Source organism: Ruditapes philippinarum, unplaced genomic scaffold (genome assembly GCF_026571515.1).
Source record: "Ruditapes philippinarum isolate M1 unplaced genomic scaffold, ASM2657151v2 ctg2915_1_1_1_1, whole genome shotgun sequence".
Lineage (NCBI taxonomy): Eukaryota > Metazoa > Mollusca > Bivalvia > Venerida > Veneridae > Ruditapes > Ruditapes philippinarum.
This window is the reverse complement of record NW_026853677.1, coordinates 72,687-144,775: the sequence shown is the minus strand read 5'-3', so window position 1 is coordinate 144,775 and position 72,089 is coordinate 72,687. Positions and strand designations below refer to the sequence as shown.

At 29.7% G+C, this 72,089-nt stretch overlaps 1 protein-coding gene across 2 annotated transcripts; it reads right to left on the bottom strand.

The window, feature by feature from the left end:
• Nucleotides 1-31,800: 31,800 nt before the first annotated feature.
• On the bottom strand, nucleotides 31,801-59,825 carry LOC132737524 (secretin receptor-like). Of its 2 annotated transcripts, none has more exons than XM_060724823.1 (13): nucleotides 59,609-59,825; nucleotides 43,138-43,233; nucleotides 42,614-42,724; nucleotides 37,562-37,698; nucleotides 37,204-37,298; nucleotides 36,450-36,618; nucleotides 36,016-36,172; nucleotides 35,686-35,746; nucleotides 35,236-35,305; nucleotides 34,870-34,961; nucleotides 34,077-34,218; nucleotides 33,157-33,198; nucleotides 31,801-32,679 (listed from the first exon to the last, which is right to left on the bottom strand). In XM_060724823.1, exons 2-13 carry the CDS (start codon nucleotides 43,205-43,207, stop codon nucleotides 32,344-32,346), a joined length of 1,482 nt encoding a protein of 493 aa, XP_060580806.1. In that variant the 5' UTR covers nucleotides 43,208-43,233; nucleotides 59,609-59,825; the 3' UTR covers nucleotides 31,801-32,343. The 2 variants fall into 2 exon arrangements, with proteins under 2 accessions (XP_060580806.1, XP_060580805.1); XM_060724822.1 differs by lacking the exon at nucleotides 59,609-59,825 and adding an exon at nucleotides 53,336-53,666.
• Between the last annotated feature and the right edge of the window lie 12,264 nt (nucleotides 59,826-72,089).

Below are 72,089 nucleotides of genomic sequence, written 5' to 3'. Positions count from 1 at the left end.
TAATTGTTGCAGCAGTAAACTCATTTGTATTCATTTAATATGATATTCAAGGCATTGAATAGGAATGAAAACGTATCATGCTCAAGGTTAAAAACATACGAGTTTTTACATGCTTTAGTTACTATATTTGCTTTTTACAAAATGTTTAACTTTTAACAAATGTTCATAACGTTTAGTAGTTGAAACACTAGAAAGGAATAGTTATAGAATAAAAATCATACTATGTAATTAATTCCTAATTAGCTCGATATCAGGTATCATAATATGATCAAGTAACGAATAACAAAAATGTTATTGACAGATACTCATGTTTTGAAAATTAATTGATAACACAAAAATTATTATGAACTTAGGATTGTACACTATTAAAATATTTTTTTTGAATAATAATCAATATGAAAATAGTTACAGTTTAAAGAAAATTTATTACTTAAATCATTCCCTATCAATGTTATTTATACGACATGGGGATCTGGCTCAAAAAGCAATTTCATTACATTTTCCATGTACCTTTTTTCATCTCTGTAAAAAGTTTTTACGGTATTCTTTTCGGATTTATTCATTAATATTTTCATATTTGAAATGTTGCTTTATATTTCATACAGTCATGTTGTTTATTTTACTCTTGTAATGGTATGGATTTCATGCTGAAAAATAAACAGAGATGTAACTGAACGAAAAGGACAAATAACTGTCGATTTATTTTTCTTTGTCAAAACACATCCAGGCAATAAATAAGCTTTATTATCATGGTTTATTATCTTGTTCACATCGTTTCGCATCTGGACAGATTTCATGACTAACGCGAATTAATTGTTTTCTTAAAAAAGGAAGGTATATACGAATTGATGTGCCTATGCTTCTACGAATTCAATTTCTTTTAAAAATCATTCTTTAAAAATGTTAAAGTGATCAACTTTTCGGTAATTAAAAAACCTACGCACATACAGAAATATGTAGTTGAGTAAAATGTAGAAATAAAGTGAATTTCCAAACGTAGTTTCTCTAATTAACACTGAAATAATTATATTTAACTAAACTTTGCTAATATCTTTAAGAGCAAACACACAGTACAGCTGAAATCAGAAGTTTTTGTCACATATTTCATTCACTTGGTGTTATGTTTACAATAAGGTAAGGAAAGATAAGGTGATATAATGTAAGATCTCTATAAGTGTTTTAAGCATGTATATATTGGCCATATTTTCCCATTTTTTATATTTTCTCCTAGAGTAAAATACGAACATTTGATGTATTCATATGATACGAGAGGGTATTTCTTATATTGTCATTTTGTAAAAGCATTGTAAGTATTTATGTAATAGGTTACAAAAACAATGGTGTTCTTGATCAAAATTAATAATGCTTTCATCATTCTTTTTTTATATTTAATAATTTAATAAAAAAAGGCTAACAGAAATCGTACGGTAAAAAATGTTTTGAAGTTTAAATTGGATTGCAAATGAAATTGTAGTTTTCCCTTGAGAAATACCTAATTTCCAATTGACACGGCATCCAGTCATTATGAATCTGATTTAAAAGAATAGTTTTAGTACAGTCATATATTATTATATATTGTTTTCGTTAAAAAGGGTCCTGAAAAGAACAGGTATTATTCTATGCAAATATTTCATTATTTAATCATAAACAGTAAATAATTTACTTGAATTAAATGACGAAATTCATTAAGCATCTATAGGCAATGCTTGAGATTTAACAAGTAGAAGTGAATTTTACATATTTTAATTTAACACCAGAGTTACTCATTTAACTTGCAGGTATCAACACATTCCAATTAAACAATTTTCAGCCGATCCTATACGTGTCAAGTAACATACCATTGATATTCCATTCTAAATTCGGTTATCCATTCGACATTTGTCAATAAAATGATGTTTATGTATACTAATATGTTTAATATGTTCCGAAAAGTATTTAAAACATAATTTTTACGGTAATTTTTAATTGTAAAAACCGTTTACTAAATCAAAGAAATTGTTGAATTTGAATATATATATGTTTAGCATATTAATATGAAATTAGGCAAAGCCTATGAACGGGGAAGTCGTTAAAAATTCCTTTCATTCTTTCCGTTTTAAAGGTGTCATTCGGCATAACATGCACCGCTTCCGTTTTCACTCGGAACACTCGACGATTATTATTGATCCGAAAAGTTGAGATTTGTTCCGTTATCGGAATACCCCGCCTATTATCATTGATTTACATTGTAAATGGCGGCGCCCGACTAGAACTGACACTGAAAATTTCATTGATAGGTATAGAATTTTATATATTTTTTAATTGTTTTTTATTTGATTTTCTTTTAAATATACACGTGTAGTCTATAGCCGGGCAAGCCAAAGTCTTTGACTTCCCCGTAATATAAATCAAATATGTGTTCAAAATCGATAATACATTTAAAGAAATAGTATATTACGTTAAAAAATCTTACTAGTTTCCACCATTCAAGTTTGCATGGTCATTTGTTTTACTACAATTCTATTATTGATATAGTTCGTCCATGCATTAATTCATTAATGTTCATGATACACGAAAAGATAAGATTTTGAAATATCTTTTTTGAGGTTTGCAAGTTTCAAAATTGTAGAATGTAGAACTGATAATTGTATGCTCTAGAATTAATTCGAAAAGAAGAGATAAGGAAACAGTAAGGTCGTTGTTAGATTTAAAATTTTAACAGGCAATAAAAGTGGGGTTTTCTCGTTTTGTTTATAATTGTTAGGAACGTTTATGTCTACTTATATTGTCTACAATGCCGTGCGTCGATTACAATAGTCAGCAGGCACTCAACAAGAAAATGGCATAATGTTAAATTTGATTAAAGAAATAATATAAAATTAGTTATAAAAGCAAACAAGATATAATAATAACAAACATTACAAACAAATAAGCGTTATGATGAAACAAATCTAAAGTATCATAAAATGTTAATTGGGAGGAAATGGCACACTTTGGGCAAAATGACTCTTTTCTCTATTTTAACGAGTGCAAACAATAAACGTCATTTTATCTTAATTGCATGAAAACAGATTCACAATATTTCATACTGCATATAAATCAAAATAAATAAAAAAGGCATCACTTAATGCAAACAATTTAATTGTTTCAGTAGATGAACGATGATTTGTTTTATCAAATTTTATATAAAACACATCGAAACCTCGAGTCAAATTAATTGTTTTGGACAATTTATAAGGACACTATACTCAAATCAATTATTATGTATTTCTTTCTTTTAACATATTTACTAGAATAATTATGTTCACAAAAATAACATTCAATAACGTTTGTAACAATATACCTAGATACACATAGGTTTGTCCTGTTGATACGGAAGGCTAATTTTTGAACTTCTGATAAAAATGACGTTTTTATATGCCTAGATAATAGTATTGCTGCTGTCAAGCAAATACGCGTGACTTCATTAATAAACCCTGTTTGAAAGCCCAAGTAATTCTATCATGCTACACAATCTAAAGATAAGTGAACTACTGACGTCGTGTTATAACAAATTAATCGAAAGTAATGCGGTAATTAATAAGGATATGATTCTCAACCAAGCTAAACTAATGATTGTTTTCAAAAGCAAAAGAAAAATGTGATTCGGTTAAATATTGAATTTCTGAATTGAATGATTAGAAATAATTAAATGTATTTTAAAAATGTATTTAAATGTTTTAAATGAAAGGTTAATACAATAGCGGTTGTTATCACCTTCCTTATTCATTCCATATTACAAAGTGTTATAACTTATTTGATGAATAAATATAAAATTATTTGGAAAATCAAGACTCATTAAATGTGAAACAGACATTAACAAAGATCCATTTCGATTATCGGCATTGGATATTCTTATTTTGAACATAAATAATTATATCAATTATGCTGCACTACATTAACATACTGTTGACTTTGGAATTATTCCATGTGATGGAGCTCACATGCAAGCTTACGGAAGGTCATTGGTTGTACTCAGCCCGCTCGTGCGGACGACAGGGTACCCAAGCTCCTCCTCCACAACCATAGCTGTATTGTAACCTTATGACTAAAATATTGTCCGTGTGAATTAACAAACAAGCAAAATATTGTAATGTCAACCATTTCCAACACCCTTCAAAAACCCTTCAATTAGTATAAGATAAAGTTTATGACAATTGATACTACGTTAAGTCAAACATGTGGGGCCATTTAAAAACCTCTTTAAGCAGATGCTACTTTTAACAATTAATTCTTATGTGTATATTTCCTTTATTAAGAAAAGGATAATTTTAGAATGTCAAATGTTAAGTTAAATTATTTGTGTTCAATATGGATATTCGAGTGAATTTTCTCCAATGTTGGCACGAAATTTATTTTGTTTCAGATATAAAGTCATTCAAGTGTTTTACTTTAAGAAGTTTCTTTGGCAAGCTGCCAAAAGTTATCCAAATTTATTTAATAATTGCTTAATTGAGAAATATCTAAATATCGATGTCGACTGTAAACTGGAAGTTATTGTTTCAAACTGTTTTTACATTTTCCTTTCCGAAATTGGTTAGACTGAATTAAAACAACATAGATTTGTTTCACAAAAATAGTTTAGTATTACATGTACTTTAAAATGCTCTTTAGTTCAGAAACTAAAACGAATATTTCTTTGACCTGTTAAGAAAGGACAAAAACGAGTTTTATAACATAAAGCTATTGGGTTCACCCAAAGAAAGTACTTATTCGCCGAAAATGTAGCAAAATATAAACAAATTAATATTTTGACTTACATCTAAATTACTTAATCACTACAATTGTATGCATTGCAAAAGGGCAAAGGAACAAAAGATTGTTCAAGTAATAAGCCAATGATAAGCCAGGCTTATAACGTTAAAAATGAAATAAGAAAAATAAAAATTTTCAATTTGAAACCTGTAAGTAATAACCAGAAAAAAAAGACCAAATAATTGTGTAAAAGATAAAATACTTAAAGATAAACAAGTATTCAAGAATTTCGAATCTTCTTTAAGTATTGACTGCATAATTGAAATGTTTGCTTTCATTCCCGTCTATATTTCGTTGTTCATCAATTAAATACGCCGACGTGTTATCTATATTGTTCGTTATTTTGGTAAACTGAAAGGTTTATTTTCTTTACTATCTAATAAACAGATCGAGTATGTCTGATTACAGGATATACGGATTTGAGATATTTTATTGTTTTATAGTCTATAAGTCTATCTTTGAAATTAATTTGGAATCTGCATTCTTAGTCACTTTGTTTGAATCACAAATTATGTACTGGTATTCATCACACTTAGATATTGCTTTGAATTGTTCTAATCTTCAAGCAAATGTTGTGGTAAAATTTTCCAATTAGCATACCATCAGCATAATGTTGTCACAATACGTATACTTTGTCTAATTTTGAAATAAACATTCAGTCTAAAATTTTAAAGCGCACTTGATATGTAATGCAAATAATTACAGGTAATATTCAGTCATTTCGTATTGAAAAGACTTTTTTGCTAATTTGATGTTAATGTCTTTAACATTGACCTTTAACAGAGTTTTCATTGTGAGGTATAATAAACGCATAAATGAAATGCCAGATATTTGTTATGTTTCTATTTCATTGGGCCACTAGAATCGTATGGTGTACATCATACAGAAACTCTTGCAAATATTCTAAATGTGTTTAAAAGATAAACGGACACATACGTATGTCTATTTCAGAGTTATCACCTTTGCCTGTCAGATATTAGATGTGATACATATTATTATAAAAGTAATAAGTAGTCTACTTATTCTTCTAAAATTTATAAACAAATATCTTTGTTCATTTGTCTCTTTTATAAGGAAAGTACATTTAGTTTTGAAAATATGATACTTTTTCTTTTCAATGATGATGCTGCTGATGATAATGATAATAATTATCAATAGTTTTTATTATTTTGTATTGTTTTAAATATCATCATTAATTTATTATACTTAAATATTTCAAAGTCGTGAATGTTTTCAAAATTCATCTAAATGTTAAAGTACTTAAATATTCAAGTGACCAGTTAGCCTAGTTAGAATGTGCGACTATCGTACTAGATATGATGGGTTCGACCCTTACGGGATCACAGGCAAGTTTCCTAATACAAATCAAGTACTGGTAAGTTCCTCGAACCTGACTCGAAATTGATTCAAATGAGCTACGACCATTTCACAAGTATTTGCTTCTGAAGTTAAACTTGATTAATTTGACGGAACTTTATTTTCTTTCAAGCCCTACTTTTACTCAGAAATGCTCTTAATTTTATTTCTTAAATGTTTTTCATTATTGGTGCACTATTAAGTATCAAAAAGATTACTCATTGACCAATTACCTGAACAACCTTTTTCTCTGTTGCTTTTTTGGCAGAAAGGAATATTATAGTATATGATCATACTGTATGAAATTCGAAATACTTCTTATTTATATATTTCACGCCCGTTTAACTCACAACGAGTGAAAATATCCATCGGTAAAAATGTTGTGAGCAACTTCCGTTCCTCGTTGTGAGCACCCATCTTTGACGTATGACACGATAAACAAGGTGAGTTTTTCATAATTTTTAAAGATTACAGACATTCATGTAAAAGTATCGAAATGCAGTTAGCTAGCGATGTGTTTTCCGAGTATGCACATGTAAAGATATTGCCTAGTGGTGGACAATTTGATGGAAATACCGTGCGACGCAGTCACTCGGGGTAGCAGGAAAACTGGAGACAACTTCTCTTTGGACCTAATTTAACATTGAAAACGTCGATTCTGGTGACGTTTTGTGCATTCTAACCTTAAACAGATGCCCACAAGTCTTCAGCGTAAATTATTATCTGAAAGTCTTCATAGAAACGAGGATATACCCTTTTTTGCTTTAATCCTCGTTGTGAGCACCATAACCTCGTTGTGAGCGAGACAAGCGCAGTGCGTGTATGGTTTTAATATGTAATTCAGATGGTGAAAATATAATTTTCAATCTACCACAGCAATTAAAACGTTTTTGCACAGCAGCATTTCTTTGCAAGACGTTGTGCATACAACAAAGGAAGGCATATTAGTTTTGAACTGTCCGTCTGTCAGTCCGTCAATTTGTCCGAAAACTAAACATTGGCCATAACTTCCGTATTAGTAAACGAATTTGATTCATATTTGAACACAACATCCCGAAGAACAGGACCTTCCTACGGACCTGTATTTTTTCACCTTGGCCCCTGAATGGCCTTTACCTTGAAGGTCAAATTGTCCAAAAACAATTAAGATTTGGCATATTGTTTAGGCACAACACATCTTTGGACAAGGCCTTTCAGCTATCCTATATTCTTTTGACCTTGACCCCTGAATGACCTTCACCTTGAAGGTCAAATTGTCCAAAACTTAAAAATTGGTCAAAACTTCCTTATTAGCATACGGATTCTACTCATATTTTGAAACAACAAACAGACAAGACCTTCAAACTGATCTGTATTTTTTTACTTTGTACCCTGAATGACCTAGAACATCCAAAAACCTTAACATTGGTCATAACTTCTTTATAAGTAAGTGGAATTAATTCATATTTGGACACAATGACCCTTTGGACAAGACCTTCCAACTGACCTATATTTATTTCACCTTGACCTTGAATGACCTTCACATTGAAGATCTTATTGTCCAAAATCAAATAATCTATCTGGTCCATAAATCAAAGGACAAAACGCCACTTCGGGGGCATTGTCAACTTACCGTGATAGTTCTTGTTTTTCATAACTTGGTCAGTCTTCAGCTCAGGATAAACATATGTATGTGTGTATCCCACAGATTGTGAAATTGTTGAAATATTCATAAACTCCCCGTGATGTTCACTCGTGCCACACTAGAGTATACGAAATAAAATAGCTAATTTACCTCCACTGATTAGTTCTTCTGTTAATCTGATGACTTGTGAATATGAAAAATATTATTTTCAAAAAAGAAGAAGAAGAACTATTGCAAAGAAAAACTATTGTACAAAAACGTTTTGATTGCTTTTGGTAGATTGAAAATTGTATTCTTGCCATTTGAATTACATATTAAAACCAGACAAGGACTGCGCTTGTCTTGCTCACAACGAGGTTATGGTGCTCACAACGAGGATTGAAGCAAAAAAGGGTATATCTTCGTTTCTATGAAGACTTTCAGATTATAATTTACGCTGAAGACTTGTGGGCATCTGTTTTAGGTTAGAATGCACAAAACGTCACCAGAATCGACGTTTTCAATGTTAAATTAGGTCCAAAGAGAAGTTGCCTCCAGTTTTCCTGCTACCCCGAGTGACTGCGTCGCACGGTATTTCCATCAAATTGTCCACCAACAGGTAATATCTTTACATGTGCATACTCGGAAAACACATCGCTAGCTAACTGCATTTCGATATTTTTACATAAATGTCTGTAATCTTCAAAAATTATGAAAAACTCACCTTGTTTATCGTGTCACACGTCAAAGATGGGTGCTCACAACGAGGAACGGAAGTTTCTCACAACATTTTAACCGATGGACATTTTTCACTCGTTGTGAGTTAAACGGGCGTGATATTTGCTATGTATTTGTTTCTCTATATGAAACGGAAACTTATTATTATAACTACTGATAATAATGACGCTTTCATATGTTTCCGATAATTATACAGCTTTTGAAAAAAAACTATTCAACTCACGCCACCTACCTCAAAAAAGAAAGAAGAAACCCAAACAAACAAACAAGCAAGCAAACAAACCAAAACGTGATATATTCGGTTATTATTGTCTGAAGGTCTTTGTTATGGTATAGATTAATATCGCCTGCACAATCCTACAACATAAGCAATCTACCGATGTCTTGATATAATTAAGTAACAGAAACGAAAATAATGATAAAATATAAATTGTGTTTTTAAAAAGTGCTGTTTAATGAAAGTCCAATCGCATATAATGAAAATTATACGGTGGTTCATTCGGAGGACAGTTGCAGAATATGCTAAATGCACAATTATAATGTAAAAACAGCCATCCCAAACCCTCCAAAACTGTCCAATTACGTTATGCTTCTTTTAAATAATAAAACGTAATAACATTGGTACATTTAAGTTAGGTATGGCCTTTTGAACAAAAATAAAATGGAGACGATTAATATTTTGATTTCAATGATGCTCAGATAGATCTCCCGTTTTTACAATTTACTATCATATATTTGAATATTGCTATTGAATGCAAATTATGAAGTTCTTGTTCTTTTTATTTTGTGTTTCCTTCACATAATGATGAAACTGAATAACGCAGAGTCAGTTTTATTCATGAAATAGTTATTACCCAGAAATGCTTTTTACTAAATGTTAGTTAAAACTTAAGTTCAGAATAGTACATAAAATTAAATTTTATATTTATTTAATGTATATACATCATGTTTTAATAGCTTTGCATAACCGATTCATTTTTAGGGCATTCATTTCAATACAATAGAAAATAAAATTAATTACATATACAAGTATTGAAGATTTATGATACCTGTACTCGATTAAAAAACGATAATACTTAATTCAGTTTCGTCCAAATTTCTTTGTTCATCAGGAAAGTACGACCACAGGATACCAATATATATTTCCTGACATATTTCGTGATGTAATTATTTCTATGTTTTTCTTTTCAGCTTATTAAAAGATCGTGTGTTCTTGATATAAGTGAGTTCAGGTTTTCTATTGTTTTACAAAGAAATACTACGGCCAAGAGGATGGCAATATAAGTAGATTATAAAATCCTTCTTTGAAATATATTTGGCATCTGTATCTCTAGACTGTTTATTGATCACGGAATTGGAACAAACATTGATTAACAATTGTTTATAGTCAGTATTGAAATATTGTTTCAAGCAAAATCGTTTTTTATGCGTTTCAATGGAATCTGCATAGTCTTGCCCAGAACTTTAACTGTGTCAAATATTCACTAAAATATAACGGCAATAACACACATGATGTCTTTAGCAAATACTGTAAACGGAGGTTGCATTGTGAAATATATGAGCCGCGTCACGACAAAATCAACATAATGGGTTTGCGACCAGCATGGATCCAGACCAGCCTGCGCATCCGCGCAGTCTGATTAGGATCCATGCTGTTCGCTTACCACTGATAGCGAACAGCATGGATCCTGATCAGATGCGCAGGCTGGTCTGGATCGATGCTGGTCGCAAACGCACTATGTTGGTTTTGTCGTGACACGGCTCATATAATATACGTTCTACTCCTTGCAAGATTCAGTATGTTTGAGCAATAAAGTAATATAAATATAAACCAACAAATAAACATGTTTTTAAAACTTGCAATGTTATATATTACTAGAGTTTTGGAGTTATTTTTCCTGTACATTATATATTGAAGGTTACATATGTCTGCTTCTTTAAAACAAAAAAAATGGTAAAACCTGTTATAAATAATTTTTATTTCCCGTCATGACCACACTAAAATTACTGCATGTTTTATGTACATTTTGTATTTTGATCTTCCTATCAGATTTGTTTTTTTATTAGTGATAACGGTACACAATTAATTCTGTTTAATGCTTTCCAATCTCCGAAACAAAATATAGTCTATGGCATCCTTCAATGGCATTATCAAATAAATTAATGTTTTGATTCACATTTAGCTAATGGTTTTTACCAACATCGCTGTCTTCACTTCGATGTTCTTATTGTTTCAGCAAAAACCTAATTTATATTCATTTATAATATAAAATGGATAAAGCATTGGATAGGGATTGCAAAATATATCATGCTCAAGGTACAAAAACGTAGGAACTACAATAAAATGCTTCTTATAGAAATATCGTTCACAATGAACAGTATCGTGTTTTTTAAGTACTTGGTATATTTATTTAATGTAGGAATTCTTACATTGTTATTACCAACGTATATCATATAACGAGTCAATAATATTGAAAGAAGTATTTAAAATTATATATAATTGAAAAAAAATATTTGAAACGGTATTGTTAAGTACCCGAAATGTCAACAAATAGTCGAAGAGTTACTTAATTGAGAGATACCGTTAATAAAGATAGCCGTGTGTGTGAGCAAACTTCTTGAATATAGTGTTAACCGTTTTATTTTCAGAGAACTGTCGACTTTAATTATCGTGTTACTGTTACCATCGTGATGGTATATTGTATTATACATTGTACATTTGTTATATAGGAATATATTGTATTGAGCTAATTATAATAAGAGGAATATATATTTGTTGATGCAAATAACGCAACAAATCTCGAACTTGTGTTTTATGAGAATTCATATTCGAACAATAAAATTTATTTGTTATTTCATTACTTAAGAATAAATGTCTACTTTGATTGCAGCTTGACGAAATTTTTATGTTGCAGGAAATATGTTTTCTAAAACAATTTTATTAATAATGTACTTAATTGTCTAATTTATTCAAGATGGACATAAATAATGACGGTATATATTGAGAAAAGAACAAAATTTGTTTAGAATTCAACAGCGAATAATGTGTTATAAATATTGCCTGCTTCATATTTTATATTTCAACTGATCAAAAGTAATATTTTGTTATAAATAGTCATGTTAAAAGTTTTGCTAGTTTACAAAAACTTATATTTATGGTTTCCATAAAACTAAAGCTTATTTTGATTTAAGACGGTGCAGTGTCGTGATAATAGACAGATTGGATAGTAATTGAGAATGAATCTTGGTTGGGACGTTATAATTAACGTTACATAATTGGAAAACAAAATGAATGGAAAATCAATACTTTTCGTGACATGTTTCATTACCTTTTCTTTCCATTTACACGTAAGAAGTGATCTTTCATTTGTAGAAAAACCATGGATAAATCTGATCATCTGCGTATATATAAACATGTCTTGTTTATCTATCTACATATGTATGCTTCAAAAGGAAGTTTTTATAAAAAGTTTGTTTTAACTATTCTGATATTGCAAAATGTGATTTAACAAGAATTTTAACAAACAATATGATTAATGAACAATCATTGTGACACTGGTTTTAAAATATCCTGAACTGTTATTAGTGTCTGCATAATTGTAGTACCACTAAGTTATCTCTCGAAACCATCTGATCTAAATGAGAAGTTTTCTTTAATACCAATAAATTTGTCTTTAAACACGTTAACACTTCACAACCCGATCAAACCAGATCTTTATTATAAAAAGAATAAATCAAGAACAAATATACAATCAGAATAAAAGTAATTATCCCGTCATAGTTTATAAACAGGGAAGAAAGTAAAAATAAACAACATGTCAGACCAATCAGTTTGCTGACATGATAAAAGGGGATGCTTTGAGCAGGCCACTTAAATAGTGTTCTAAATCTTAACATGTCTTATATTTGAAATACTCTAGGACAAATATACAAAGACAAAAGCATTGTTCTTTATAGATAATAAACAAACTCAGAAAGCGTTAACAAATAAGTAATGAACAACTTAGTCAGTTTTTTAATCTTTTATCATGAAAAGCGACATTTTTCACAAATAAAAAAACGTAGTTAATATTATATAAGATAACATGAGTAAGAATAAGACAGAGTTAATGTGGTAACTTGTACTTTCTAGTACCGTCCATGAACAGGCTCAATCAAACCTAGCCTGCAACATTTTCAATGTTGTTGTGTTGGACTTTCTTTAACCCTTTCACTGCCATAGGGACGGCATATGCTGTCCCTATTATTTTCGGCATATTTGCCATATGGACGGCTTTTGCCATTTCTATAATAATAATAATAATTATAATAATACTCATAAATATATAAAAAAAAATATACCATCAACAATAATTATCATTATACTAGCAGATTTGGAAACACATATATAATTATTATAATACTAGTAACAAATAATAATAATTATATTAATTAATAATAAAGTAATTTCTTAGAAAACCTTGTGGCAAATAGGTGATCAATAAATAAATAACCCTCTGGCAGCGAAAGGATTAATGATTAATTTTTTCTCTATTTTGGGATATAGTTGCTAAAAATCTTATTATCATAAAATCATAATGTATTAGTAACGCACACACGAAATATATACATCGGAATAAAAATACAACAAAAAAGATCCTTGAACGTGTACTTTTGTTTTTATAATATTTGTGTACATAAAACGTATTGAATAAGTTAAATAACAACAAGAGAGCTTTGACAGTAATGTCCATGAACTGGCTCAATTTAACACAGCCTGCAACATCTAAATTTTGCCGTTTCGGACTTTCTGTCTGATTTGTTTTCTCTATTTTATTAAATGCTTGGCAAAAATACTAGTAATGCTATTTTTTAAATACGTAAAATCTGCCCGTTTGCAGCAAATGATTGAATTCAATAAGAGGCGTATCCTTACGTTGAAAAATTAAGACCATTGTAACTTTTACAATCGATTCAATTAACACGGAACTTTATAAGAGAATGTTAGATGATTGTTACTGGAAGAATGTAGCGATAAATGTGAATTATTTGTCACAAGAGAAGCAAACTGCAAACGAAGTAGTATTTTGACTTACATACAAAATACTAATTTAATATAATTGTACTATTGCCAAAAAGCAAAGACGAAAAGAAATGATTAAGATACTTGACCAATAAGAAACATTTAGGAGATAGTTAAATACAAATTTTAAAAAGCTTTTCAGAAATCAAAATTTAGGCAATTCTGAGGCAAAATGGGCCTTTAACATCAGCCTAATAATATATGACAAATTTTATCTCTGTCACCAGTATTTGATATATAATTAAGAGTTATCTTGAAGTTTGATATTCTTGTTAAAACAAAATACTGTTTAAAATTTCATTTATGTAAAGGATATATTTTAAATTTAAAGTACGTTTTTACACATCCACATCATATATAGAATAAGTGATAATCCAAGTTATTTCCCAAATACTTTAGCCGTTTTTATAGAATCTGTCATTTCACATCAAGAGTTATTTGTGCCGTACATAAAATCAAAGATGCTTATATATTTTCGATTCTTGGAGATCGTTCAACACGACATTGTTGTTGTGTGTACATGTTTGGGCTATTTTTAGTTTCTTCTATTGACCCTTTATAAACTTAGGAGGTTTTAAATACTATACGATCACCCTTAGGATATGATGTCTGCATTTTAAATATTTTCTTTTGACGTCTTGTTTGTGATGTGCTGGCTTCATATAATAGTAATATTTTGATCTAAAAAACACCAATTATACACGAAAGGCTACAATCAAACACTTTAAAATTAATGGGATGCAAAAAATTGATTTGAAAATATCAAGAAACGGGAGATCCTTGAGGACTATGAAAAGAAAAAGTTGAACAATAGAGGACATCGTTTTTAAAAGGTCAGTTGACGATATATAATAGAAAGTGCAGCACACCTCAGGCCCCTTTGCAACATATGCAGCTACACAAAAGGTGCCAAAAATCAAGCAGCATGTTTAGTGATTCCAATGTTATAAAAAGAGTCAATAGTCGTAGAGTATAAATTAAACAGAACCATTTTTATGCCAAAGGAAATACCATGACAAAAATATATCAGTATCGCTGGCAAAAATATCTTGGTTTTGCTAATCTCATTTTGAAATAAATGGTTAAGATAATGTCGAGTTCTGAAAATAAAGATAAGTACGGCTTTTTAATTTTTTTATAAGATTCAAACAAACAAGAAGCAGAATATGTATGATATTTCAATCTATCGTACTAAATACCATCGTTGATTAACATGTGATCAAGCCTTGGTTAAAATCAATCGATTTTCGTCCATATACAGCCAAAAGTGCGTAAAATACCGGTAAATGTAATCGCGTTTAACAAAATTTATATACTTCAACGGCGAAGGTCAAAACCATCAGAATCAGTAAATTCTCTTTGATTTTAAGCTTGAAACAACATTTTTGATATTGAACTTTTCACAGCTTAATTTAAGTTATTGTCGCAATTTTTTTCTATCATACCGAACGTCGTATAGAACGAGTTTTCTGACTTGTTTTAATCGCCTCATGACAAACAATGTAAAAGCTGTCTTTAATGCACCTCTAATCAACTGGATATCGCAAAAAAGTCCACGGCTGATAAATGGTTCGGCCGTGGGCATTCGACGATGACTGACTAGGCGGTCAGTGATTCGCTTTTTAAACTCTGCTGTAACAATGCCCAGTACATGATACCTTGCAATTCCATGTTATCTTTGTTGTAGGACTAGTATCTTTACTTTGAATAAAAATACACTACGGTTCGGTGCAGGAGTGATTAATGATGTCGAACACATAACATGTGAATTTTAAAAATATTTGTTTTTAAATGACGGTCTTAGCTGCTTAACTTTTCAATATCAGCACTTACTGTCTTCAAGACGTATTGTATTATTGCACACATAAACGTTTGTATATTAAATACGGAGGTCGAACATTGTTTTCTCTAAAGATACTTGTTTTCTGTGTTGAGCCTTATTTCAGGATTCTGTTTTTCTTTATTTAAGTAATTATATATACACCTAAAGAAGTTGAATCTTTGAAGGAATTAATGCGTTCCGTTCGTGTTAAAGATTTGCATTGTTTCATCGTTTGCTATTGGATCCATGTCGACATATTAAATTATAAATATTCATTTACCAAAATTCCCTTGGTATAATAAAAGATCAGACAAAAGAGAACAATGGTGATCAACACGCGTTATAAACGTAAACCCTGTTATAAATCATGGTCCCTGGTAGGATTTGGACCACTAAAGGTAAGGGAAAACTTATGCAGACCAGTGTTCAAGTAAACATCTTTGTAAAAAAGAAACAAACAAAATTATGTCCTTTAAAATCTTTTATTGTAATAAACAATGTTTATCCATTGTGTTCCTTAATTACAGTATGTCTAACAAAATAATGTTTAATTGAAATATTCACATCTATTTAAGATATAAAGTATGCCATATAAAAGAGTCATTTATAATAAATATACATGCATAATATGGAAAATACCTTACACACATGTATATAATGTACAATTAAAACATTTTCCTTCAGGCAATTTTACAAATCAAGAACATGTTTTATCTGTAAAAGAGTTATCATATTTTTGTAGGCTAGTAAAAAGTAAACAAATTATTATATAATTGTCCAAACCCGATTTTCTCAATACATCTTCAAATGAACTTCTTTACGCGTCTTCTAATCGCATGTCCTTTATAGTTCTATTTAAGTTTATGGATATAACCTCGTCGCCAGATCTCTTTGCGTTTCAGTAAAAGCAACATGTGTTTATCTTTGTTAACATATGTCATTTCAACTTTTGTGCTTTCTTTAAGGATTCTGTTTTTCTCTTTCACAATAAACAATAACCCGACTTCTCGTCACCTCTTCCGATTCTGCACTGCACTGCAATCTTTTGAATTCGATTTGGAAGATATAACCTCGTCGCCAGTCCTCATTGCTTTTCTCCAAACATGTGTCGCTTGTAGTTGTATGCACAAATCTTTTTTCCCAAATGCTTGGTTTCATTTTTTTAAGTTAGCCACTGAGTTCAGTTCTTGCATTTATTTCTCAAAAGTTCATCCATCCTTGTCACCTTCCACTTTGTGAGAGCATCAACAGAACTCTTCTTCGTCACATGATTATACTTTTGTTCATATTGTTTTCGCCTTTCAGTCCGTTTTTTCGTCCTTTCCGTTTTCGTATCAAAAATAGATACACATCTTTTAAACAGCCTCACTGTCTTACGTTTCGTCATTTCCATGCAATCGCTTAACGTTTCCTTTATTTCTTCCATTGGTCTGACGTTTGCTAGCTCAAATGTGAGAAAGTTTTCTGTGGTCACTTTACGAATGACTATAGTCAAGTTTCAAACTAGAATATATAGTAAAACAGTGCGCATTTAATTATCACCTTTGAAAGAAGGCGTGTTTTTCTCCCGTCAATAAGATTCTTTGAGCCAATAAGAGCTAAGAAAATTGAAGTATTTCGTTCCAAACTCGACCATACAACTTTGATTTAGTTTTACCTTCAACTATCGATAGAACAGTGAGAAAATGAGAGATACAGATGACATTATGATTCTTTGAAATATATGGGAAACATCATGAGTCAAAGCGTTATGTCGTTATATTCCCCTCTACTTCATGTCTCAAAAGTAAGAATTAGTCGTACTTCATTGGCAGAAAAAATTTGATAAGCAGTTAAGACATGCTCATTGTTATTATGTTTTTTTTTCTATAGCAAACTGTGTAAAATATGTTGGACCAGTACCGTACATTTAGATTTTTAATGAAAAAATAAAAGAATTCGTAATTGACGGTAACTTGTATTTTCGAGTACCGTCTGCAAGCAGGCCAGGCTCAGTCTAACCGTACCTGTGGTATTCTCAAAATTGTTGTTTCGATGTTTTTCATGGATTTTGTTCTCTTTGTTATATTTTTCTGGTCCTTTGGAGTCATTGATCCCAGCACTATGATTTTAAAGATGGGTTACCGGTGTTACAACCCGTTTTGTAATAAAGTTATATACCGGTGCCGGTGCTAGGAGCATGATATATCTTGCACATGTTTACACTTTCTTGCATGAACTGACTAAATCAAAAAGAATTTTGTTGTTTTTAGTGCTTCAGAGGGGTCTCTTATTTTTTTACATTAACAGTAAGATTTTTCTTTGTCGCATTTGTTGAAATTTTCTGATAAAAGTTCATTGAAACGCACCTGCGACTATATCCATGTTTGTTAAATTATCACCTTTTCCTTAAATGGTACATGACATGTGTTCATAATTAGCAAACGATATTATCTAAGTATTTTCTGGTAGTCAATCTTGTGTGCTGGAATCAATAATAATTAATTTTGATGTTTTATAATACTTTCATAACATTAATCATTTTTATATAAAGTTCTGGAAACAAAGTGATCCCTCGGAAGCATTAATCACAACAAAATAACATAAGAATTGCAGACTCGGTTTGATTGAGTCTGTACATGAGGGGTAATGAAAATGTGCAACATCCCTCACGCCCCCTAGCACCGGCTTGAGCGGTACTCAATTCTCAACACTCTATAGTGTTGGCATCAATGATCCCGAAGGACCAGAAAATATAACAACACTGAAGTGAAGTACGGGGCAACTTTTTACGGCTGCCACACGGTATTGTATAATACGATATACATGTAAATTTATACACGTGTGAAGGATGATACAAAATAACGTAGACGTTTGCTGATGCTTAGATACAGATGGTTTAAAATTGAAAAACCATACATTGAAATTTATTGAATAAGATTAGATAGAAAAATAATATATTTAGTGAAAATTGAAAGCGCACCATGTGATTCTATAAATACAGTAACTGGTATACGGCGCACGTTGTTTTTGTACCGAACGATTTCCGGTAAGAAAGCAAAATTTTCAACTGTTTTCCATATACATTTTGGTCTCTTTGCCATCACATTTTGGTCTCTGTTTTGCAAAACCATTTTGCAGTAGATTATTTTCCGAACTAATAAAATAAATCTAAATACACAGTTACTGTACACATATGCTTGATTTCTAGTCAACGTTATCCTGTCACAGAATTAAATGTTTTGTTTATATTACCACTTTAGCAGAAACATTGTTGGAGAGCATTTTGACATTTAGATAATAAAGTAATTCATTTATTCATTATTGTAACCAATTGTTAAGCAAATTATGATCGATCGGTTTGTTTACACTTTGTTGTGCCTTAAGCATTTTTATTCAGGGAATTTATTAATACTGATAAATTGTACTCAAATATCAATTTTAGTTTTGTAAGATTGTATGATTTTCTGTTTTATAATAACATCATATTCGTTTTTTGCTTGTGTGCTCTGTCCTGTTTGGGGTCTTGCTGGGCAACATGCCGATGGTCCTGTGTTTAGCAATGCATTCACTGAATGTTCCCCTTCCTTTGATAATGTTTTTCATATTTTGAACTTTTTATAAAAAATTTGGAGTCACTTTCTAGTTTTATTGATTTCCATGATGTTTCAAAACTATATAAGCCGGTAACAATTTGGTAATATATTGGTATTATTTGTTAATATAAATGTCAGGCCTGCTAATGCCCACATAGGTCAGATCTAAACGAATATATTATACGTACTAACAAAAGAACAAGTTTGGCTGAAAAGGAACATATTTATTCTCAAATAAATATATTGATTTATAACAACAACCAGAAACAAGGGTTAGGACATTACAAAAACAGGTGTCAAGTCTTAATGGTCTTAATGGGCAAATACCAGTATAATGTGCTTATATATTGCATGGCTTTGCACTTTCAACTACCGCCAAGGAGATCTGCAGAATCTACAACATTTTGAATTTGCTTTCTTTAGAGACTTTTGTCTTTTTCCTGGCTTTAATTTTGATTGGAATCATTGATAATTCTGATACATGTACCTAAGCAATTTAGACCCGATATCTACAATAGAGAAACGCAGAATCCAACACATATCTTTACAGTCATAATAGCTTAACATCAGTAGTCAAATAAATCACACGTATTGTTATGATATATAAATTCCTCAAAACAACTTTACAATTTTTTTTTATTGTATCACTGCCGACTGTTTTTTGACAGTTTGTTTGTGATATACAGGTTTCTGGTCCCCATTTCTGGTCCCCATTCAAAATTTAATTTAAAAGTTTTACTAATTGATTTTCTTGTTAAGGTCTCATCCATTGTCTTTTAACAGAGGATGGTAAACCGATTTTCACACGAAATTTCAAAAGTTTAACATGTCATATTGAACGTTTATTGATTAGCGCCGTATGTGTAAATGGATGTTAAGTGTGGAATTTTGCTTTATCAGGTGCTAGTGGGCATGGGCGGAATATTACACTTTTCAGTACTCTTCATAAACAGGCGGAATCAAACCAAGCATGCAACATTCTCAATTTTGCCGGTTTGATTGTTCTACACTAAAGTTTTTTAATCCCATTATTTTACAATTACGTCTCTGACGACAAAAGTTTATGATCGAACATAAGAAAACAATAGCTTAAACCTATACATTCCAAAGTAATCTGTTACAAGTTATCAAGTATCAAGCAATATCAATATGCAAATCTTTTCTAAGGGAACAAAATACAAATGCCACACACGCACGCACATACCCACATGTATACGAGATACAATACAATAACATGATTTAATTTACTTATTTTAAGAAACAACTTCTGATCATTCCATAATTCTCACAATACTATAATATTTCGATAAAAAGCGAGGAGACATGATTTATTCAATAAGGAATATCAATATAATGTAGATATAATCACTATTTTGATATAAAAAAACTGCATATGTTTAAAAGATTTTAATCATAGAGATAAATAAATGCAGATAAATTAGTTTTATTTTTATGACTTGTGCCCTTTCAAATGAAATATCACCTCGGACATGATAAAGTATTGAGGTCTGTATTTTTTTTATCAGGATCTACGTATGTGATAAAAAGATGCCAGATGTGAGATAAGTAGTATTGCTGGTTTGTAAATTAAAGATTCATATCTATTATATTTTTTTTTCATGTCACAGGCAAACAATATAGGTACATGTATGATAAGGTTTTGCACGTTAAAAAAATGGGCTTAAATCTGACAGAGTGTTAAAATTGATTTAATTAATTTTGGTGTACATTTATTGTACCCAATAAGTTAGTCATTGGCGAATTGCATGAATATTTATCATCCGTAGCTTTTTGGTAATAAGTACAGTAAAAGTGGATAAGTATTTTGTATGGCAGTCAAAATACTGCTTTGTTTACATTTTGCTAATTTTATGACAAATTATTTTACTTTAATCGCTACTTTTCAAGGTATCAAGCATCTAACATTTTTGAACCATTATTTCAGTATAATGATAAAATTCATGAGTAGCCTTTCAGAAGAAGTAAAAAAAAGTTTTAGTTAAACTATTATTCTGTCTATATACTGCCCAAAGTTATCACATCTTGTAAATAATTCACTTATCAGTTTTAAACGATTAAAAGGGACACTGCTGCGGGCTTTATAAGAACTGCATTTATGTTTTTTGATGCAAGACAATAGTCATTTTAAATGATATGAACAATATATAACGGGAAGTAATTATAACAGCAACCGCGTGTTTTGGTTATTTATCGGTGCGATCTGTAAAATGTGCATTTTTCAATGCTTTTGTATTTTTCTGTTTCTGTTAAAGTCAATAATGACAAATTTTAGCGAATGCAAGATGTGATGACTGGGTGAGATGATAAAATTGGTGTGCACATTGAAACATCAACACTTTTAACATGTGTTACAATTGTGGCTTTTTAAATGATATATCAACGAAAAAAGGTTGAGTTGAACGTCTCTGAAAATTAAGATAATACCGGTATATTCAACAAGCTTTTTCAAGTAAGTCAATTCTACACTAATGCCTTATTTTGCTCCAGCAATTTGATATAAAATAAGGGCAATTGAGACTTTCTTGCAGATGGTAAAACTGGAGCGAGGCCGAATGACCCGAAAAGTGGTCGCATGACTTTTATCTCAATGACACAAAACAAGGCAAAAAATAAGTAGGTAAAAAGAGAATGCAAGCCCATTATAACACTAGCAGTCAAATGTAATAATAACAACTATATTCATAAAGTGCTAAATCGAATGTAAAATGCACGATTAGTTCAAAGAAGTTATTATCTATAAGATTACTTATATTTAATCAGCTATGATAACAGGTGTACAATATACATGAAATTTGAGGAATTAAACACGTTGTTGGAAAATAAGTGGAATAGTTTGTTTTTTTCAGTAATCCATCAAAACACGTATTAACAGCCATTAAACCATCTGCAAATTCAATGCAACGGTTTCACATATAGTTTAAATAGCTTTTTTCTTTGCATTTCAATAAAAGTAGAATTTTAATAGCGTTTCATAAACTCAAAAAAATGATCGTCTACTGATAGGGCGTCTGAATTAAAACAGGTATGTTTATACAAACTTAATTTTACACGTAAAGATAATAGAACAGTTAGACGCTTGTGTAATACTATCTTTATAGCGGATTTTATTGCGATGTCTTCACATTCTGTTTATTGTTAACATGTTAATTATCATGTCTATAATTCATGTTTGTGAATGTAATATTTAAAGATTAAGAGGTAAACGTTTTGTTTGAAATGTTTTATGGCTTTAATTATTCTTATAAACTTTGATTTTTAACGACAACTTATGTAATTAATACCAGAAAAATGTGCAATCTTATGATCAATGTTGATAAAATCTAATCACTGACTGACTGATTGTCTAAATCCTTTTTAACTTATAAAATGCACAACCGGCTGTGCTTGTACATTACTATAAATATATCTGAAAATAATAGATCAAGCCATTATAAAAGTTGGTGTATATGCGAAGTAAAAGAAATTTATGTTTTTTGTTTTTTGTTTGTTTTGGGTTTTACGTCACATCGACACAGTATAGGTCATATAGCGACGTTCCAGCTTTACTGGTGGAGGAAGACTTCAGGTGCCCTTCCGTGCATTATTTCAGGCACGAACGGGCACCTGAGTAGAACCACCGACGTTCCGTAAGCTAGCTGGATAGCTTCCTCACATGAAATAATCCAAAGTCCCTGACGGGATTCGAACCCTCAGCGGTGAAGGGCAAGTGGTTTGAAGTCAACGACCTTAACCACTCGGCCACGGACGCCCCCCTAAGAAATTTATGTAAAACAACAACAACAACACAACAACAACAACAACAGATCCATTCTACTAGTGCTTGTAGGACAGAGTAAGACTACGATAACTGTCAGTCTAAATCCAGATTTCTAACGCTGTCAGTACAAAACCAGACTTTAACCACTGTCTGTATAAAAACCAGACTATGAACTCCGAGTCAGAAACGGAATAATCAACATAAATTGTTAAAACATATACTTTTGAAATTACATATACAAGAAACGTTTACAAATAAATACAAATCATTCCATGTTGAAAAAAAAAATTTTGAACGGAAGACACATTGATAATTTGACAAGAACATTTGTAGTCTCATTTTAGTTTAAATATATTATATTGAGTTTTGACATTTCTATTGATTATTTTAAAAAAGTCGAGATAAAATGTAACACAGCAAATAATAAGACCTGAAAGCATTACTAACAGGAAGAGTAGTAGTATAAAAGCAAATAAATAAATGAAAAACTGGGAGAATCTTGATATTCTTAGGAGTAAGAAGAGAAACTAAGATGTAAAGAATTTGTTATGCTTTTCAAATAAGATTACATTACTGAGCTCAAGTAAACAAATGTTATTAACTGTAAAAATACATCAAACAGTTACACGTATTGATATGTAGCACCGATATGATATGATATAATGATATGACATTATTTAATGATATTTAAAATTTAATGACATGATATGATGATTTGACATGATACGATAATATGATATGAATTAATGTGAAGATATGATATACTTTATTATTATATGATCTAAATATAGCTGCAATCTCATTGGTCCAAACAGTAGTCAACATAACTTTTTATAAAATCATATTCACTGGGTGTAGTATCATATTCACTGGCTGAATTGGATTTTCCCAGTCTAAAAATAGATTGAGACTCATATTCAATGACCATACACCGTAGACTGTTAATTACGCGTGTTAATTAAAAAATAATTGTTGCGTTTTGTTCTTTATGGCATATTTCTCGATTAAAATATCATTACTTTACTATTATACTTAAAGGCTACACCGCAATGATGAGTATAAACTTGAATTACTTTTGTATGCGCAGCGTTCGAGTAGTCGTTGCACGCCTAACACGTGCGTCTTTTTTCCCGCGCTTCAACGAGGCAAAATTTGTACATGTATATAAGGTTGTACTTTTTGTGTTTTTTTTTAATTCTTAGCCTATTCATATAATAAAACAATTATTGACTAGTGAGCCATTGAATATGATGTGATATTCACCGGCAGAAAGTCATATTGACCTCGGCTATCGCCTCGGTCAATATGTCATCTGCCGGTGAATATCACATCATATTCAATGGCTCACTAGTCAATAATTGTATAATATGATGTTTCTGATATACCCGTAAGATAATGACACTAAATGAACAATACAAGAAGATGTATATTTCATTCTCGCGATTTTTAAAGTATTATTTTACTACCATTATCATGATACATAACTATGAATAAGTGACAATAAGTTTATGACATTGCAATGAAAATGTTGATCTAAAACATGTATATATTGTAATAAAATACACTAATGATGGGAAAGTTATCTTTTGATTCCCAAACAAAAGGACCTTGATCACAATTATAGTATTGTTTTGTTAATATATAACAATTTGAGGTATTTTATTGCAAATAAACGATACAATCTCAACTTAATGATGATTTGTCAATTATTTGTTGACATGTGACCATGTCAACAGGTATGTTATTTTTTTATGTGAAGGATTGGAATAGAGAAACACAGAATCCCTAAAGAAAGCCAAACACGGCAAAATTGTAAAATGTGACAAGGCTCGGTTTGATTGAGCCTGTTCATGGACGGTACTGGAAAGTGCAAGTTACCGTCCACGCCCCCTAGCACCGGCTTAAGCAGAATCACAAAATGGTGAAATTTTGAATTTAGAAACATCCGCAGATGTGTTCATGTGTGGAAACCTAACGACAAATAAGAAATCGCCGAGTAAGTAAACTGTGTTTCAAAATAATCCATTCGTATCATAATTTATGGTTGGCATCATGTGAAATCAAGTACGATTGAATGTGTATAATATATTTATTTTTCCTTGCCATATGATAGTTAAGCATACGGATTAAATCAAATTGTAGATATTTATAATTGATATAAGTATAAAGTCATGGTCACGTTAGCGTGCGCAGGTATAAAATCAAATATAAATTTCACCTATTAAAGGGACTCCACTGAGGTTTAAAAGCCTAAAACATAACATTGAATTTCTTACATTAATGAGCTGGGGCACTTTAAACAGAAAGGATAGTTAAGAAATATACATTGAAATTAATTGAAAATCGTATGTTTATGCTTTTCCTAGCCCGATTTGAGTGAAAAGCGTTTAAACGCTTTTCATTTTGGGTAACTTTTTTACAAACTAAAAAATTATTCTGGAAAAACGAAGTGTGCGAATGATCTGAAATCTTGCAAAAGGATTAGTAGTCTAAACCTACATTAAATGGAACATTTATCTGGAAAAATATTTTCAGTCCCATCATTTCAAAAAAAAAAACTCAGTGGAGTCCCTTTAATCTAACAGATTTATTCTTCCAGATAACATTATTTTTCATAAAAGCGTTTACAAAAGAAATAAGAATTTTCGTTTTAAAAGGTACTTTAAGTGACACTTAAAAGCACTACACTTTATGAGCGATTGTTATGATTCAAACTAACATTTTATACAAATAATTTTTTCTAATTATTTAATTGTTTGCAATGCAATTGTCTGCTCTAGAAGGATGTCCCCTATTCCTGATTTTTATATCACAAGGACTCTTCATAATTATACTGTACATCTGACCTCAAATGATAATAAATTGTGATGCTTAGATTAAAAAAGAAAACACAAAAATCTAGAAATGTGCATGTAGGTGCCGCCACTTTCCAATGTCAACTGGCATTCAGAAGTACAGTTTGTAACAGGGACAAAGGAAATTCTATATTACACTTCTTATCCATTAGTGGTTGGAGGCATAAAAACAACATCTCATTTTTCCAATGTTGATATCTTGATTTTTCCCAACCGCAGCTGCATACTAACACATGCTGACCAACAGTCCTACTACTCTAGGTCGAATAATTGTTTATGCTATGCAAGACACAAGTTGAAAATTGCAAATCTTTAACTTAATCAAGGACAATAACTGTGACAAAAGTAAATTAATCTGCAAGTCAAAGGCAATAACTCAACAAATGCTAATTTATTATATGAATAAACCACTTAGGTGCAAAACTTCACATGCTGACCAAGATGTCTTTAAAGTTTCATGACTCTAGGTCTTTTCGTAGGCTACACATGAATGATGTAAATCTAAAAAGCGAAACTCCAGGTAGACACTTTCAAATGCTGATCAACATTTCTATAAAGATTCAAGATTATAGGTAAAATAACTTTTGACCAACGTACAATACCAACTAAACATTGCCAATTTTTACTGAGGCGGGGGCCATTACTCTGAGAAAACTGGCTTAATCCACAAGCGAAACCCCAGGCGAACAACTTCTCATGCTGTTAAACATTCCTGTAAACTTTGTTGTCCCTAGCTCAAACAATTTAAGAGCTACACAGCATGAGAGTGCAGTACGAAAACGGACGGAGGGACGGACAACAGCACATCTAAATGACCCCCTGAAGTGGGGGCACAACACATTCTTAAAGATTACTTTTTAAGTGTAATTGTTACAAACTCAAAGTTATGTTTCTATATCATATACTTATTTCTTTTGAAAAACATTGGTTCGATAGCATTGTGAAATCTATAATATAACATCATTATAATTGATGATATAATTATATCTTTTCATGATTGTGATCAAATATTTAATCGATTGTTAAGCAAATTATATTTGTTCAACATGTTCAAACATGGACTGCATTTTAGAGGTTATATTTATAATTTCTAATACATTGTATTCACATATCACTTAGAATTTTGGACAAATCAAAGTTGTAAATAATTCAACCTCATATCATCAATTCTTCAAAGGTATTGTCGATTACGTTTTTAGATTTAATTAAGTGGTGTCTGGACTGTCCATATATCTGTGAAATTTAAGAATCATTAGCGTGATTCCCATCTTACAACAGCTTATTTATAAAAAATCTTCTGACTTAGGATATTAAGAAATGGATAAGATTTAAGCTGTAAACTATAAAAGTATATAAGTAAGAACGACTGATAAGACCTGCTCATCATATCTTGTTCTTTGTGAAGATCTAAATGTTCAATGCATAGACAGAAACGCTCGTGACAATAAGAACATATTTGGATATTTATTCCTCTTACGCTTTCGCTTCTGGTTTTTAAACTCTTATATGTTATGATTGCAATAGTTTGATAATTTCAAAGCGTACTCTTGTTTCTAATTACTTGGTTTTATACTTAAATTGATACATAATCCATACAACTATGATGCAAAATGGGTGAAAATGTTTCTTAAAAACCGGAATCCATAGAGGACGTTAAGATTATTTTTGCTGACAATTCTGACAATGCCAGGCTGTTCAGAGAAAAGAAAAGCTAAGATTTATAAATAACTTAAATGTCAAAAGTAATTAAAAGAAGAAAACTTACTTCTATTCATTCAAATTAGTTGAAATTACCTATTACCAAATACCGTCTCTTATGTTTTGTTTGTTTCAGTTTTACAGTCTGAAAAATACATTCCTTCCACATGCAAAACTTTTCTTGATGACATTTGGGGATATGTAAGTATCCTACGAGCAATAACTGCCGTATGTTTTATGAAAACTGGAAAAGCAATGACAGCCATCAGCCCGAAGAATAAGTAAACAATCCAGCGTTCGTTAGGCAGACTTTCAACAATTCCAATTTCCTGGCCGCTTTGTGTACACTTCTGTCAACACTTATTTATTGTCTGTTACAATCCTCAAATAAGTTTTCTTTCTTTTAAAAATGTGTATGACTAACAAATCCAAATGATATCCCTCTGAAACAAACACAATTATTTTCAACCCGTGAAATACACAACTTTTAAAAATGCGGCCGCTTCATTTAACAAAGCCACGTCTAATATAAATTCGCAGTAAGTAACAGAAATATGGATGGCTGGTTGGACTTTTTCTCCTACAAGAATTGTTTGTTATTATCATTAAAACAAGCGATCATTCATATTTTTTTAATAAAATGAATAATATCACCGTCATTTAACGTTGAGTTTCGAACTTATTTTTCATCCCAAGACTTCTTGTTTTTAATGAGCAATTTGACTAAATGAGGCTCTCAGTGGGGAAAACAGATCTTAATATTAACGTTAATATTTAGGGAATTTTGTTTTCAAGCATAAAATATAAAGAAAATTTGTTTGTTTGTTGTGTAAGATGTAATGCTATTTCATCTCGTGAGAATACTGTTTTTAAAGCCCACTAGATGAAATAAAATTTTACCTTACACACAAACAAACAAATTACTTTTTATACTTTATGCAAGCTTTAATAGCTTTTAATAGTTTTGTTAAATGATGGCAATTTCTTTTTTTATATAAATCTGTTTTTCGTAAATTTTGTCGGTGTATTTGGGCAAATTATGGCACAAAATGTTGTGTCCTATTGAAGTTTTCGAAACAGTACTAACTAGCCATTCTTGTTTTACTTTGAATCATGGTTTACTTTTATATCATAGAAAGAAGGGATAATGTATGTGATGGACATTACATCCATTATGAAGCCATACCGAGAATCAAAGTATGATTTGATTCTTTTATAAGACCAATGAAGTTTGTTTATAATATCTTATATAGTAAAAAGAAACAAGTTATTATATACTATTTGAAATGTGATATAAATGTAATTTTAAAAAACGTAACTATGTATAACAAAAAAAATTAAAATAAGAGGTTCGCCAACATATTTATTTCCAAATACATTAACCCTAAGTCCGTACAGACATTGCTGTATGGTCACGTTTACATGTTTTTTTTTTATTTAAAAAAATATGTCTATTTTCATTGTTTATCCATAAATTTGTCAAAAGATGCTTGACAGTATGATATATGCTTTAATGCACTTCCTATACAGGAATATTAACAACCTAACAAATACGTTCGTATTTGGACGTGCGAGAAGTAAACAGAAACTATGACAGGTAAATGATAACAAACTTCAATATGTTAATATGTGGATCATGAGAGGTCAAAGTAATAATTATTTATTTATTAAAGTGGCATTATGCCCATCCAAAAGTAAAAAGTAAGTAAATGGTAATTATTCAGATAAAATTGAAATAACTCAACCACGTTTTATTTTTGTTTTCAATTTTGCTTTTAAAGTCACGGAAGTAACTTATACCTCCGTGACCCACATAAATATCTTATTTCTTTCGGAAATCATCGGTTATCCTCAATTTAAAAGAGTTGGAACAGTGTAGCAATTTTTATATTTTATCTTTAATGTTAGTTATTTTTCATTTATTTTTCAATCGCCATTAAAGGAAAATCAATGAAATATACAACTACTTCATCTCAGTTTGAAAGAGAAAATTGAACATACTGTCACTTTAATAAATCAACATGGCTATTTTTTAACAATGATTTCCTCAGACATACAAAACATTTGTTCCGGTCTTTCAGTACAAATGCACTGTATAAAATATAAAAATAATTAATTCGAGTGATGAATCATTATCAATAATAAAACAGTATACGTACTTAATGTATATAATGGAATAAATGAACGTCGGTGGCCTTTCGCAGATGCCCGAAGAAGTAACCCCCCCCCCCCCCAAATAAAAAGAATGAAAGAGCATGTCATACCTCATTTTCAAAAATTGTGTATATGTTATACCTGGGGCATAGAATATATAATGTTGGTAACATTGATTCTCCAAAAAAAGATATTTGCATGTTTTTATAGTATTTTGTTCAGCTTTGTTTGTTTGTTTTGGGAAACTTGTGTTTTTTTTTTCTCTTTATTTTTTATCTTGTTTTTTGAAAGAAATAGAAATATGTTGATTTTTCAAAACTATTACTTTGCTACTATAACGAATAAATATTCAGCTCATGCAGAAAAAAACTTATCCGGGAGACAGAGGAACTCGTGACAATTTGATATATTTAATTTTAAAAATGCCTTCCATTTTAGCAATTTAGTGAAATGATAAGTGGATCGTTGTTATATTTAAATATTTAATTGCTCAATTAAAATATATCCCTTAAATGCATTTTTGCACTTTGCTGATCTCATATGTATGTGGTAAATATGTCTCATCAATACATAATGAGCTAAAAGGTCAATTAAAATGGTATGTTACATATAACTATTTCTAGAGAAGCATTACGAAACGATCACGCATGGGCACGTGTTGCCACGTTATATAAATAACAGAATGCGTGCTAATCGAATGTTAATTAACGAATGACAAACAACAAAATTAAGATTATTTATTTAATAGGGGGGCACAATAAAGCAGCATAATCGTTACTTACACTCCAGTGCGTTGCCGAAATATAAAGGTATATACAAGGTAGTAGGGTGTAGATAAAATAAAAGATGAGAAAAGGTCTTCTACCACTTCTTTACCCTCAGCAAAAAAAAGAAATGTAGCAGTATGAATTAAAAATGAATTGAAGTTAAACTTTTAAATAGATAAACATGTATGTTATATCATCAATCTACATATCTAACAATGTTTCCGCTTTGAAATATTCGCCGATGTGCTATTATATTCAATATAGTGCCTTGCATGTCCCTTAAAAATAATAATTATATAAAAGAGCAACACGAGATGTTATTTAAGCATAGTAATTAACCTTCATTCGTTTTCATTGCTTCAAAGGGATATTTATTTTGCAAAACTTTTGCTAAAAACTTTCAAGACGTGATTTTCCGGGATAAATTATTGTACAGTTATGAAAGTCAGACATATTTATAGATTTGCTTAAAGAAGCAAGTCAAGTAGTCACGTAATACGTTTAATTTAAGAACAGTTAGTCATCCATCGAGCTGTTATGTTTCTGTAGAGATGTGATATGCCAAACTTTAAAGGATTGATGGATATCCACTATATGCACGTACAAAGATGTGTCTGAATAAAGTGATTTCTAACGTGGCCAATCCTTCATTTTGTCATTGTTCAAAATATTACGCTATCAATTTATTAGGCATATCATTAGTCTATTATAAAGCGTGTTTTAAGCGCATAAATAGTGATGCCTTACATCGACAAAGCATGAACGAAAACACAGTATAAAGACTATATTTATTATTTCTTTCAATTAAGTAATTTGACGTCTTATATATTTATGTGTCATTTCTGTAATGATGTTATTATATGTTAAATATATACCTTTGAACAACGCTTTAGGCGTGAATTTAAAATTAAACTCTTTAGGCGTGACTCAACCGTCGTGCTTCCATACCTTATAATCAATTATTGAGATGCAGTACTTTTATATGGTATCATCTGATTTTATATTGCCCAGCACATTGAAAATTATGATCAGTAAAAAAATCTAAATGTAATTGAAGGCAATTATTGAACCTTACTTTTGAGCTTCCAAAGCGCCACAGTAAAATGATACAAAGTTTTTTTTACTTAAATAAGGTCAGTCTAAATGAACAAACTCTATATAAAAAGAGTATGTTTTGATTTGATTTTATAAGGAATATTGTCATAGTTTGAAGTGTCGTAAAAACTCTTTACATTTAAGCAGTTTTGTCAAATCTTTGTTTTTCATAGCACAATGCGTGCTATATATTCTTACATATGATATATTATGGTTGTTTTAAAAGAATCTATTTCTATAAGAATATTAAGAAATATACCAAAAGTTATATAAATAATGCAGCAACTGAAAGCTTGTTTAATGTCATAGTGCACTATATTTAAATGAAAAACAAGGGGTTGAAATTTGTTCCAATTGTATATCCCCTATCTGTCAAGCAATGATTTTTCTGTTCAAATCCTACTTTTAAGGTCAAGGGAGCCGAATGAAACTGTTTCAAATTTTCGTTATAATCAATCTAAAATAATAATTATAACTAAATAACATAAAGGAGATAGAAAATAAAACATAACTCGAAATAGATGTCATTGTATTTATAATCAACTTTTTTTTTGTCATGTTATGAAAGATATTATAATAGAGACGTTCAATATTACAATTTTGTGGAACTGTTTAAATGCATAATGAAATGGCTAAGGCAGCAATTGAATTTAGAAAGAATCAACAACTATATTCTTTTCCAACGAATGTAGTTGAAAGAATAGCAGTTTCATTTGCGGTAGTGATGTAAAATCCCATTTTGAAAAGATATATCCTAACTTATAAGTTTGCCTACATCAGATAAGTAAAGATGCTAGCTGCAAACTACATGTACTTATAACAGTTGACAGTATCAAATTACTTAAAATAAGTATACAGTCTTAAATAATGATTATCAACTTATTGGACAATAATAGCATTTAATGATACTTTACTTTCCAAAATATTAAAAACATAGATACACATATCATTTACATGTTTTTTGTCTCACAAATGATAAATTAAATGTAAATCTATGTAAATCTATGTATCCATGAAGCAGCAACAATTTGTTCATGTACAGGTAAATTTTCTTTAAACACAACTTTTTAAACCTCACCCTCCCCAAAAGTTAAACTGTCAGGTTCACCCTTTACACAGTCATTATGTTCACTCTGCCATGATAATGTTTTGAATTTCTCTTTTGTCATTGCACGACTTTTGCGTGGCCATGTAGCATGTTCATGACACATATTATTCAATTTGCACGTATCAGTACATGTGCCATTTGGGTGAATATTGCAGTCGCTGCTGATACGGGTATCACGTGTCGTATCACGTGACATTCTCCGTGACGATTTACGCCAAGAAGAGAGTAAAATGGAACGTGTGTTGTTTGAATTTAATCTTCGTTTGAAACACCATTTTCGTATTTCATTCTGTACCTGCACAATAAAATTTTACTAATATTATAAGTTAATTTGTCATTCCAACAAAAAAACATTTACATATCATTTAACAGTTTAGCTTTTACTAGCCTTAAGCAAGAATCTAGAGAATCAAGAAGCTAGAACCTAGTTCTTTTAAAGAGTCTTTAAAAAGATATTTCATAGCAATAATGACATGAATTGTATGAATGAGTTTATGTTATACGTCTTATATTTACGTTTCCAACCAAAATTGTTTCAATGATAAAATTAAGCCTAGATTCAAATCATTTTTATTCAAACAGAAAGACAGAAAAACGAGAAAAGAAATCCGCAACATGAGCATGCTTGAAAATGAGAAACTTATGTCAAGATGTCAGAAGAAATAAAGGAACCTGCTTGCAGAAATATAAGACATGATGTGCTCTCTGATAAGTCATAAGCTTTTCTGGATTGAATTGTAAACTGTGAAAATGCCAGAAAAGATATAATTACCTCTTCGTTAAGGAAGCAAAACAACAAAGCTAAAACAAATCCCTGAAAAAAGAGAAAAATCATTTTCATTGTTAAATACGGACTCGGATAAGTATTGATATTATTTGTCTCATATTTTACCATTTTTCCCTTAGAATTCTATTTAAGTATTTCAACCCTTTGCTGACATAGAAAATATACAATAATTATTGATACTTTTTTCATTTACATGCCTTATCTATTGATATAGACGTACTCTGATTTTTATTTGAATAACGCACACGTTGATATGTGTTATATCTTTCAAAGAAATGTTGTGGTGAAATTCTCATTATATCCATTAATCTGATAATTATAATTAGACAGGTCAGGGATATATGTATTGCCTCACTTTACAAATTTGATTCAATGTGTTGTTAGTGTCATTTAATAAGAGAAAGTAGAAAATTGTAGTATCATACTTTGTATAAACATACTATTCTTAATTTGATATATAAGGATCCCTTCAAAGACCGCTTTTAATTAGTTTTAATTAAAGCCCAGGAAATTGGCGGAAACGTGATTTCATATCAAAATTATAATATTGAACTCAAAAACGTTTTATACTTGTTTATATAAAAAATTAATAAATAGTTCAAATAACAAATATAATGCCTCTTTTTCTTATAATAATGTTTACGTCTATTTATTTCATTTTCTTTTTTTTTATTTGTTTTTCTTTTTTCTTTTGTTGTAGAAATATCTCGCTCAAATCAATATGAGGAGTTTTTAATTTTGGCTCCAAAACAAACTTTACGTAATACTATTTTTTTCTTATTTTCAACAGTAATATTCTTAGCTAAACTTTGCATAACAAAAAACATAAAATATTATTTAATCAAAGTTTATTATCAAAAAAAAAGAAATATCAAATAAATACCAGTAATTTGAGAAAAACTTACTTGGAATGAATTATAAAACATTTCACAATACAGGTAAATGAAATCTGCTTCCATACTAAACACACCAACCGGGTAAGCGTTAAACGCAATATATACCACCCCAAATAGTGGTAAAAGCACCAAAACAAACTTTGCAGTCTTCCTTTAATATATAATAATTACATTGGTAAATAGAAGTATCGTGTTCTGGATTTTTTGAACTTAGATATATCATACATTTGTTTCATATTTCTGACAATCTAGTTAGATTTATATGTTTCATATCAGTTTTTGGTTGACTACGAATGATAAATAATTCGATAAAATGTGTGTCTTATTGTTGTAATTATGTAAAAAAAAACATTGTGATGGAAGATCAAAGTGAAAAGAAAATGTCATTGCTCTTACTTTAAAATCACTTATAGCTGCTTAAATAATCATTTAATATTTTCTAAAGGTAATCTGCAGCTATTGCGTTTGTTATTAACATGTCAAGATTTTGAATAGCCCAATTTCGTCAAGAAGCTATATCAGCTATATTATTCATTCCTATTATTTATGTATTGAGTAAAGAAATGTTACAGTAAACAATCATGATCTAATCTGCAATAAATGCATATACAAATAGTGATATATATTTTAAGGAATAACTATTCGAAAATAATAATGATAAATATAGTCTGAAAATTTTTGTAAAATTAACGACCATTTGTAATTTAAAACACTAAAAGAATGGGTAGATTTTTATAAGAAGGCGCCGGTAACCATAGGTTATAAGGTAGAATTCCATGGATTTATTTCTGTGAAGTCTTACCTCCAGTACTTTGCATCACTTTTTACATGTCGACTTAACTTTGACTTTACGCATAGCACTCTCACAATATTGATGAAAAATAGAAAATTTATCTGTAAAGAACAACAAAGTCAATTTAATAATCATACTCATTGTTCTATAAAATATATCATTGAAGTAATACCATCATTAATTGCTTTATTTATGCAAAAGTTCATTTTTCCTTTCTTCAAAATATTTTATCAAATTTTGTGACTGGCAATGAAATCGAAGTTGTTAAAATACTAAATGTTCTGGCTGAGGTATGAGGTACAACATGTCAAAAGTAAAACAAATATTGTATAAATGACTTACAACGTTCATGCAGTAAAATGTTTACAAACTTACAAGAATAGAAAGATGCATTGGTGCTTTAATAATCCAAAAATATCCACCCGTATTTTGCCGATTCCAACACCTAGATATTTTAAAAGAAAGAAAAACAAAAAAATCCAAATAAAAACCTTATTGCAACAATTATTTTGTAAAAGAGGATAAACGTCTGCAGACAACAATTTTGAATAAGAAGTCTTACTTTTTGTAGAAACAATAAAGTTAAGGTCTACAAACTGTCGAATGCATTGCCAATGAAAAACAACAAATTTTACATCATATAAAACTGTGTTATAAGAACTAAACGAAACTTCAGTGCTAAAATAATTAAATCGTGATAATTTGTTTTCATTTTGCATATAAACAAATATGTAATCACATCTTTTTTAAAGTAGGTAAGCAATAGTATTAAAATATACATTCATGACTTGAGGTGACAAACTTAAATGATTCGGATCAACTTACAAATCGTTGTCCTTGAAAATTCGTACTACAATCCATGGTGTCACAAAGGTGAATGAAGAAACTGAAATATACATTAAGGCTGGCGTTTACACATTGACACCTGAACTAAGGTAACGTTTATTTTAGTGGCTGTTTCATAAGCAAATAATAATAATGCATTTCGGACATAATGTATAGTTTGAAGACAATTAGAATGAAAAAGTAAATTAATAAATTACATGGAAACGTTTTGAATAGTAGAATAATGAAAGCTTCAAAATTTGAGCGATTAGAAATAACAGATAACAGTTCTTTACTTTGAAATTACTATCATATTTATTCATTACTTACACCAACCGAATAACACATATAAGCGTGTACCATGTCTCTCTGTAAAAAGTGTTTTGTATACAAGCATATGTAGATATAGTCCCTCCATCAAGATCCACATCATACTAGTCGCAACGGAATACATAAATATACTCACTATCAACTTACATTCCCAATGCTAAAGGAATCAGAAAAAGAATATATAATTTAATTTGATGGAGGAAACTATTGTGATTTGACAACAAAATTGTGCATGAATTAAAAATGGAATTATTGATGTCAGAATTGAAGATTATATAAAACAAGTACAAAAAAAACATTATTTTATTTAATTGCTTTTGATAAAAACATGAAGTTATTTCCTTATGATAAAAAGTAATTATGTTATATTTCAAAATATTTACAGACACGTTCTTGCCATTTTAACAAATATTGTTATAATGCTATATAATTACCAGTCCATTTTCTTTAAATTCTATGGTCCCTCCTGGATTACGAATAATGTCTTTCTCTAAACCAATATCGTCAACAAAGAATGACGATTTTAGAAAAGAAACCGAAGCTCGTAGAATAAATGCACAGAATAGGTTTATATGTAGCACGTTACTTTTGCAGTGAAGCCGTCTGAAAAAATACACCCATTGGTTAATATAAGGTACACCTTTGAACGGTCTTAAAAGACAATCATATGAATATGAAATATTTACAACAATTTATGCTGCATATCAAACATTTGATATGAACAATTGATTATTATTGTATCATAGTTTCTATGAAAACATGTCCGAGTTAAATCGCACATAGACAGTGCGTTAACTGGAGTTCAAGTATATGGAAGTTTGTTATGCCCCCTAGTAAAATCAGGTGTTTCGTGTTTCGATGGTCCTTCTATTACTTTTTGTATATAGAAATGTATTATAAAAACAAAATATTTAATAACTTAATACATGTACTTACTTTCTATTTTATTAAAATAATGATATATCATAAGCTTGTGTGTATGCCTGCGTAACGGTTCTAATTAATTTTTGTTTTTCTCTGTGCCATGTAATTCTAATGTATTGTATGTGATATAATCAAATAGCGAGATTCAGGGCTGAACAAAAGTCATTGACATTCATTATTAATATAACTGAGAAAATATCATCTGGCAGTTGTATCAAAACTAAAGACTTTCAAAACGATTTAAGAGAAATGTGTTCCTGTTACCTAGACGCTATCATAATTGTTACAGCTACGATAAGTGATGCCAATGATATTCCGTAGCCTATCTCTGACATCAGTTGTATACGTGTTAGATGATCCTACAATGTAAATCATATATAGTTAAGTACATTCATTTGAAAACAAAATGAACTGTTTCTCATATAAAAAGTCACAAGAAAGGCTTAATGGGAGAGGACATTTATAAGCTTTATAGCTTTCTGTCCAATCCCAAAATGTACTTTGTAAATATTGTTCACTTGTTAAATGTTTTGTTGAATAAATATGTTTAAACCAAGTATCTTTTCTCAAATTAAAGAATCAAAATATATTATTTCCGTTATTAGAGTAAACACGGACTTACATTTTTGTCTATCGGAACCTGGGGTTTTGGGTTATTACGAAGGCAATTTGTATAATTGGTCCAACCAACAGTATTGTTTGTTTCTACAAAGTTTGGTTTCCATGTACCATCTGGCAAACATTCTCGTGTCGCAAATTCTAAAATAGCAAATTTGAAATAGTTATGTGTATTATATTCCGTCGTCGGACATTTGTTTTCCTAATGTGAGGTGAAATAACGGTATCAGTATAAATATATGTTACTCTTATGCAAAATGTTTTAATTTTCATGACAAAGAAAGATGTGAATATTAATTCATTTGATGAAATGTGTCAAGGAAGAAACATTGTATTGTATGATTTTCGCATATGAAACATTTATTTCGATTCTGATGGTGACCTTTCTTTTGAAGTACTTGCAATAAATGGTTTTGTATTTTTATCATGTCTTATGGAAACTCCGGAATATGTTTTCTGTTACGAAACGTTTAGAACAATGCCTGCAGTACACAGAAAGTTCCATTGTACTTTTGTAGTGTTTGTTTTTATCTATAGTAAGATATCATACAGCTTTACAAAATAATAACACATATAGGCATAAATTACATCTGCAAAAATTTGATAAACACATTATTTTGGTTTTCAAACAAATAATGAGTTTGTATTTCCAGGGAAATGAAGCCAGTGTTCTATGAATTACAATGTCCAAGAAGCCGTTTCTCTTCTATTTTCGTGTGTATTCTGTGTTAGTTATAGAAACACTATAACTGTGTAAATAATAGAAAGATTATTATATTTGCCAATTATTTTTGGAAATGAAACACATCAATTCTTGTCAGCCATCTATCTTCATTATGATCATAAAGTAAACAAGGAGTGAGACTTGGCACAATATTCTTTAGATCTGCATGATCATTCCATATATATTCTGATTGATATCTTATAAATTCAAGCGAGATTATTCTTATCTTGACACCGTTGCAGATAAATTGTTCTTGTTGCCAATGAAAAAAATATATTCTGAAAGATTTGAAGACATAATAGATGATAAACCTTAAGTTGGAGCTGTTGTCGGTCAGGTAATCATAAAAAAACACAGATGTTTTTTTCTGAGAAGAGTGGGAGGTTAAATTCAAACAGATGTTTTAATAATGATAGTAAAATTAAGAATTTTGAAAGTTATAAAAGAAAGCACCATACGGGATATTATTCATTGTTAGAGAGCAGGTATTTATTCTTTAAAATATGTGTTGATGTAGCTATTATCTAAGTTATTTGCCAAATAAAATACACATCAACCTTTTCAAAGAGTGATAATATACCGGTATTTATCTCTTATGAGCAAATAGTAAATCATTATTTTTATATCAGTAACGCAATGAATTGTCAAAACATATCAGAAACTCGTCATTCACCAAAAAACAAACATATTTGTCCAATTGGACCTTAATACTTGTCATCATTTTTTGAGTCAGTTCTCATCTATCATAAACTTCAAAATAACAGTATAAAGTGAAATGAGAAATATATGTGTTGCAATTTATTTATTCTAGTTCTTCAACCGAACACAATAATGAAATGAATTTGGCAGCTTTTACGACAGATTTAAAGAACTTATCTAGTCGCAAAAGGTTTCTCATTTCTTTATTGTGTGTATATAAATTTGGTGGCATATATATATTTGACGATATGGTGAAGAAACATTCGTAATTAATTCAAACTTTATGCTCGTCAGTATTGAAATAAATTTATTATCCAATATAGGACAAATTCATTTCATCCAATAATTATATCGAAAATGAAATATTGTTATATCTATCAGCTTTCATATAATGAAATATTACACTTGATTGCAAACAATTAAATTTGATATAATTTTCAATTTAATAATAACAACAAAGTGATGTTTAATTTGCTGGAATTGCCATTTGGGAAATGTAAATTTTGTATCATTCGAAAAATATATTGTAGATGAAAATAAATTATATAATTGTGAATGACATATTGTGATTTTAAACATTAGCGGAAAGAATTTAAAGAAAGTTATTGTACAGTTGTGACATGGCATTTACAGAATGTTTCAACAAATGTTATTGCACATTTGTGACCAGAAGTGTTTTTTTTTATATATATATAATTAACATGCATATAGGCCATGTCTGCACAGTAATACACATGCACAAGATAATTTTGTAATATATGTCTGTAGCTAGACTAAGTATACCGGTAAATTTTAGTCGTTAACTGATTGATATTATTATCTTAACAGAAAAATATATAAAACTTCGGATACCAAAAAATACACAAAGGCTTACATATGTAAGTTTATAAATGAGAAAGAGGAGGGAACTTATTCAAAATATATTAACATGAATTTTCTTAGTAATCTTTTAATATTTGAATATGTTGATTTGCTATTGCAAACATTCTTTAGAAGGAATTGAGGAATAAGTATGAATTATGCCAGTCACCTTTTAAGTATATGGCATCTAAAGAAACGAACTGATTAAGGCAGTTTTTCTATAATCCTGGGACAGGATTACAAAACAACGAGTTTGAAACAATATTTGCGCACAGTTTTATGATTTTCCGTCTTAATTAAATATAAATGTAACACTTTTATAAGTAATTTCCAACTTACGACCATAAACAACGGTAATTTCTACTTTTGCAAATTAAGCATATTCCCTTAACTGTTTCATCATAATTACAAGAATTTTGGGTTAAAGAATATATTGAACCATAATATTGCCATATTCCACAAGGAAAAAATAAATCTTATTCTGATCACAAAACACTTCCTTTATATATCATATGTAATAGCCATAAGGATTCCATTGTTGATGTTTATTTCTGCTAAATCAACGGAAAAAAAACTATTTAGAGTTTTAAAAGAATTATTTAGATATATACCCCAAAATAAACAACAACATGCAATATTGATAGTATTCGCTATGGGAAATCAATGCTTTTAAACAAATGAGTGCAGGGTAACTTTATATAAGCAAACGCTTGAGATCAAACCTTTTGAATACTTCTTGCAACAGTTGTTTAAAGTTAACGTTTCCAAAGAACATAATTTAAGTATGGCACACGTGTAATCGATGTTTCGTTTTTGTTAATCAAAGTTAACCAAATGTTTGCTATGTTGAAATTGATTAAAAAACCGAGTAAAGGTAAAATATCTTGAAATCCTTGCAAAATAAAACATATAACTAAACATGAACAAACCTACGTTTAAATAAAAAGTAAAATTAAAGTTTATTCACACACCTATCTATTTAAAAAAAAAACTTGGAAATACGCTGCACGTTAAATTTTCTAGGTATACATAGCTTTAGCTTTTATGTATTGTATAATTTGCCTTATCATTTCAAGCCGGTCAATTTGATCGACTTTCGCGATATTGATTGACAACCGATCTGCTTTGGCTCAGATATTCGGAATATATCACTGACAGTTTCAAATATATCAAACTTATCTCAGACAATTAATCAATAAATAAATTAGAATAAAGGAAAATCATCTATATCATTAAAAGACGACAGAGCATGTCAGTCAGAACAATAGTTCCTCTTTGCACTAATGTTGCTGGATTTGTGTAAATGGTTGGTGCACATGAAAATAACTTTAAATTACATTTTTCACAAACTTTCGTTTAATTTTATTTTTAACTTAAACATACTCAATAATTCACGTGATTCACTGACATTTTTATAAAATCATTCGAAATTGGTAACGTTCGTTTTTTGAATAGACCTTTTATGGTTCACTTAAAGGTGTTTTTATATTTTATATCTGATTCATAGATATTTTTCAATATCAATTACAACTGGTAACTTGAAATAAATTACTTATTCAACTCATTTTGACTGCGAAAAAATGAACACAATGTCACTGTTAACAATATGTTTGTAATATGAAATGTATTCATTAACATATGATATTAGAAATGATAGATCTAGTGAAATGGTAAGTTTTGCGTAAGAGTATTTTCTCCAAAATGTAATGGCAAAATATTATATTGGTGTGTGGATAAAAAACAAACTGCATTCTACAACCAGAAAATCGATATTCATATTAAAACTGCTGTTTTTTATCTAACTAAACCAATACTGATAAGCTTTTGTTGTATAAAATCTTTGTCACTGCAAAATGAAGTATTTCGGCCTTTAATATATAGAATATGTGTTCAGCAGGGCTAATTCATTGCAAAAAAAACAAAAACATTTTTACTTGCCGGCTTATCATGTTAATCCATTTTTATAGGTAACTCAATAATTTTGAATTGTATTATCGTCTTAAATAGAGGTGTTTGTAAAGTTTTTACTTCTTTATATTTGAAAAAGTGGAACGCACTTAATTTATTGACAACTGAAGCATTGATGTGCAGTGTAATGAACAAATTTCTTTAGTAAGAAACCAAAACCTGTACAACTTTGAACTGCTTACTATTTTTATTCTAGAAAGGAATTTCTGATTTGAATAGTAACCGTTTTTATTAAAAGCAAACCATTTTTTTGTATAATACAAAAGTAGCAATTCCTACTCATGTCGAATTAAAGATAACATCAATGCTTAATTTAAAATACAGATTTTCAAGTTACGCAATACAGTATTTAATTCAATATAGAAAAACGAAGACATTTTAAGGGCAAAGCAAACCATTATCAAATGTGAAAATTTGCAGTCTTTATTTCATTTTGTTTGTTCATGAGAAATCATAACACATCATGTCTCAGGTTCGTGCAGATAAATAAAGATATCTTAATCAAACACAAATTTGGTTAACAAGTAAATTGTAAGATGTATCATTCATTTATTCGTTTATTAGAATGAAAATAAGCTTGACAAAAAAAAAAAAACACACACACAAAATACATCATTGCTTATATTGTTAATATGACCGCCAGTTTTTGTTTTGTATATCCATAAATATTTGTGACATATTCGTCAGTCCTATTGTTTAATTAAATGTCAGAAAAAGGTAAGAACAACATAAAATAACGCTTCAAAATTTACATGATTACTTATCTGAAGGTTTTAAGTAGTTATCAAAGTGTTTGTTATATACCTGATGGATTAAAACTTGGAATATATTTTGCGCAATGCTGTTTTGCTGTAGAACCCGCTGATGTAAAGTCCCAACACATCGCACCATCCCATGTTGCATTACAGTACAATCCTAGAGAAGTAAAAAAGAACTTTAAAATAAACACATTCTAGTGGGAAAATGATAAACAAAATCGTCAGTATAACTGGAAGTAAAACCAATCATATATCATTTTTTGTATTCATTTGAGGATCCTATATTTCATATTGTCAATGTTGACATAATTTATAGTTTAAAATTTTATATAACCAACATGTTATTTTTTTTGGAGTTGATTCATATAAAGTACCACGGTAACAGTGTCTGTGACGGATGAGTTTTATCTAGCTCTCTTAAATATCAGTCATAAGTTTAGCAGTAAATCATTTGACAGAATTTAATTAAAAATAAAGTAACAAATACAGATAGCTATTAGGTTACCTGATAAGAAATTACTTGAATATTAAATTTTATTGTTCAATTTAACCGATTGATTTTTATCTAACCTGATCTAGGGGGTTCTTGTCTTACCCTTTCCTCACACAATCGCTTCATTTTCTGTACAATTAGTGCCATATTTGGTCTAATACAACTGATTCAAACTGAAAAATAACAATAGATATTAACCGCTGTGTTTGCCAATTTAAACAGGTTTTGAAGTTTTTAATTAGAATTACCTAACTTATAGCCAAATATGTTTTCCTTTTATTGTTGGCATACAAGGGATTGATAGACAGACATAGGGAATACCAACAAAACATTTATATATAATCATATGATAAAAAATAACTGTATATAAAAATCAGAAGAAATGAAATACTAAAATTAATACACTGGTAAGGTACATGTTGAGGTAATAAAGACAAATTGACGTAACAAAGTTGTGAAAAACTGTACAAGTCATGATTATATTTAATAATAATAAATTAGCAGATATTCAGATTTGTAATTACACATGTAGTATAATCACGTGATTTGAAGATTCCTTGAAGTTTTTAGTACGTGAATATCCGCACGTTTCATTTATCCTTCTTTTAAATGCATTACTTCCCTAATAGATTTATAGTCTTCCACTAGTCCATGCAATAATATGTGGACGTAATAACCCCTCATTTAAACACATTGTACAAACATTTTAAAAAGAGAAAAGGAAGAATATTTGAACGTCCATTCCTTCATCGAATGTAATTGGAATCTAAAACTACAAAAGCAAACGAAATGAATATTTAAACAGATGTGACACCAATGTTTGTTGATATGTATTTGAAATAAATACATATTTAGAGGTAAACAATAGTTTCTAAAGGCCTGATTAAGTCACGTCTAGGTTCGATGTGTACAGTGATGTTTGTAATAGGAAGTGAACCCAAATAACAATGCTTGCTTATGCAATTGTGTGTTTGAGTATAATAAAATATGCACGCAAACGCGTGTGTCTTCCTATCTATATAAAAGATATTTGAAATATTTGTATTTGAGATAGGATATTAATCAATTACTCTGAAGTTGTTTGCCAGATTTTCAAACATCTACGAGTTGTAGAACATGGTTTAACTTATTTCACGTGACGCAATATCTTACATTTTTATTCTTTTTGTCTTTGAGGACATATGTTTTCAAATATTATTATTATTATTACTATTATTATTATTATTATTATTATTATTATCAATTTCCTTCAAAATGTATACAAAATTAAAGCTGTTTTTAGAAAAAAAAACTCTTTAAATGTTTATTCCCTCGTATGTGTAACTCTATAGGCCATAGGCTAAAGGAACACACTAATAGAATAGAGTATAAAAAACAAAAACAATTATAAAGAAAAACAATAAACACATAAAAGAATTTTCTTTGAAATTAATACTTAGATTTTAAAAACAGATCCATTCATATAATCAAAGCTTATAAAATCAAAATCTAAGCGATAGTGCACAACAACCATCCTCCGTGAAACAATCCATCAGAATGTCCATCTTTTGTTATTTGTCAATATTAAAGTATGCACTACCTTTGTGAATATGTAATTGTAATTAAGGAATGATTTATCTTTAAATAACCTGAAATATTACTTTTACATTCTAATATTTCTCCAGTGACTTGTTATTTATTTTCATTGTTGGCTTCTACGGAAGAAAACAAGAAAAAGATTATTTTATTTTATAACTGATAGAATATGAACAAATTAAAGACAGAATAATCAAAGCAATAAGTCATTGTTAACAATTTGCCATTTGTTAATAGTCGAGACAGAAGCAAGCATTGCTTTATTTTTTTGAATATGTAATTGTAATCAAATTAATGAGTAATTTCTCTATAAATATGCTGAAATGTTTTTGTTGACATTTTAAATTTTCTGCAGTTAATTTTATAACATTATTCTTATTTGTTTTTATTCTTTGGCATACATGAATATGTAATTTCTTTAAGCTTACAAATATTAACTAGCATTAATGTGCACAGTCAGTAATTATAACATGCATTTAACCTTTTTGTTTCATTTTTTTAATCCTCTAATCATAAGTAGAAACATTGGCGTAGGTACGGTTTGAGTGAATCTACAAGTTAGTACTATAGTGAATTGATAAACAACAACAACAAAACAACAACAAAACTTGTCAACAAGCACCAATATATTATGTAGAATTCAACTTTTTAAGCATATATAAATAATGCATATTAGATTGATCATAAACACTTTTTAGTCGATTCATTGCCAGTCGAGACAACAATTGAATCATGTACTTCAATATATTTTCCGTTTTATCATCAACAAATAGGTTAATGTAAAAAAATTGGTCTAACAAAAAAAAGTGAGAAACATAAAACAAAATTAAATACTTATGTAAGTTCTCAAGATGAAAATAATTGTGATGATTTGTGAACAATTTCAATGATGTTTTACATTAGCACGTGTGTTTCGTGTATGTTGTATGACTGTGAAATTTACTATGTCATATTCGACTAATCGAATTTTACAAATACTCACTTGTGCGGATTAATCACGAAACCAATCATTGAGATGAATAAATTGTTCAGTAAACACATTACTTGAATTTGTTGTAAGTCTGGGGCTCTAGACAAAATATGATGAAATCATGTGTTAAGCCAGTGCTGCTTGAATAAAGTAAAATAAGATAAAATAACAAAATGAAAACAACGACAAACGATCCCCTCCCCAAGCGCAAAAGCAAGAAATAAAGTTCTGAATTATGAATATTTTCAAAGTATTGTGAAGCATTAGAAATACTTATAATTGCTAAACTCTGTTGCCTCTGTTGACAGTTCTGAACGTTCATTTTTTAACATCACAGTTATATTATTTTTTTGATTTTATAAAATTAATATGTTTACTGGAGGTTAACGATAACATCAGGTAGCGAACAATTGAAGTTTTCATTTTCATTTCATTGTACCCCAACGTATTCACTGGAATCGTTGCCAATACTTATAAAATGGCTTTTTTGTTTTTGTTTGTAACAAAGTATTTCAGTTGAAATGTGTTTTATGTTACACGCTTAATGAATTTATCTCGTGTATATCCTTATGGAACAGAGCGGTACTAAGCAATGGGTGTAAAGTATTTTGCTGACAGAAACAACGACTTGCCCCTGACAGACACGATAACCGAACGTCATGGCAGCCACTCAATGTTTATCGTTGGTTATTTAATAATTGGCTGTTTCTAATATTCAATTGACAAAATTAAATAAGTACAGGCAGTTCTGCAACACTACAAACAAACGCTATTTTTTATTAATTACATGACGATAATTTATGCGTGATTAAAAGAAAACTAGTCTCATAACACTAAGAAACTTTTGCTGTCTATAACAGATAATGAAATATACTCTGCCCATAAACAAGGTAAATGACGTAAAAATTAGCGGAAATTGTAAATGAAAACGTTTTTTCTAATATTTTTGTGTTTTCTTTTCAATTTATTGATGTATTGATGTATTATGCTTTAAATAAATTATTCGGTAAATAATATATAATTATTTAAGCAATATGACAATTGTTATTCTTGTAGGCATGGTGCCTTTAGGTATAGTAAGGCAGTTTTAGTTATTGAGCCAAAGTTATTTTCTTGAGCTCCGATTAGTTAATTCTGGAAGCTATAATAAATGCTGAGAGCTACGAGTAATGAATGCACATGCATTGATTCGGCTCCAGATAGAACCCGCTTAATAGTTTATACTAATCGTAGGCTTTCTGTCAGCCAGAAAGCCTTTACCTAAAATGATAAAGACATTGTGATCACAATATTATTATCTTAAAACAAAGAAATTATCAAACGTAGAAAAACGCAGAAAACCTTAATTTGAAAAAATACAATTATGTAAATTTTATTTTCCAACAAAAATAATTCAGTGTTAGATACAGACATATTATTAAAAAGGTGATAATGAAATAGCTACGAATCTTTATCAAAACGAACCACCTGTTTCTGTTAAGCCGAAATTAAAGTTTGTAAAGTAATGTTATGATTGATGTGTCTTTGAATTGAAAAGCAATTATTTAAAGACATAGATACTTTTCAAAAATACTTGTGGAAAAACTTGTGGTAGACACCGATGAATTTGAGACGTCATAGACGTTTCAAATGAACTTAAAGTTTAAAGCACATTATTGATCTACAATTGAGTACTACAATAAGTATAAAGATATATATATTTCAGGCTCAAGATATAGAGAAGTAAATAATTTTAGTGTGTTTATGAGTATTTTGATATAATAATAATTTAGAATATTCAAAAAATGCAAGAAATTCTTGAAATTTTGAAGAAAGAAAGAGTAATATTAACAAGAGCTGTCGGTAGGACAGCAACGCGCGACTAGTCTTAGTGCTTGATAGTAAAAAAGCCTTGATTTAAAGGTAAAATTTTCTCAGTAAAGAAAAAGGCAAAATTTTTCTTTAAATCCATATTACAGTTATAGGCCTTGGAGAGAGTCCTATTATGCTCTCAAAGAAGAGTATAAAATTTCAACATGTTTCAAAGCCTTATGTCTATGAACTTTGAAAATATTTGAGGTATTACAAAAACTTTAACGTAAATTCTAAGTCGAAAAAGGGGCATAATTCTGTCCAAATACTTGATAGAGTTACCTCCTCCTGTTTACAGGTTGGGGTCATGACAGTCAACAAGTACATGCAAAGTTTTAAGGCCATATGTCAAAGGACTATGAAAATATTTGAGGTATTACAAAAACTTTAACGTAAATTCTAAGTTGAAAAAGAGCAATTATTCTGTCAAAATGCTTGATAGAGTTACCTCCTCCTATCTACAGGTTGGGGTCATGATGGTGAAAAAGTGTGCAAGGTTTCAAAACCATATGTCAATGGACTTTGAAAATATTTGAGGTATTACAAAAACTTTTACGTAAATTCTAAGTCGAAAAAGGGGCATAATTCTGTCAAAATGCTTGATAGAGTTACCTCCTCCTGTCTACAGGTTGGATTCATAATGGTAAACAAGTGTGAAAAGTCTCAAAGCCATATGTCAAAGGACTTTGAAAATATTTGAGGTATTACAAAAACTTTTACGTAAATTCTAAGTCGTAAAAGGGGCATAATTCTGTCAAAATGCTTGATAGAGTTACCTCCTCCTGTCTACATGTTGGATTCATAATGGTAAACAAGTGTGCAAAGTCTCAAAGCCATATGTCAAAGGACTATGAAAATATTTGAGGTATTACAAAAACTTTAACGTAAATTCTAAGTCGAAAAAGGGGCATAATTCTGTCAAAATGCTTGATAGAGTTACCTCCTCCTGTCTACAGGTTGGGGTCATGATGGTGAAAAAGTGTGCAAAGTTTCAAAGCCATATGTCAATGGACTTTGAAAATATTTGAGGTATTACAAAAACTTTAACACTAGAACTATCACTAAATGTGATTAATACCCCCTGCAAGACTGCTTCGGAAATGAGGATGTTACTAGTAACAGAATACCTTGTAAAGAATTGAAATAGAGTTATGGTTGTGGGCAATTAAAGATGGTTGTGGTTCTTGTATGTTGCATTTCCTTTCAATGTGGTTGGCCATTGATGAAGTTTTATTGGATTACTCTGTAATAAGTCCAGAAAGACTAGGAAAAGGAATAAAGGGCAATTACTCTATAAATACAGAAGATTGAGTTATGGTTATTGTGCACTGCACTTCCTCTCATTGCGCTTGACCATTGTATGAAGTTGTATTGAATTCCAACTACTAGTTTTCAAGTTATGCACTGGATAAAAAAAGTAACAAAGGCAATAACTGTAATAAGTCCAAATAGAGTTATTGTTCTTGTGCACTGCACTTCATCTCACTGCCTTTGACCATTGTATAAAGTTTCATTGAATTCCAAACATTAATTTTCAAGTTATGCATTGGACAATAAAAAGTAACAAAGGGCAAAAACTTTTAAATTAATCAAAAAAGAGTTATGGTTTCTGTGCACAACACTTCTTCTCAATATATTTGATTATTGTATGAAATAGTTTTGAATTCCAACTAGTAGTTTTCAAGTTATGCTCTGGACAAGAAAAAAGCAATGGAAAAGAAAGAAAGGGCAATAACACTATAATTACTCTGGACAGAGTTATAGTTCTTGTGCTTGACCATTGTATGAAGTTGTTTTGAAATCCAACCAGTAGTTATCAAGTTATGCTCCAGGAAAAGGAAAAGTAACAAAGGGCAGTAACTCTGTAATTAGTCAAAATGGAGTTATGGTTCTTGCGCACTGCACTTCTTCTTATTGTGCTTGACCATTGTATGAAGTTGTTTTAAATTCCAACCAGTATGTTTTAAGTTATGCTCCGGACAAGGAAAGTATCAAAGGGCAAAAACTCTGTAATTTGTCAAAATGGAGTTATAATTCTTGTGCACTGCATTTCCTCTTAAGGTGCTTGGCAACTGCATGAAGTTGTATTGAATTCCATTCAGTGGTTTTCAAGTTATGCTCCGGACAAGGAAAAGTAACAAAGGGCAATAACTCTGTAATTAGTCAAAATGGAGTTATTGTTCTTATGCACTGCACTTCCTCTCAATGTGCTTGACCATTATTTGAAGTTATATTGAATTCCAACCATTAGTCTTCAAGTTATGCTCCGGACAAAAAAGCAATGGAAAAGAAACAAAGGGCAATAACTCTGTAATTAGTCAAGATGGAGTTATGGTTATTGTGCACTGCACTTCCTCTCATTGTGCTTGACAATTGTATGAAGTTGTTTTGAGTTTCAACCAGTAGTTTTCAAGTTATGCTCCGGACAAGGAAAAGTAACAAAGGCAATAACTCTGTTATTAGTCAAGGTGGAGTTATGGTTCTTGTGCACTGCACTTCCTCTCAATGTGCTTGACCATTGTATGAAGTTATATTGAAATCCAACCATTAGTCTTCAAGTTATGCTCCGGACAAGGAAAATGCAACGGACCGCTGGACCGACCAACCGACCAACCGACCGACCGACCAACCGACCGACCGACCGACCGACCACCGGGTGACTCCTATATACCCCCCCCCCCAAACTTCGTTTTTGGGGGTATAATAAGTGATTACGCCGACGCCGACGCTCGGGTGACTACAATAGCTCTTCTTATTCTAATCGAATAGTCGAGCTAACAAAGGATAGCGACGATAATGTAACGCAGACCCAAGGAACAAAACAGACGGCCGAAAAATATATTTTATATATATAAGATAAACAAACTAAAAATATTATTTTTGGTATTTATTTTATATTTTTGCTTTTTACCGTTTAATTTTGTTTTTGAAACATACTAGTTTAATCTATGCGCAATGTAAAAACGAATCATCAAGATCTTGCTTATAGGATATGTAGTATTTGCTTAAATCGATTCTTACCATTTTAATTCAGTTCCAATATACCGTAGAATGATTAACAGTGCAAATGGCACAGGGGTCAGATTAAGACGTTAATCATGTAAAATATTCTTGATGTATTGCCGCATCAATATGACTGATTTTGCTTTCTTAAACATGTATGAGTATGACAAATAACTGCAAGAATGTTTCGAATGAAAAGATTTTGCAAATTCTAAACTGTATACAAATTGAGTAACAGCTTTGGTCCATTTTTCTCTACTCTACATAATTATATCACTTTCTTCCTTTGTTATCTTTTAACATTTTGCTACCACACGTTCATAATATTAATTAAATCTGTAAATACATTTTATTGTCGTATATTTATAAGGAAATTGAAATTTTAATTCGTACCATGTTATATTTGGTTTTCAGTTTTATCGTGTTAAGTCACTTAAGGGTTTCTTTTAATTATTTTTATATGACAACAATAAACGTCTGTTTCTGTGTTTATATTTGCAGAAGATTATTTGTTTCAAATTAGAGCAAATTATTGTAACCTACGTTCTTCAAATTTCAGAATGTAATAACATTGATACATAAAATATTTTAATTGAAAAGATGACCCTGACTCAAGTTGAAACTTTGTTTTTCTTTAAGTGCAATATCCGATCAGCATTTAATCAAATCAATCCAATGCTGTCAACAATGTATGGATGAAAGGCACGATTATATTTCATTACCTTAAGTGAGGGCACTGAACTGAAAAATGTTATGTTATGATAGAATGATTAAATATGAAAGAAACAAAACTATAATAAAGGTATAAAAGAATATTATGTATTTTGGCAGTCTGACAAATTTGAAAAGATTAATCTTTGATACGAGACAGTATTTTTATATCAATTGTGAATGGAAATCAATTGATCTCAAAGGCAGAACTGGGTCTTTACACGTACTGAAATAAGAAAAGAATAAACGAAAACAAGGTTGCACTTATTCGAACAAATGTATATCCCTTTAATATTAGTTACTTAAGGAAAAAGAAACTTTGATTTATAAGTATTTTCAAAACACTTTTCCAGAAGAAAATATGTGCAGTATCCAAACATAAGGAATCAATCAAAGCGTTTCAAATATTCCTATAAACGTTTGAAAACCAATGGTTGTTAATTTAAACATAATAAGGAAGTAGAAATTTAAATGAATGTGCTCCTGTTTTCAAAGAACGTATTCTATCTTGCAATATTGCCATCTGATAGTTTGATTTTTTAGTGAGATAGATATTGGCTAGCCTAACCAAATTACAAATAAACAGTCAGAAAAAGTTTCATCGTATTATGTTGATGGAGTCGCAATGACTGGAAACATAATCAAATATTGTATTGAATGTACCTATTTTGATCGTTTGGAACTGACATCTTTATTGTTTTTCCTGGTTGTACGTTTATTGTAGTGTATGCAATATGAACGAACATGCGTTTATGTGGATGTCTGATTTGAAATTCATGCATTATTGTTTTTATTATTTTAAGCATAAATCATTGAGGAGTGAGCTCCGGTTTAAATGTTCAACTACATCGGTCTTGGAATGTTGCCAAAGTAAAAATAAAACATTTGAATACTATCACGCTTGTTGCAAAAACTTTCTTAGATAGGGCTATCGCTTGGTATCGAGTTACTACGGACATTACAAATGCTGTTCGTACCTGTTAAAAATATCGTTAACGGAATATAATTGATTATGAAGGACAGAAACAGAAAAATACCTGTTATTAAGGAGTTAAATATCATTTACACGTCGTTCCAATCGTTCTTTGCAAATACTTTTGTATAATTTATACTAGAAGAATATTTTTCAACAGCTGCATAATCAGATATAAAAAATCTTTGTAAATCGAAATGTTTTATCATAACGAATTAATTATTTTTAAAACTAGAATGATACGACTTGTTTTATATGTTCTGAAAATAAATTGTTAAACAGTAAACGTGTTTACTGTATTTATCTTTTTTGCCTTCTAAAGGTGAATGATTATTGATCTGATGTTGTGATATAATTTCTATATACAAACCGGAAATATGAAAAAATAAAACAATATAATAATAAACCACTCGTTTATTTGTCTCATTCGAACTAATGTTTTAGAAAAATAGGATTTTTTTTATATTCAAATCCTATAATTATTTTTAATCAACACTTTATGTGTCATTGATTAAAAGTTTGTTGGCTTGTTTGTTCAGGTTTGCCAGTGTCTATTGAAAAAAAGCTTAAAGCGCTTTCCGTTAACGAATATTTTATTTGTTGCTTTTGTCTGATAAATTTTAACAAACGTTTATTTTACCAGTAATACAGTAATCAATAAATAAATATTACAGAGAATGTAGAGACCAAAGTAACACTAGCTTAAAATATAGGTCATCATCATATCCAAAATAGCACAGAGAAATGTGTCAAAACTAATAAAAAGCATATAAAAATAAATTAGACTATTTCCTAAGTTGTCTACGGTTGTTCTTTCTTGTGGATGCGATTTAATCTTTTAAATGCTCGCTTAAAATGGTTGCTGTATTGTTGATTATGTTTCCCCACTTTGGATCCACATTTTTAGTGAAATAGATAAAACTAGAAAACATACCAGTTAACAGACAATTATGACTTAACATGATTTAGTTTGTCATATCCTATTAATGTGATTTAATTCACAACTATTTATTTCAAGGCTTAATTGATACAAATAAACAATTTGAGTTATCAAAGTTAGTGATCTTTTTAGCAAACATAATTGTTTTCTGTAATGCAGAATTATTAATTGTTTGAAAAAACCTATACAATATCATGATAAATGTATGATAAATCTTGTAACAGGAGACAGCAAAGTCAAATGTCTACTTACCGTTATACACAACGAAAGTCACATTGTTCCGAGAAAAAACATCCTTCTTAACATTTATGATTCAATACAATTATAAACTGGTTTTTACTGAATTTTTCTCTTTTAGTCAATACTCATCCTTCTGTAAATTCACAAATAAAAATCATATTTAATTCAACTAACACGTTCAATCTTAATTTACAATCCAAATAAATGTATATTTATCTTTTATGAAAATAACTACATATAAAATCCTTGCGTTCTTTTTCGGTTATTCAAACACCATGATAACATTTTCCAATTCACATGATGATGTTCAATGGAAGTGTAAGAGTGTTCTGTATAGGAAAACATTGACTGTAGGAAAACCCTGCGATTATCACTCACAGAACATTAATAAAACAAGATTGCCTGATATAGATTGTAGGCACAGAAACATTTACCTCTTCAAAACATATCGAACATGAGTTTTAGAATTCTAGATAAAAATGAAGCATAATAAAATGGTAATAGGTTATCTTCAAAAAAGTAAAATAAGTATGGCGTTTATGATAAAACATCTTTATGTCTTTTATGTGCCAAGAAAATGATATTTGCCATTAATGCGATTCTAGTTGTTTCAATGTTTTAGAAACGTCCGATAAGAATATGTTAATTCCATTCAAGTCAAGACCAACATTTGTATGAACAATAAAGTTAATTCAAGATTTCCATAGAATTTTGTATCCGAATAAATTCACACCAAATGTCATTGATTAAAGAACTTGTAAAACGAACAGGAAAAGAATAAACGTAAACGTGACAATTTTGTATAAACTCATCCCATACAGTAAATATATTCCATGACGATTTAGAATTCATGACTTGTTAAAAACTAGTACCGTCCACCACCCGCACACAAATACTATGAGTACCTTATTAATCATAGACGAATTGTTAAGCAATACATGTAAAAGAAATATTTTGTGTTTGTTATTCAGTACCTTGAAAAAATCTTAGTATCTAAAACTATTTAGGATATGTTAATGTAACATTTCGAAGAAACAATGGTTACAATTGCTGAACATATAGCAATGAGTCTAATAGTCTGAGTATAAGTACTGCTGTCACGATTAATCAAGAGCTATTCGGAATTAAATGTGATTAAAATGGCCGATGAATTTACAGATAAATAAAACAGACGATGTAAAGGCAAGATATTTTCAATCTAAATGGTCGAGTATAGAATATTTATTCAGCAAAATGTACAGGCTCTTAAGAATATACGTCAACATATTCTATCCAATTGTGAATTTCCTCTATTCGGACACTTGCCATGTCGTGGTTTTGTCGCAAAGGACTTTTTTCTCCTTTATTTCTTAAATTTGTGGATTGATATGAAAGCAAGCGTTAAAATGCAATCTCGGCTGCGGAAAATACTGTGACAAGATTCAGGATTTTATTTAAATGTTCAACTGAAAGTTCAACTGGTTGTAATATAGAATACCTAGAACATTGTTACCTTCAATTTATTGTATTAGGTAATCAAGGTGAAAAGAAACTATAATTACGTTTTGTTTGAAATCTGCATTTACGTCATTAGAAAGACGTTTGAAATCGATGTATGTTTAAATAATGAGTATGATGATTGTGGTGGTGATGATGATGATCAACATTATCATCATAATTCAAAGTTAGACAATTTTGCTATTGCAAACAAGAAACCACAATGTAAATTTTTCTATGAAAAGGGAAGTTATTTTCTGTGCAAGGTTGTTATAAAAAGCAATTAAACTTCACACTACCTATATGTACTTGTCTGCTTTTTCCACTGTCACTCATGCTAAGGTGAATAATTCATACGTTAAATGAGTCCAAAACTCAATTTATTGATTATTCGGTGATAAATTACTTAATAACGATATATAAATAAGTGAGGGTAAGAGTTCATGTTTCCTCAAAATGATATCATTTTGTTCAAAATATATTTCATTAGTTTGGTCAAATCCAAAACTAAATTCAATATCATGATTGTAAATATAATACATTTCCGATTGGAAAAGAAAACATTAATCGACATATTGCATATTCTCTTTAATTTATGACAACATATATATCGGCACATTCATGACATTGTAAACCATTTTGGAAATCATAAGGGGTACTTGTCTACTGAAAATATTAGTCTTTTTTGTGTCTGTTTTTCAAAGTGGCTGAAAAGTTACTGAATAAAATATTGATTGTTAACAAATAACAAATATGTAATGTGTCAAAGAAAAGTCACGATAACACACTGCTGTATGAAAAACATGACTGTAAATTTTGATAGCACGTTAAAATACTATAATCATACAATGTTAAGAATAAAGTTATGGACAGGATGATCTAGTAAAAGTTTAAAACAATAATTGAATATCAACATATATATATAAAAAATCATCAAAACAGCGTTGTATACAGACAGCATGTCAGATTTTGGAATTAGTGTCATCAAATGAAATGACAAAATTACATGAGAGGCAGCAAAGGTCTCACACACATTCATTTGCTTTGTTTTTTTCTTTCTTTGTGAGGACACGTTAATTGAATAACTATATAAATTTCAAGACATAAATTGTTCATAACGGATTAGATGTCAAGCATGGACAGTATATTACATCGTCAAAGATTGAATACTGCTGAAAAATATAAAAGTTCCGTGTTATTGGAACGACAGGTCGTTGTTATTGAGACAGCATTATTGTCTATTGTTTTTGTCAACATGTTTCCATTTACAATACAGATTTTGATAGATCGACATGTTTGCTCATTTATCAATGAGTTGAAAAAATATTTGTTATTTCACTTGAAATTGTTTTATCTTTATAATAGGGCGCAATGAAAGCTTATTGCACGCTTTATAAAATGCTTTACTCGCATTTTATGATAAGGTTTTACTTTGAATTAGATCCAACATAAATATAATATCCAAAAAAGTTTCATCGTAACTAGCTTTCATCTTTCTTTAATATACAAACAGTCACATGAAATGTGTATTAAATACGGAAGCAATTAAGAAACATAATTGACGTGCAAACAGCAGATTACATATTATGCTGAGTGTCCTACATGATAACTTGTATTTATATACACAATGCATATTTCATATTTGTCTATATTCTTCATCTGATGTGAATAGAATTTCTATTTGCAATCGTGTGTTTTGAAATGAAAGACTTCGAATATAACAAAATCGATCGATATGTAGATAATATATCTCAATTGCGCTTGTATCTGATACATATGTTACATATATGATAAATGGTTTCCCTTTGATAATAAAATGATCCAAACGTTATAAAGAACAAGTGTATATTGATAAAGAATATAAATGTTCCTTAAGCAAAAGAAAGCGTTCATAAATCATAACATTTATCTGTTTTAACACCTGTTGGGTGTTTTATCCGATATTCGTCACTAAAATTAAAGTTTAAGTTTCAACGAAGACGTTATTCTTTTTTTTTACCTTTTAATCACGTAATTTGATTAACATTGTAAATGTTTACAAAAGGAAGATATATAGAACACCGTGTTTTATTAGAAGATCGAGACGCTTGTTTGGTACAAATTGTATTTTAGTTTCTTTCAATACATAATGTTGTCATTCACATTTATTTGATATAGTAAAATATCTGAAATAATTTGCTGTATGACAATAAATGTCGTGTTGAAGTTTTAATAGTGTTTAAGCCAGAGATAGGGGATATGAAAAATGTTATACTTTCTATGGCTGGCTTGAACAGTCTCATTAGCGCCGAATCTTAAGTTTTACTTATTTTATTTTGCTACAATCCAGAAAATTTTAGAGAATAAATTATTCAAACCATATAAGGATTGAAAACGAATAAATAATGTAATGTATGTTAGAAACAAGACCAAATATTGATTTTTGTTACTTACACGAAATCATTAGAGAAATCTGATAGCAGCTTTATATATATCATGACAATCATTTTATATTTAAGCGGAAGTTAACACATTTTCTTTGTTCTTTTCTTTTGGCGTTTAACATGTTTAATTAATAAAATGTATGAAAAGAATGTATTTAACATTGGTGTTACCATTTTAGAATATTTTACTTTTATTTTTTTCTACCGACAGTCATATTCGAGTGGTTGGTCTCGTGGGTAAGAACCTAGTCAGGGACAAGTCGTTGTTTTCGTGATCAAGAAACGTTCCACTCATTGCTATGTACTTATCGGTTCCAGGAACGAATTCAAGAGTGTTTTAATAAGCTAATAGCTTTCTGCACAATCGAACTAAAATAAATTAGTATAAACTGAAGTGGTTAAATCTAATTATCAAGCTTTAAAATTCTAGCATTTGTCCATTCTTAGAATAATATGAGAACATTTGTTATTGTCTGATTTTTCACTTAAGTTGAATTCTTAAATACTTTTCTTGCCAGATCAAAATTGATTTTAGGGTTTTGATAACATTTTAGTACCATACAATGTCTCTGAGTTTACGTTTAACATCTTTCCATATATCAGATAACGGTGAAGTATTAAAACTGGAGTATGTGGGGACAATTTGAAATATAGATACTGAATGTCAATTAATCATGGCACAATAGGTTCGTTATCGGAGATCTCAATAATCAATAACTCTCTTGTCACGCTTAATTATCTTCTTTCCTATGCTTTCATTATCATTTTATAGGAATACCACGATTCGGTGTCAACGTTGAAGAACTTTAGATCTCTGTGATACACTTATCTTACCCATAAGTATTTTCTTTTTTGCCTTATAACACATCACTAAATGCGTTTTATTGATATTATATAAAACATTTGTAATACTATATAACATCTCTGATTAAGTTACGTTTCGTAAGTAATTCTAATGAATAACAGATTTTATTACATTTTTTTGGAACAAGTTATTTAATTTATTTACAATTTATTATATTTTCATTATTATAATATACTGCTGTGAATAATAAAGAAATCAACAATACTTTTTCTTCTTAACATTACATTACTGTTGTAAAAGATTATCGTTGAATTTGTTACTCAAACATTTATATCCGTATAAAACAGTCAAATAACTTATTACATTATTTTTCACTAAAAGTGTTACTAACTCGAATCATTATTTAAGATAATCACAAATGAAAAAATCTAGAAATATATTTATTCGATGTTCATACATAATACAAAATAATTATAAAAAATATATAAGATTTATTACATTTGTAACACTTTCATCAAAGATGTAGCAATTTTAAACAGCAGAAAACATTAATTTTATTTTTCCGTTAAATGACTTTTAAGCTCATTTAGTCGATCATTTACATATATTTTTAAAAGCTAATTTTTATACCTGATTGAATTTTTATGACGAATATAATTCAAATAAGATTTAATATATTCATTCACGACTTTATATATTCTTGGCTCATAACGTCAACTTCTCCTTCGAAACAAAAATGTGTTAAAATAAAACTGAAATTCGAAAATATTTCAAATATTTTGTGTCAAGAACGGATGATACTTTAAAGAAAAAAAAGAGTTTGACGTTGTTTATAGCTAAATTTAAAGTCTTATTTCATGATAAAATTCTACCTGATGATACTTTCAGTCATTTCGTTCTTTAATATTTTCTTACATTGATCAATTGAACAAACTCTAATCACAATTATTACAGTATAACAAATGCATCTTAGAACAAAGGTATGAACTATTCACACGTGCCCACATGTTGTTATTTTACACAAAGAACAGCCAGAAGCATGCTTATTTTATGTCTGATAATGAATGACAAACAACAGCAATAATGTATTGGTTTTATGGAATTGCTAAATAAAGCTATTAAACCTTTGTCAGTTTAAATACCAATCAGAGACAGAAAGTGACAGTTAAATGCTTTGATACCAGGTAGGTGAAATAATGATACAATAAGGTATACTTTTACTTCAACAAAACAACAAAAACTAGTTAAACGCGATGAATTTCTTACAAAAACGTAATGTTTTGCTTCAGTGTATTAACATTGTTAGTGTAGTAGTGGAATTTTAAAATTGATATAATTTATATGTGAGTTATATCACTGGTATCTCTCTAAATATATTATTGTTTTGCCATTAAGGTTGTTGCTGCTGATGATTATTTCTAAAAATGCACATAAGTATATACATGTATATAATGATATAAAAATGAACGATAGAACAACCAACGTATTTCATTTGTATGTAATGAATAAAAATCTATAATAATATATGAAGTTATAAATTTGTACTGCGTATTTAATTAATTAATAACTGTACTTTCTTACTTCCTAGAAATGTTGTATTCCTCATCCTAAAATTTGCTTAAAATTCTACTCGTCATTCTATTTCTCCTTTTGTATTCCATTATCATAATAACTTTCCGTTAAAAATTGTCCGTAGTGTTCTATATAAATATATATCAAATAATGAAATCAACATTTTATGTTACTGGCATAATTCTCTCTAAATGAAACAATCAAGACAGTTATGTGACTGTTTTTACCTGGATGCAAGGTAGAAATGCGTATTGCTTTCAACCGTTGATATAGAAGTAGAAAAGGTATAATGCAAGTTAATTTTAGAAATCGGTTTGACGATAATGACTTTTCCATGTGTTGGGAAATATACGGCTCCTGTCAAAATAATTAAATGTGATGCAATCGACAAATCTTGTCTGGAAGCCGTCGTACTGTTATATTATGACTTTAATGTTGTGAGAACATTTTATGAGTATAAATAAAATTGTGCCCGAGATGCTGCTCCAATAATTTTAGCACTTAACATTTAAGATGCAAATTAGCAAATAGGCGGAATTTAAACAACTAAATTAAATGATCTTCCATAAATTTCAATCGAAGTACATGCAAAATTTTACGGGATAAAGTAATAAGAAAAACATGCACATTTCTGTTATGAATGAATAGTGTATGATTTGAAATTTCTATATTGTAATTTGAATAAGAACTATTAATAGTTGAAACAGTAAATATAAATTCTTTGCATTTTATAGGGTTTAAAATGTTCTTAAACTTTAAAGGTTACCAACTTTTAATTTGTTAAAATAAAGTCTTTACATGCTGCAAGCGCAAGCAGATAGCGACAATGGTTAAGTGAAATTTACGACTTTAATATAGCAAAAATGAACTGTGCTCAGAATATAAGTAACAAAGTTTTTCTTCAAAAGCATGTTCTACCTATTTCTAACCTTGTTTTTTTTCTTTTTTATATATTTATTAATTGATAATATACATACTTAACATGTAACTGACATGATTTAAATATTTACAAGGAAATATTCTCTTTCATATCAAACTCAATTTGTTCATGAAAACAACATAAAGAATAATGTTATTTTTCGAATTTCGGTATTTAAACTTATTTTAGTATCAATATGCTCAAAGAAGGCAGTAAATAATTAAATAGCTACTTTGTTCCTGTAAATATACAATAGATTTTGCAAAACTTCAAAAGGCGGTGTAATTCTGTTTTTTTTTCTCTCATACAAAAGTCCGTCTGATTAAAGTGATTTCTTTTATGTTTATCATTTCCCCTTTGACTTTCTTCCAAATAATGCGATAACATGTTATCAATAATACGATTAGTCTTTTATGTAGGAGTTCTGTATTTCATTTCATTCTTTTCCTTTCCAAATGAGAGATCGTTAATATCAGAATATAAGTTTATTTGTACATTTCTATTATTTGTTAATTGTTATGCTTCCAAGAAGGGTTGATAAAAATGAAATTAATTGTTAGGCTATGTCTTAAGTCTTCTAATAGGTAACGTGTTTGAAAATTAAATATATAAATCTTTAAGACTTATGGTATTGCTTGATAATGCCTGTTCAAATTTGTGCGCGTCAGGGATTTGATTCGCCCGCCTTCAGTTCCAACACAGGTACAAAAAAGAATGCTGTCATGCCTACCTTGCCGATATGATCGACCAAGATCGGATCGAATACCGCAGCGTTTTATTTTTACATTGAGCACTATTTACCACACCTTAACGCCATATGTATGACCATTACTTTTATTAAAAAAAAAAAAAAAAAAAAAAAAAAAAAAAAAAAAAAAAACGAACCGAAATTTCATTAGTATAATAACAAGACTAGTAAAAGGATATGTTTTTATTTTAATGTGTTTTGTTATCAGTACTGTACTACTATAAATTAATATAGTAGGTGTTTTCATTTTTCTAAAGTTACAAAATATGTAGCTGCTACAATTATTTCAAATTCGTAAGTTGCATTCATCTTGAACCAAAACCGAAGTGTCCGAATAAAGCCGGTAACTATAATTTCTAAATCCAATGTTGTTTATGTTGTTGTTGTTGTTGTTTTACATCAGGGGATGAGAATCCCGTTTTCTTCTAATAAACAGTCTTATCTCTGCCAAAAAATGTCAGATGTTTTATACGATGTTTGTTGTGAAGCCTGCTGAAAGATATTATCTTTTACGTCTGTTTGTATGCATAGAACTTGTATGCATAGAAGTATCCCTACTTGAATACTGTATAATCACCCTTAGGATATGTAGACTGCTTTTTAAATTTGTCTTTTGACGTCTTGTCTTCGATATGCAGGCTTCATAACCTGAAATCCCCTTTTCAAAATTTCATTTTATTTAGTTCCACCCATTGTTTTCTCATTTAGGACACACGCATTCTTTTACTTGGGGACCATACGCCGCTTTTCATGGAATGGCACTACTGTGTCACATTGAAGGCTCCATGACTACCGCCGTATGAACACATCTGCAGATGTTTCTAAATTCAAAATTTCAACATTTTGTGTTAAGATATTAAATTCTGCATTAGCCGGTGCTAGGGGGCGTGGACGTTAACTTGCACTTTCCAGTACCGTCCATTACAGGCTCAATCAAACCGAGCCTGCAACATTTTCAATTTTGCCGTGTTGGGCTTTATTTTTTTATATTCTGTTTTTCTCTATTTTGTTTATGAGTTGAAACTTGTCAACCTCCAGTAGTTTATTTAAAGATAAAATATGCTCAAATTTTATATCAGAAAATACTGATAATTGCTGCACAGTCTTTTTGTAAATATAAAATAAACATGTTTTGAATTCACGCAAAGTAGATATGCCATGTATAAAACACTAAACAATATAGGTGGTCACAATATGAATATATAGTGTAATTAAAAAAACTGGCAGTTTTTTTTAAGAAAAAAACGTAATTTAATTGCTTGTCCTGTAATAGGAAACGTAACTTCTAAAACACAGTTTATTCATGTTTTTATTCAAATAAGACATATTCAATAAGAATTTGAAAGAGTTCAATAAATTATTGTCGCTAAATTATACCCCATGTCTAATTTGCAATAGAACAAACTGCAAAGCCAACTCTGTCTCGTGATAAATGAATTACAGCCAATTGTCGTTTTATAATATTATTGTGTTAATGAAAGAACATTTGTGATAATGAAAGAAACATTTATCTGAACATGTGTATGTGCTGTATCAAATGTTTTCATTTTAGCAATAACATGACTATATGTTGGGGGAAACTCAATGAAGAAATAAAAAATGTTAGTCTGCAGAGCGCTAATTTTTGCAGTCAATTTGTTGATTCTTTAAGAACAATTTGCTGGGTAACTTACTATCCTTCATGTTTAAGTCACGAGAAGAAATCCACAATCGTATGCAAACAAGCAATAGTGTTCTTTGACTTAATGCAAATCATGCCTCAGAATTTGTTTTATTTCCTTCTGAAGAAAGGACACACACAAGTTTAACAATGTGTAAATTGTGATTAATGAGCATGTTTGATGTTTGTAACCTGGAGAAAAATAGCTTGTGTAATGTGAAACAGATGGTCATAAAATTTGCAAAATATAGTCAAAGTAGTATTTTGACTTCCAAAAACAATACTTTATCAACAATATCTTTTACTTGACTATTTAAAGGTCTTGTAACACAATTTTTTCGTGGTTTTATTTCATAAATATGATGCTAAAATTAAGATTTGTCAATATTGTAAGTTCCAATAAGGTTTATTAATAAAGATATAACCGAATTTAACATTTCATGTAAATGAAAGGGAGGTTATAAGAAATTTATTTTCTATAAATTCTATGTCGAATATTCCAATAAGAAATGCATGCATGTAAATTATTGATTAAATATAATGTGCACAAATATTTGCAGTGCATATTTTAACATATTCTTCTATGTTTGAAAATTGTTTTATTTGCATAATTATATAAATATATAATTTTTTGCAAGGTTTACAGGTTTTTTAAACTCTTATATATTGTGTGTGACTTTTTACGTCGTTTTCTTATGAACCATTGTTTTTTATAAGTAGTTAATCGTAGCTTGAAAGGATTGTCTGTGGTTTATGATACTTAATGCAACTTTCCAAAGTTAAACAGTTACTATTTAATCAATATTTATCTGTAGGTTTACATAATGTACATTTTAATTAAGGAAACATTTGTAGCCATGTAACCGACTGATATAGTTAAAGTCATTGTCTACGTCAAACTAAGAAATGTTACAATATACTTAAAGCTTGGCCATAAAACTGTTTAAAAGATTGTGTATAGTACTACGGGTAACCTTACTTTTATAAGAAATTACATGTACATGGCTCGTAAATCATTAAATCGTTGTTTCATTTTCCTGCTTTATGTTAACTTTCACTCAACAATGTTGTTATCTTTTAAATTAATAAATAATCAAACAAGGCACCCATATTTCCTATGCAGTTTACAGATTTTGACTGACCTTGTTTATTAGTATAGGAATAAACATGTCATCATGGCACTGTTAAAGTTAGTTCAAGTTTTCATCTTGATTACGACACATTATTTTAAACATATCCAATTGAAAATATCAATAGATAACATAGAGTATAATTGGACTAAACATTACCTGAAAGAACTACTTTGGTTTGGTATAAAATCACTACGATATTAAACGTCGGTATGGTAACAAAGTACAACATACTGCCAGCTTTAAAGAGTATTAATTAATATACAGATATATGATCAATTTTCTTGCTTTTATAAGTGAATTTACGAAAATTGGTTTCATCTAATTATATTGAGAAACACCATACTTTGTAAATACTGAATTAGTTATAAAAGAGTATATAATCTTGAAATCAGTAAGGTGTTTTAGAATAAAGATGCAGACACTCGATTAAATCTTAATTGAATGGCAAGTTTCAAATTACAGTAGACATGCAGAAAAGGAGGTGGATCATTCAAGTGGCTATTGTTCAAATGCTTTAACAATTAAATGATCAATATCAGGCAATAGTTTAAGTTTGACTTGCCTTCAACATTGATTTCCAAGCACGTTATCTATTAAGAATCTAAAGACATAGCTTACAAATAAATTCAATGGAAGATGATTTTTATATATCAGCCTTTCTTGGAAGAGTATCAACCGAAAAAAGAGGGCACGCATTAACTGTTTACAGGATTATATTGATATAAACAATAACTCATTAAAAGGAACAAATTAACGGGAGAAAAAGCTCCTATTTAATAGACTAACGATATTACTGATACATTGTTATCGTTCTATTCGGAAGAAAGACAAGGTGGGAAATTAGCGACGTCAACTATTACGTCAATGAGACAGGCTTATGTACAAAAAGGAAATTAACTATCTTCTGAAGATTGGCATTATCCTATCTGAACAGAAGCAACAAGCACGATATGAAGAAAAAACTATTCCAAGAGAAAAGTTATGAGCAAATGTACAAATAATTTTGAAAAGTATAACTAACTTATTCCCGAAATATCGTTTCGTCTGCAAATGTGCTGGTAAAGAAATTATGTTGTTAGTACTTCATTATAATCAATGTGTACAATTGAAAATTAATTATCGGTTCTATGCTTATAATACTTTCTATACGTCAATAACGTCCTGTTAAATTTTAAATTGTTTATTAGTTTATACACTGCACATTGACAAATCCGCTCTCCTGAGAGGAAAAATACACCATCTTGAAATGTCCGTAGTACTAGATAAAGCGATATCCTTTAATTAACACCAACCGATAATCCACATAACGCACAGCAATATAATTGCTAGCTGGTTTCTGTTTTTTTATCTTAAAGTATTAAAAGATGAAACTCTAAAATATTGCAACACATCTACATTTCTCGTCAGTATATTATACATATTGAAGTTCAAGAAAGGAAAATTGTCTTGGTTCGATATATCTGCATCTTTAATCGTAAAAACATTTATTAATTAAAAACATGGAATTTTTATAATTTTTCGAGCATGCCTATGTTCATTTTCTGTAAACAATTTGTGTCAAATTAATTATTATATTGAAAAAAATATTCTAAAGGTTGTTTATCTCTTTGTCATAAAAGGGGACTTAGGGTGATTTTTCAAGTTACAATATAAAAGAAACAATTGAATACTAAAATAACAACGTATGACAAGTATGCATATTCTTCATATGCATTTATTACGCAAACTATTACATACACTTTGAAAGTAATGTGTGGACAGTTTTTGCCTATTTGATATCGGCGATATTTTATTGCATCCTAATTGCGCAATCTGAACATTAAAATATTAAGCATTTGTTGTACAACTTTAAAATTGCTCGTAAAATGTTTGTTTTCAAAGAACATACTGGGTACTGTAGTCATAATACATAAATAGGCCGGCTTCCAGACAAGATTTGTTGATTACATTTCATTTAATTGTTTTGACAGGAGCCGTATATTTCCCAACACATGGAAAAGTCATTATCGTCAAACCGATTTCTAAAATTAACTTACATTATACCTTTTCTAATTCTATATCAACAGCTGAATCCAATATGCATTTCTACCTTGCATCCAGGTAAAAAACAGTTACATGACTGTCTTTAGAGTTTCATTTAGCCACTAACATAAAATGTTGATTACATGATTTGATAGATATTAAAAGAAAACACTATGGACAACCTTTAACGGAAAGTTATTATGATCACGTTATACAAAAAATATAAGAATGACGAGTAGAGCTTTAAGTCAATTTTAGGATGAGGAATGCAACATTTCTAAGAGGTAAGAAATTACAGTTATTAAGTATATTAAATACTCAATACAAATTAAGTACATTCAATATTCTTATTTTTTATCAATACATTCAAATAAAATACGTTGGTTTATCTTTCGTTCATTTTTTTATATCATTATATATATATACTAATGTGCGTTTAAAAATCATATGCAGCAGCAATAACAACAACATGAACAATGGCAAAACAGTGATATTTAGAGAGATACCAGTGATATAACTCATATAAATTATATCAATTTTAAATTCCACTGCTACTCTTACAATGTTGATACATCGTAGCAAATACATTACGTAATTGAAATGATTTCATCGCGTTTAACTAGTTGTTTGTTGAAGTACTAGTATGCTTAATTTTATTTTTTATTTCACTTTCTACCTGGTATCATATTTTTTCAAAGCATTTAAGTGTCACTTTATGTCTGTGATTGATATTTAAACTGACAAATGTTATATTGCTTCATTGAGCCACCCCATTAAACCAATACTGTAATGTTGTTGTTTGTCATTCATTATCAGACGTTCAATTAACATGCTTCCTGCATATCATTTGTGTAAAATAACAGCATGTGGGCACGTGTGGATATTCACACCTTTGTTCTTAGAGAGCATTTGTTATACTATAATAACTGAAATTAGAGTTTGTTGAATTTGTCAATGTAAGACAATTATAAAGAACCAATTGACTGAAAGTATGATCAAATAATAAAAAACAGGTAGCATTTCATCATGAAATGAACCTTAGAAATAGCTATAAACAATTTCATACCCTTTTTATAAAGATATCTTTTAAATATCAGTCGATGAAATTTCCAAAATACGTATAATGTCAGCACAATTTAAGCACCAAATTTCAAGTCAGCTATTTCATCTTAAACATTTTTGCAATTTCTCTGTCCCCTCAAAACAATGCAAACATGTTAAACGTTTTGAAAATTAAGTACATCAAAAATTTTTTAAGAGTGGTTAGTCTTCATGATCAAACATATTCTTTTTGCATGAAATAAGTATTATTTTTTTAAACTATCATCCGTTCTTAACACTAAATAATTGAAATATCTACAACTTTCAGTTTTTGTAAACTCATTTTGTTTTGAAAGAGAAGTTGACAATATGAGTCAAAATATATATGGTCTTATTTGAATTATATTCGTTGTAAAATTCAAATAGGTATGAAAGTAATAACTTAAAGTAGCCTTTACAAATATACGCGAATGATCGAAAACATTAGTTTAATTGCCATTTAACAGAAAAATAAAACAATTGTTTAGTACTGTTTAAAATTGATAAATCTCTATTGAAAGTGCAACATATGTAGCAAGTCTTATGTTTTTTTATAATTTATTTTATTTTGTATTAATTTATGTAATGTCTGAACTTCGGACAAATGTACTTCCAGATTATTTTCAGTTTTGATGTAACAGTATCTTAAATAAAATTTTGAGTTTGTTATCCGCTTAGCTAAGTAAGAGGTGACTGTTTCATAACGGAAAGAAGTATTTGAGTAACAAATTCAACAAAAATCTTTCACAAGTGTAATGAAATGTTTAAAACAGGGATGGTATTGTTGAATGTTTCATTATTTACACTTGAATATTATGAAAATATAATAAATAGTAAACAAGTTCAAATGACTTTTCCACAGAATGAAATAAAATCTCAGTGTTATTCATTAAAATTACTTACGAAACGTAACTTAATCAGAGATGTTATTAAGTATTTCAAGTGTTTTATATAATGTCAATAAAACAATACTTAGTGATATGTTATAGGGCAAAAAAGAAAACATTTATAGGTAAGATAAGTGTACCACAGAGATCTATAGTTCTTCAGCGTTGACACCGAATCATGGCATTCCTAAAACATGAAGATGGAAGTACAGTAAACAAGATAACTAAGCGTGACAAGGAAGTTATTGATTACTGAGATCTGCGATAACGAACTTTTTCTACCAAACCATTGTGTCATGATTAATTGACATTCTGTATCTATGTTTCAAATTGTCCCAAGATACTCCTGTTTTAACACTACACCGTTGTCTGATATAGATAGACGTAAACTCAGAGACATTGTATCGTACTTCAATTTAATCATAATCCTAAAATTAATTTTGATTTGGCATGAAAAGTATTATACCATTTACCTTTAGTGACAATTCATAATTATCTTTCAGTCAATAACAAATGTTCTCATATTATTCGAAGTATGGACCAATGCCAGAAATTTAAAGCTTGAGAATAAGATTAAACCACTTACGTTTATACTAATTTATTTCAGTTCGATTGTGTAGGAAGCTATAAGCTTATTAAAACACTCTCGAATTCGTTCCTTGAACCAACCAGTACTAAGCAATATGTGGAAAATTAACAACGACTTGTCCCTGACTGGGTTGAACCCACGCGGCCAAACACATTTTAATATGTTTGTCCTAAAGATGGCAACATCAACTGCTTTTTCAGTACTTTGGCAGTCCTTCTTCATCTATTTCATTAATTATACATGTTTAACGCCAAAGGAGAAGAACAAAGAAACTTTCTTAACAATCAAATCATTTTTATAAATTAGAATCATAATATAATACAAAGTTAACTTCCGATAAAATATAGAATGATGGTCATAATATCTGTCAAGCTGCTATCAGATTTGTCTTATAATATCGTACAAGTAAAAAATCAATATTTGTTCTTGTTACTTACATAGATTACATTATTTATTCAGTTTTTAGTCATTATGTGTTTTGAAGCATTTATTCTCTAAGATTGCCCTTTATAAAGATTTTTTCTGGATAGTAACAAAATAAGTTATACTTAAATTAAAATTAAAGATTCGGCGCTACTGAGACTGTTCAAGCGAGTCATAGAGAGTATAACATTTCTTCTCATATCTCTTTTCTTTGGCTAAAACACTATTCAAACTTCAACAAGACGTTTAAATTCATACATCAAATATCAAATTATTTTTTATATTTTCAAAGATTATTATTTATTATCATCAGATATTTTACTATATCAAATAAACGTAAAGGACAACATTCTATATTGAAATACACTAGAATACAATTTGCACCACAAAAACGTCTCGATCTGTCAATTTTCTTACAAAATACATGGTATTCGTACAGTTATACAATTCACCAAATTACGTGATTGAAATGATAAAAAACAAATGAGCCGCGTCATGACAAAACCAACATAGTAGGTTTGCGACCAGCTGGGATCCAGACCAGCCTGCGCCCCGCGCAGTCTTATCAGGATCCATGCTGTTCGCTTACAAACCCTTTTACAAGTAGAGAAACTGATAGGGAACAGCATGGATCCTGATCAGACTGCGCGAAGGCGCAGGCTGGTCTGGATCCATGCTGGTCGCAAACCAACTATGTTGGTTTTGTCATGACGCCGCTCAAATATCGTTCTCATTGAAACTAAAACTTTATTTTAGAGGCGTAAATCGGATAATACAACCAACAGGTGTTAAAAATAGATTAATGTTATGATTAATAAAGGTTTTCTTTTGCTAAAGGAACATTTATACTCTCTATCAATATACACTTATTCTTTATAACGTTCGAATAATTTTATTATCATAGGGAGGCCATCATAAATGTAAAATATGTATAAGATACGAACGCAATTGAGTTATATTATCGAAATACATATCGACTTTGTTATATATTCAAAGTCTTTCATTTTATAGCACAAGCATGCAAATAGAAATTCTATTCACTTCAGATGAAGAATATAGTTAGAAGTATGTATTGTGTATACAAATACAACTTATCATGTAGGATACACAACATAATATATATTTTTCGGCGGTTTTTGCATGTCGATTATATTTCTTAATTGCTTTCGTATCCAGTACATATTTCATCTGTTTGATGAGTGGTTTGCCTAATATATAGTATAATACATGTGTATTTATAAATTAAGATGAAAGCTAGTTGTGGTGATTAACTATTTTACATATAATATTTATGCTGGATCTTAAAATGGTTTGATATTCAAAGTAAACACTTTCATAAACTGGGAGTAAAGCATTTGATACAGTGTGTAATAAGCTTTCATTACGCTTTATTGAAAATAAAAAAAGCAAGTGAAAGAACAAATATTTTTTCAACTCAATTACAAGAAAGCAAACATGGCGATCTATCAGAATCTGTATTGCAAATGGAAACATGTTGACAAAAACAATAGACAATAATGCTCCCTCAATGACAACGTCCCATCGAACCAAAAACACGGAACTTCTATATTTTTCAGCAGTATTCAATCTTTGATAATGTAATATACTGTCCACGCTTGACGTCTAATCTGTTATGAACAATTTATGTCTGGAAATTTACATAGTAATTCAATTTACGTGTCCTAACAAAGAAAGAAACCAAAATAAATGAATGTGAGAGCTTCGCTGTCATTTATGCAATCATGTCATTTCATTTCATGACACTAATTCCCAAAGCTGACATGTTGTCTGTTTACAACGCTGTTTTAATGAATTCTTATCGTCGATATTCAATTATTCTTTTCTGTACGAAATCTGCTGTGGTCATAGTATAATTTTTACAATAGCTTTAGCTCTAACATTTGGTTTGCTATTGCTGATCATGGTCATGCAACTTCATAGTTAGGTAAAGAAGCAGACGCTTGTTTTGGTTGAGTCTATTATGTTTTGTTTAGGGGGTGAGTTGTCATACACAAATTTACAATTTATATGCATTTATTTTTTTCCAATGATTGCTATTATCTTAAATGCTTCTGGGATTGTTGTTTTATCAATTCATTTGTAAATAAGATTGTTATATGTCTATTAACGGTATAATTTTGATGAACACGAAATTAGTTCACACCTTTATGTGTATTGATAACGTGATGGTTTAAGCCAATGAAAACACATCAATATTATTACAATCAGGCAGAGAAAAAGTTTGCAAAGAGTAAATCGATAATCTTTATGTAGCAAACAAACTTTGATTTGGAAGTATTTTTTCATATCTTTTCGGCATGTAAACTGTCCGAGGAGGGCCAGGCATTTTCGTATCGTAAAATGGCTGCCATTTACAGTATCAAGTGATTATCCCAAGCACCACCGCGACTTAGCGCGGGAATTATAAATATAGCTTACATAGGATTGAAAATACCTTTTTCATATTTTATAGTAATAAATATTTACAAACTGTGTCTTTCGGGTTTTTTTTATCAATATACATGTATAACCAATAATGATGTTTATATGAATAAATAATCATATCTCAAATCTGTGACTATGACTTACAATGAAATTCTACCTTAAGTGTATTAAAAAGGTTTTTAATTTCCTGTAATTTTATTCTGTGATTATGCTTCAAAGCAGTCAATTGACCGTGAATTGTCTTTTCATATTTTGATTTCCTTGAAATCATTTTTCTCATCTGAAGGCATTCAACTTTAATATGATGATACATTAATTACATTCCATGAAAATGTTTAAAGATATAAAATATCTCATGACATGTTTGTTCATTTTACATTACACCTTTAATGCAGCAAACACAAAAAGTAGTATGCAGTCGTACCTATATTACATACGAATGTATGTAACATTTTTTCTTGTTATACATTTACTAAGTCATCATGACTAATGATTTCATGATGGTTGCAATATGACGATATATGACTTTTTCCTGATTGGGGATCAGGCGTATCATCTTTATAATTATATTTATAATTTTAATC

Bases quoted from the DNA above. Each gene is read 5' to 3' on its own strand.
- LOC132737524 (XM_060724823.1), bottom strand. From the start codon at position 43,207: ATGGCACTAATTGTACAGAAAATGAAGCGATTGTGTGAGGAAAGGGTA. The intron at 37,699-42,613 runs GTATATAACAAA...TTGCTATTTTAG, and splicing joins TCCAAGTTTTAATCCATCAG to AATTTGCGACACGAGAATGT. The intron at 36,619-37,203 runs GTAACAGGAACA...GTATTTTTTCAG, and splicing joins ACAATTATGATAGCGTCTAG to ACGGCTTCACTGCAAAAGTA.